This window comes from Bubalus bubalis, chromosome 20 (genome assembly GCF_019923935.1).
Source record: "Bubalus bubalis isolate 160015118507 breed Murrah chromosome 20, NDDB_SH_1, whole genome shotgun sequence".
NCBI lineage: Eukaryota > Metazoa > Chordata > Mammalia > Artiodactyla > Bovidae > Bubalus > Bubalus bubalis.
In genome coordinates, this window is record NC_059176.1 from 1,022,538 (window position 1) to 1,090,301 (window position 67,764).

Here is a 67,764-nt window from a genome sequence, read left to right on the forward strand (position 1 = left end):
AGGTGGCAAGAATACACAGAAGAACTATACAAAAAAGATCTTCATGACCCAGATAATCACGATGGTATAATCACCATCCTAGAGCCAGACATCCTGGAATGTGAAGTCAAGTGGGCCTTAGGAAGTATCACTACGAACAAAGCTAGTGGAGGTGATGGAATTCCAATTCAGCTATTTCAAATCCTAAAAAATGATTCTATGAAAGTGCTGCATTCAATACTCCAGCAAATTTGGAAAACTCAGCAGTGGCCACAGCACTGGAAAAGGTCAGTTTTCATTCCAATCCAAAAGAAAGCAATGTCAAAGAATGCTCAAACTACCTCACAATTGCACTCATCTCACACCAGCAAAGTAATGCTCAAAATCCTCTAAGCCAGGCTTCAACAGTATGTAAACCATGAACTTCCAGATGTTCAAGCTGGATTTAGAGAAGGCAGAGGAACCAGAGATCAAATTGCCAACATCCGTTGGATCATCGAAAAAGCAAGAGTTCCAGAAAAATATCTACTTCTGCTTTATTGACTATGCAAAGCCTTTGACTGTGTGGACCACAACAAACTGTGGAAAATTCTTAAAGAGATGGGAATACCAGACCACTTTATTTCTTGAGAAACCTATATGCAAGTCAGGAAGCAATAGTTACAACCGGACATGGAACAACAGACTGGTTCCAAATTGGGAAAGGAGTACATCAAGGCTGTATACTGTCATCCTGCTAATTTAACTTATATGCAGAGTACATCATGAGAAGTGCTGGGCTGGATAAAGCACAAACTGAAATCAAGATTGCTGGGAGAAATATCAATAACCTCAGATATGCAGATGACACCACCCTTATGGCAGAAAGTGAAGAAGAACTAAAGAGCCTCTTGATTAAAGAGGAGAGTGAAAAAGTTGGTTTAAAGCTCAACATTCAGAAAACTAAGATCATGGCATCTGGTCCCATCACTTCATGGCAAATAGATGGGGAAACAGTGGAAACAGTGAGACTTTATTGTTTTTTTGGCGGGCGGGGGGCCTCCAAAATCACTGCAGATGGTGACTGCATCCATGAAATAAAAATTACTTGCTTTTTGGGAAAAAAAATTATGACCAACCTAGACAGTATATTAAAAAGCAAAGACATTACTTTGCCAACAAACATCTGTCTAGTCAAAGCTATGGGTTTTCCAGTAGTCAGGTATGGGTCTAAGAGTTGTACTATAAAGTAAGCTGAGCGCCAAAGAATTGATGCTTTTGAACTGTGGTTTTGGAGAAGACTCTTGAGAGTCCCTTAGACTGCAAGGAGATCCAACCAGTCCATCCTAAAGGAAATCAGTCCTGAATATTCATTGGAAGGACAGATGCTGAAGCTGAAACTTCAATACTTTGGCCACCTGATGCGAAGAACTGACTCATTTGAAAAGACCTTGATGCTGGGAAGGATTGAAGGCGGGAGGAGAAGGGGACAACAGAGGATGAGATGGTTGGATGGCATCACTGACTCAATTGACATAAGTTTGAGTAAACTCCGGAAGTTGGCGATAGACAGGGAGACCCGGAGTGCTGCAGTCCACGGGGACACAAAGAGTCGGACACGACTGAACGACTAACACTTACTGGGGAGGCAGTGGCTGCATTTGAAGCGGGTCTTGGAGGTCCACACCCAAGGAAGGAGGGGCCCTCCCACAGCAGCGAGGGGCGCGAGGGGGAGGGGTAGCAGCCCCAGACAGGAGTGGCAACTCCTCCCTGAAGGGCAGGTTCCAGCTCCTCTCGCCCTGCCCTCTTTCCAGAGCCTTCTCTGCCTCCACCCAGGGGCCTCCAGAGGTGTCTACATTCTTGCCACCACCGCCCACAGGATAACCCTTCGCGCCCCGCAACGCTCCTCTCTGGGGGGCGCGGCGGCGGCGCCGGCTTCTCTCCCTGCCCCCGGGTTTGGTCAACCCCAGGGGGCAGACATCAGTTCGGCTCGAGACCCCTCCCCCAAGCTGCGCTGCGTCGCTCTCTCGCGACCAAGATGCCCAAGTCCCCCGGGCAGCGGGCAGCGGCGATCGCCTCTCAAACCTCCAGCCGCGCCCGCCCGCTGGCCGCACGCTCGGCCGACTGCACCTTGCGGCGGGGCTCGCCTCCTGCCCAGCTCCCAGCCCGCGGGCTCCAGGAGCGCCCGCCTCCGCCGTCCCACCCACACGGAGCCGGGCAGGGGCCACCCCGGGCCCGCCCCGCGCTCGGCACCGCCCCGCCCCGCGCGCACTGGGCATGCGCAGAGCCGGGTACGCGCCGGAGCGCCGCCATGGAGCGCATCGAGGGGGTGGCCGTGGGCCGCTGCGCAGCCTCGCCGTACCTGGTCCCGCTCACGCTGCACTACCGCCAGGTGAGCGCGCCTTCCGCGCCTTCCATTCCCCGCGCTGCCCGACACCGCCCCGGGACCCCGTCCGCCTTCGACCCGGAGCCCCGCCCACCCTCGAGCCCGCAGCCCCGCCCCCGCCCGGAGCCCCGCCCCCAGCCGGCAGCCCCGCCCCCGCCTGGAGCCCGGCTCCGAGCTCCGGGCCCAGGAGCCCCGCCCCGAGTCTCGTGGTCCCGCCCCGCAAGCCTCGCGTCCCCGCAGAGCGCTTTGCCGGAGTCCAGGTGCACACTCCGGTTGAGTGTCGGGGTCGGGGAGGGTCTGGGCAAGGACACCTCGAGGGACCACTCATTCCTCCAAAGAGACTTTGCTGAGCCCCGGCCCTTTTTGCGGTGGGACATATTGGGCGCCCCCAGGGTCGGGGCAAGCTTCCTGGAGGTGGTGTTCTCCATTCTGGGCAGAAGAAGGCGAATGGAGGGACGGGGGTGCGCACTGGAGAGCCTCTCCGGGTGGGCTTCCTCTCCAGGACGCCTCCTCCGTGTCTCCACCTGCCGTCCTTGCAGGCTTTCCGCCAGGGCATCATCTCCTCCTACCGTTCCCTGGGAGGCAGTGCGGTACCACGGCTGCCTCCCTTGGCGCCGTACATGGGAGTAGGTTCACAGGAAACACATGTTTGTCCAGTTTGGGCCCTCACCCTTTGCTTGCAGCTCCCCTGGAGTCCACCGTGCCATCCAGGTGAGGACTGCACCCCATAGCGTGGTCTGTGCGGCCCCTTGGTGCCCCTCAGTCAGGACAGGTGGTGCAGGTCTTTGGTGCCCCTCTCTCTGCCTGACTGCCCTTGGCCTGCAATATCGTGTCTACCCCCCTCCCCCAGGTCCCTTCCTCTCTCCAAACTATGACGCCCTCTTGACCCCCAGCCTGAGAGAAGCTGCACCGCCCCCCCCCCCCCCCCCCCGTTGCTGTTGTCCCATTGGCCCTAGGGGACAGGGAGTCTTGTCCCCAGGCTGGACCCAGGCTGGCAGCACTGGCCTGGGGCAGAAGCCAGGGTGGGGTGAGGGCATAGTACAGGGACGTGGAGGTTGCCGCCCTGTCCCTGGTGCTGGCCTGGGGCCAGGATGCCTGATTGTGGCCACACAGCTCCCAGGGGCCAGGGCTCTGGGAGCAGCAGGTGAGCACAGGGTGGTCCAGGCACCTGACCGCTGTGGCCTCTGGCTGTGGCACCCTCCCCCACTTCCTGTGAAAGGTGGATGGGTGCTGGTAACCAAAGCTGAGCCCGTGTGGGTGGCAGGTTGCAGTGGGCACAGCCAGGGGGCCACGGGACACTGGGCTGGGCGGTGAATGTCAGCAAGGGGCTTCTGCAACTTTGCTCAGTAGCCGCTATGCCAGGGGAGATCTTATGGATGGATAGATTGATCATCCAGAGGCAGGGCCTCCCCATGGCTCTGAGGGGGAGGGGGCTGTGTTTACACTCCAGTCCAGTTCCTCCCTCCCAGTGCCATGAAGATGAGCCAGGCCTGGGTCCGGACCACCTGGGTGGGGGTCCTGCAGGAGGGGCTGCACGGGCCTCAGTGGACCTCTCTGGACCCTCCCCTCCACCCTGCCTGGACCTCAGGTTTGACCGATGTTCTGATCCTGATCCAAGAGGGTACCTGAAACCAACACAGGGTGATACGTACCCTGAGGGAGGCAGGGGACAGCCCTGAACTTGGCAGACTTGGGGACAGGCCTTCCCTGGAACCCCTCCTGGTGGGTGGCCGGCCCTGGGGTGGCCAGGCTGCAGGCAGGCCCAGGCCTGCCTCTTGTGGGTGGTGCCTCACCACGGCCTCCCGGGCAGCCCGACCGGCACAACACAGCTCTCCTTCCCCCCGGAAACCGAAGCTGCTGCCCGGCCAGGACGCTCCTGCCTCCAGGCCAAGCTCAGCCCAGGTTCCCTATCTCCGCTAGACCAGCGTGTGGGCCTCTGCCTGTCAGGCCTCCCTGCCGGGAAGGCCCTGTTTTCTCTGTGAGTCCTGGTGCAGTGTCGCCTCCTCCGGGAAGTCCTCACAAAGGTTGTTCCTCGGCGTCTTCTCTCTTTTGCAGCCCTGACTGTACTTTCTGTCTCTGGTGCTCAGGTTCATGTCCAGTTCGTGGTTTGGACAGGGCCCCATGTGTCGGGCTGGCAGCTCACCAGGGCAAAGGGCTGGACCAGTGGCTGAAGGGCAGTGGGCTAAGCAAGCTGGTGATGGGTATCCACAGGGCTGGGCTCTCGGGCTCCAGGGCCAGCCCCATCCTCAGAGACCTCTTTGAGGAAGGCTCAGGGACAGGGGGAACGGCCCAGCTGGCAGGGTCCCAGCCCCTCATGCCTCCTGCCGGCTGGAACCACGTTAGCATCGGTTCTGGTTGCCCGCGGCGGCCCAGGCCCCGGCTCCGCACTGCCTTCTGTTCACCAGATGCCGCCCGGAGCCCTGGGAGCCGCTGGGGCAGGGCACCCCAGGCAGGGGAGCAGGGTGGCGGAGGGAAGGGACAGAGCAGCAGGACCACAGGCCACGGGAGAGACAGCCCCAGGCCAAAACCGGGCTGGGGAGAGGGTGGTCCCTGGTCCAGTCACGCCCCTGAGTCATCCCGTCTACGGGGCAGGCTCCTGCCGGGCGCTGGCACACCCCCCAACTGCTCCTGTGCCCCGCCCCAAGCCCTCCCATGGCCCTTTGTCCAGGCACCCAAGGGAGCTTCAGCCGTGAAGACCTGATCTCTGCTCCACTCACTCGGGAGCCCCCAGCCCGGGGCCCTCCACACCCCATGATCCTTCCCGGTCTGGGTGACAGCGAGCGTCTCCACAGCTCCCCACTGCTTGCTTCCAGTTTTCTCGTCACTCCTGGGGAGCATGCGGCTGCCCTGGACCCCCCTGCCCACCTGCTGCACCTCCTGGCTCCCAGGCGGCCTGGGCCACAGCTGGTCTCCCTGGGAGGAGCTGCTGCAGTGCGTCCCCGGGGCCTCCTCGGTCCCGGGAGCACTTCCCGACCGCTGCCCTGTCTCTTCCAGAATGGTGCCCAGAAGTCGTGGGACTTCATGAAGACTCACAATAGGTGAGGGCCTGGCCTGGCTGGCTCCAGGAAAGAAGGCTGGCAGGGACATGGGGCCCAGGGGCAACGGAGCCGTAGCCCCCCACCTCTGCGTTTCTGAGCACCCCCGCTCTCCCTGCCTCTCACCGAGGGGCCCCATGCGGGCCTCCCAGGCGCCCTTGCCCTGGAGCGCCGGGAGCATGGGCCGGGGGCAGTGTGGCTTTAGCTGTCCGGCAGGGCCCACGTGTCCAGTCATTCCCGCGCCCTCAGATGCTGCCACCCCCAGCCTGTCCAGCTGCCCAGCGTGTCCTTCCCACTCCTGCCACGCAGCACATACAGGAGGCCTGGGTCCTCACCTGGCAGTGTGACCCTGGCGAGTTCTGTCCCGGCCTGGGCCTCAGTCTGCCCATCTGAGCACGGGACCCAACCCTCCAGGGCTGTGGAGGGCAGCGAGCTAAGGGCACGCTTCTGTGCTGAGCTCGGTTCCCCCCCGCCCCCAGCGTGACCATCCTCATGTTCAACTCTTCCCGGAGGAGCCTGGTGTTGGTGAAGCAGTTCCGGCCAGGTGAGGCTGGGGTCGGGGAGGCCGGCAGGCTCACGTCCAGCCCCCTGGGGTCCTGGTGTCAGCATGTAGACCCGGGAGGGGGATCTGGGAGAAACAGCCTTGGCAATGGGGTCTGGCCAGAGCGGGTCACGTGGAGCCGGCCGCCATAGGCCGTGACGCGGTCGCCTCCCCCGGCCAGCCGTGTACGCTGGCGAGGTGGAGCGTCTCTTCCCAGGGTCCCTGGCCGCTGCGGAGCAGGACAGGCCCCAGGCGCTGCAGGCGGCGCTGCCTGGCTCAGCGGGGGTCACCTACGAGCTGTGCGCCGGCCTCCTGGACCAGCCGGGGCTCTCGCTGGAGGAGGTGGCCTGCAAGGAGGCCTGGGAGGAGTGTGGCTACCGCCTGGCACCCTCTGACCTGCGCCGGGTGACCTCGTACAAGTGAGTGGGGCTGGGAGGGCGGCCCGCAGTCGGACAGCCCTGGAGGCGGGCTGGGACAGGCCGCTGGGGGGCGGCAAGCGCTTCCTCCCCAGGGCTGTGCAAGCAGGGTGAGTTTGCCTTGTTTTGCAGCTCAGGGTTGGGGGAAGGTTGGCTGGAGCCTGAGGCCCCCGGCCCCACTGTGGCCCCCCCGGACCCCTGTGGCCCCCAGCCCCCACTGCAGCCCCCTGCGGCCCCGCCACACCCCCCGCCCTGTGTGGCCAGCTCCAGTGGCAGCTGCTGCTCACAGATGCCCCTGCTTCCTGTGGGATTAGGCGCCGGGGGCTGGGGGTGGGGGCGAGTCACAGAGCGCTCTGACGGCGGCTCAGGAGTGAGGGCAGGGCCGAGTCCTGGGCCAGGGTTGGAGCTCTGCGCTCCCAGGGAGGGGTCGCAGTGCCCCTCCAGAGTCCGGGTGCCTGCCGGCCACTCCAACTCCCCCTGGGGACATCTTCCGGGACGGGATGTCAGGTGAAGCCCACCCTTACCCTGGGAGTGTGGCGATGGGTCCCCAGCCCTGGTGAAGTCCCGAGCAGGACGAGGGTCTCCAGCTGAGCCCCAGCCCCTGGCAGCCTGCTCCAGAAGAATGGGGCCTCAGCTCTGCCCCCTAGGCCAGCCCAGGGCCACCTCAGCGACACCCAGGCCCAGCCAGGCATCCCTGGCCTTCAGTCTTGGGAAGGAGATGGGGCAGGGCCTAGCGCCTCCACACTCCAGGTGGGGTTTCTGCACCCCAGGGTCAGACATGCTGTGTGATGCCTCAGTTATCTGCAGGCATTCTCCGTGTGCCTGGCCAGTGGCCACTTGGTCTCTGAGCCTTTGGGCTGGCGATCCAGGGGCCCTGATTTCAGGTAGGGATTGAACCATTGGGCAGGCCAGCCCTGGGAGCGGGGGGTCCCCAGAAGGGGTGAGTCTGCATGGAGGCCTGGCAGAGGCGCTGCGTGGGAAAGGCTCAGATTGAGGGGACAAGCAGCCCAGTCTCTGGGCCATGATCTGGAGGGTACTGGGGAGCCACAGAGGGTTCTGGACAGCAGGTGGTCCGTGGTCAGCTCAGACTGCATTTTAGGGACAAGGGCAGGCAGGCCAGGGAGGGGGAGAGGAGGCCAGCGCAGCTCCTCACCCCGGGAGCTGGACGGCAGCTGGACGAGCCAGAGCTAAACTCACGCAGCCCCGTGGCCCGGCCCACAGCTTCCGTCTGCGGCCCCGGCGGCTTCCCTGCCCGTCCCGGGTGACGCGGCCCCCCCTGCGCTTGCCTGAGGTCTCTCGGCTGGGGGCGTGATTGAGTGCGCAGGGGGAGGCCGTGCCGGCCTGGCAGGGCGCACTCTCCTTGGCGCCGGTCTCCTTCACACACCGGCGGAAACGGGGCCTGGAAACCCCGCAGACGGCGACTTCCATCAAAGCTCAGGCTGTGGTGGCCGGCGGAAACGGGCTTCAGGAAGGGTCCGGGGGAGATAAGGGGCCGGAGGGCGGAGGAAGCAGCTGGGTGAGGTCAGTCTGGGCGTGGCCCCGCCGGGGGTGGGACAGCTGGGGAGGGGACGGAAGCCCCTCTGCTCCTTGCCCTGGTGTCCCGGGAGCTTTTGCACCCCGCAGGCCTTGGCTGGCCTCAGCTAGCCTCAGCGGGACCTGGGGGTCCCCCTTATCCCCTGGACTTTGTACACAACCTCTGGTTTCCCTCTCCTCTGCACACTGTGCTGGGGCCTTCCCCTCTGGAGTCCAGACCAGCCTGTCCGTCACCCCATCCTCAAGGCAGGCAGTCACCATGGCTACCTGCTGCTGACCTCTGCTGCTGGGTCTGCGCCCCTACCTTCTGTCTGGCCCATCCCCCTCCCTGGGGCCAGCAATCCCCTCCTGGCTGCCACCCAGGAAGGAAGGGGAGTCCTTGATGCCCCCCCAGCCTATGAGCCCTAGTCCTGGGGACCTCACCCCCCACCCTCACTGTGAGCCCCAGCCTGGAGTGGGTACCCTACCCTGTGAGTGCCCACAGACAAGCTGCACGGCCGGAGCCCTGGGCGTGGACCGGCTCTGCCGGGTGGGGAGAGGACCAGCTTGACCCAGCCTGGGCAGAGTGGCGAGGCCCACGGTAGGACGGGGGCCGCCTGTCAGGCACCCATGTTCTCACTGCGTGGTTGCCAGGGGTCAGCCGTCTGCTTGCCGGGGACCTGGCCCACCACTCAGGGACTTGACGGGCTGCAGCCAGGCATCAGCTGGGCTCTGCAGTCTGGTCCGGGGCTCTGCGTCCTCTTGCAGCTCCTCGTGGCCGTGCCTGCGGGCTCTGTCTCCTGGCTGGCTCTCGGGCTCTTAGAGGCCCCCACACACCCTGGCCCATGGACCTCCCGCAGCACCGAGGCAGCTTGCTTTATCTTCAAGTGTCTCTCTGAGTTTTCACTGATCCCTAAACTCTCCTGATGAGGTCACACCGACCCAGGATCATCCCCCCTTGATGAACTTAAATTCCCCTCATTAGGTCCCGTAATCGCGTCTGTAGAATCCCACCTTCATCACCTGACCTAATGTGACCGGTGGCACGTCACAAGCCTCGTCACACCAGCATGTTCCCAGGTCTCCCTCACACTCGAGAGGATACCGCGTGGGGACCTGGGAGCCCGGGGGCCTCCTGGAACCCTGCCTGCCAGGGGCTGGAAGGGGTGGTCAGGAGAGGACTGGGGAAGGGGCAGGGGTGGCCGGCGGGGCCTGAGTGGACCCCTCAGCACATGCTGTCTCATCTTCAGGTCTGGCGTGGGACTGACCGGCTCCAGCCAGACCATGTTCTACGCGGAGGTGACAGATGCCCAGCGGGGCAGCCCGGGTGGGGGCCTGGCTGAGGAGGGAGAGCTCATCGAGGTGGTGCACCTGCCCCTGGACGGCGCCCGGGCCTTTGCGGACGACCCGGATGTTCCCAAGACTCTCGGCGTGATCTTTGGTATCTCATGGTTCTTCAGCTGCGTGGCCCCTGGCCTGGGTCTCCAGTGAGAGCCCCGCAGACCCAATAAAGGCTGGCATCGCTCTTGGATATGACCGACTCTGAGCTGTGACCGGGCTGGGCTGGGGGGCAGGGTAGGGCGAGGTCTCCACGAAAGCCCCTCAGCTCCCCCTGAGCAGAGGCATCGGCTGCAGGCTGTGCGGGGGGCTGTTGGGACCTGGCCGCTGGCAGAGGGCTAGGCCAGGCCTGGGCAGTGCTGCCGGCTGGCAAGGAGAGGCGGGAAGACGGTGTCGGGTCAGGCCGTCCCTGGGGGCAGGGAAGGGTCAGCCAGGCTGAGCGCTCAGGGCCCACTGGGCACCGGCCGTGGATGGAACTGTGGCCCTGGGGGCGGTGGCTGTCACATCAGGAGAGGCTGTGGACAAGTCCAGAGGCGCGTGCTCCCTGCTCCTGGGTCCTCCCTGAGTGGGGCTGGGCCGATGCCCCCCTCAGTAGCCCTGTGGCCCTGGGCACTGGTGATAAGTCTCGCTCCACCTGCTGACCTGTGTGCAGGCTGGCCTGCAAGCCCCACAGAACCCCCACGCGGGGGGTCGGGGATGATGTGAGCTGCCCTTGAGCTCCTGGGGTCTTAGGAGGGCTGGACATCTGCCCCACCAGGCTCCCAGCAGGACCTCCAGCGTGCGCTGGGGCCTTCTGCGAGGAGTATGTGCGGGTCATCGTGGTTTGGGTGTCTGTGGGCGTGGCGGGGCCGTCAGTTGGGAGAGGGCCAGGGAGGTTTCCTGGAGGGAAGGCTGGCTCTCCCCTCTGCGAGGGTGGTGGCCTGGCCTGGCCCTTTCCCACAGGCCCCCAAATCCTCTGGTCAGCCCCTTGGGTAATGCCCTAGGACATGACGGGGGCAGCCTGGGTCATGGTCCACTGACCCTGTAGAGGGCAGAGTGTCCAGGAGATCCTGTTGGACAGACAGGTTGGGACTGGGGGCCCGGGTGACCAGGAGCTTTTGCTGTGAACCTGCAGGCCCTGTGCCCCGGCACTCGGCCCTGGCTGGAATGGGAGGGGCGCTGAGCGAGGACACGCTGCCTCTGGCTTCTGCTGAGAGCCTGCTGTCAGGAGGGGACAGCTCCCCAGCCGAGGGCCCCCTGCCCTCCTGTGCTCCCTGCCTGCCCCGGGCCAGCGGGCACTTTAGTTCCTGCTGGCCTGGGGGCCGTGTGTGGCTGAGCCCCTCCAAGAACGGCTCAGAGCCCATCGCCCCCGAGTCTGGCCCTTGGGGCCGCCCTAGGGTGGCTGCACCCAGGAGGCCCACCCAGGCAGCACCACCTGTATGCAAATGCCGGCTGTGACCCAGGTGGGGCGGCCCGGGTGGGGTGTCCCGGGAGCCCAGCCTAGCAGTGGGGTGCTGTGGGGGGCGGTGCTCGGGCCTAGGTGTGGAGCCGACGGGGTGGTGCCGTGCTGGGGTCCCGAGCGCCAGCACCGCCCTGTCAGAGGGGCCCTGAGGGCGGCCCTGGGCCGGGATGTCTGGAGAGTCTGAGGCAGGGGCTCTGCCCAGCCTGGGGCTGCCCCACCCCGCCCGCACCTTCCACCTGCCGCTGCCCACCTCCTGAGCTCCACTGCCTGCCCACTCAGAGGGGCCTCTGCTGGGCCCCGGGTGGGGCTGGGTGCCCTCTGCCCTGGGGAGCACATGGGCTTTGGCCTGGCAGGACAGGGCCCTTGTCTTGGGTGCAGTCCAGCTCCGCACTCTGCTCGGCAGCCCGTTGAGGCAGGTCAGGAGGCACTGCCGGGCCTAATGGAGCTGGCATCGATTTCCTGGCAGTGTGGGGGGGGGCTGTAACCGGAAACTCCCCTCCCTGGCCGCTATATTTAGCACCGCAAAACACGGGCGGAAGTAGCTCACTCAGCCCCACCGGCTCTGTCCACATGCCTGGCAGCCGGTGCCCAGCCTGGTCCTGAGCAGCCTGGCCAGGCTGAGCCGCGCCCCCTCCACACGTGCCTTGTCTGGCGCAGAGTGATGCCCACCCCAGAGTCTGCCTGGAGGGCCCCTGGGGCAGGGGACTCGGAGAGGGAGCCCTTGGGTTAGGGGGCGGGTGGGGCTGGAACACTAAGTGGAGCGTGACCCAGGGAGCCCTAAACTATGCCGGGGTCTTCCTGGAAGAGGCGGGAGCCTGGCTGTCTCTTGAGTCTCAGCCCTCTGGCTCCCCCCGCCAACCATAGGAGGGGACCCCTGTAGGAGGATCGCCCGCCCCGCAGCCCCAGTCCCGGCCCCTTCCCTCAAGCGGCCAGTGTCCTGCCTTGAGCATCTCCTGGGTCCATTTTGTCCAGGCTGTGGCTCCTGGGAGGGAGGGGGTGGGGAGAGGGGACCATGAGGGGCGTCTGTGGCCTGCAGGGGCCATCCTGGGCAGGGAGGCAGGGAGCCCACTTTGCTCCCAAAGGGCCTGGATGGAAGCATCCACCATCCACCCACCCCTGGATGGAAGACAGGGGCCCGGACCCCTGTCTCCCTGTGTTGCAGGGTGGGTGGGGTCTCCCTGGGCCCCAGGGCAGCCCTGCCCCCTGGCAGGTTGAGCTGGAATCTGGAGGTGGGCTGAGCGTCCCTCACTGCCGCCTTCGAGCCAAGACAGCCCCGAGCAGGGCAGGGCCTCCGCCCAGAGCAGCAGCTCCTGGGACTCGTGGCCCAGTCGCCAGGGTCAGCCACAGTGTCCCGCGGCACATCCCGGCCGTCTGCTTCTCCTGCAACTGGCCGCCGGCAGGAAGCTTTGAGGTGGACAAGGGAGGAGCACAGAGGGCGGCGGCGGCGGCGGGGGGGCTGCTGTTCTCCAGATTCCACCTCTCACTCGTGCCGGAATTGCCCCCTCGGCCCCTCCACGGCCAGGACCCTGTCAGGCCACCGGCCCCTCTCGTTTGCTTATGGCCTCCCTGTCCGACCTCACCCCGTGCTGCCCTTCCCCCCTACAGCCAGGGATCTTTGTGACAATGTAAGTCACAAATGTGCAGCCCAACCCAGCTCAGCTGCTTTCTGTGACTTCCCGTCAGCCTTCCCAGGAAGGCTCGCCAGGCCGGCGCAGCACAGCTAGTGCTCGCCACTCCTTCCAGCCTCCCCAGGCCCTCACCTGCTCTGCCGGGGCGAGTCCTCCTCCTCAGCCCCAGGGCCTTTGCATGTGCTGTTTGCAGCCACTTTCCCTGGCCGACCCTGGCCTGCCCACTGGGTCTGAGCAGGCCTACTGGTCAGGGCACCCCACCTGCCTCACTCAGTACAGTCTGCTGTTGTGTGTTATTTAAGTTCTCTGCCCACTCCACCAGCCCCACTGGGAACCACTCACGGGTGGGTGGGCAGGGGCTGTGTCCACCTTGCTCATGGTTTGAGTAAGTGCTGGAGGGCAGTGGGTAGTAAGGCAGCGAGCAAGGGCCAGGATGGAGCTCTGCCCCTGGGATGGTGCAGGGGCCGCTCGTCCCTGATGGGGCCTGCAGGACTCCGTCCCTGCCCTTGGGCCAGAGCAGGGGGGCGGGGGCCTCTGTCCGCGAACCCCCTGCCCCCACAGGCGGTAACCGCTGCCCAGGAAGCAACTGGAAGGCTCTAAACAGCGCTCATATTCCCTTATTTGGTGGGGGTCGCTGTGCATGGCGGGGCCTGGCTTGTGTCCTGCCCCCTCCCAACCTAGAGAGGGGCTCAGGTCAGGATGGGTGTTTGGAGGGAGCAGTCAGGCCCAGCTCTTTAGGCTCCTGGGGGCTGGACCCCTGGGCTGGGCAGTGAAACCAGGGCCGCAGGCAAATTTGCGGGAGGAGCCAGGGATGGAAGAAAGCCCAGTTGCTACCGGGGTTGGGCGGGGAAACCCCTTTGGACCAAATTGGTATCCCTAACGGCCAAGGTGATCTCCAGCCTGGTAAGGGACCCTGTTTGGCGGAGAGGAGGAGGTGTTTGGAGACCCGGAGCCTTGGCATGACTCCGGGGAGATGAGGCGAGGTTACTCCAGGAGAGGGCAATAAGGCGATGAGGGGGTGGGATACGGGGGCCTGGCGACCAGGACAGCAGCCGCAGCCTCTCTGGGCGGCCTTCACTTTGTCCTTTGGGGCTTGCACCACCGTCCTTTATTCGCACCCTCCTCGTCCGCGCCCAAACCACGACCCCCATCCCGGACGTTCCTCGAATGTCCCCTCTGCCACCATAGTAGAGCTGGACACGGGCCGCGCAGAAGAGCGTTAGTTCCGTGGCTTCCGACTCGCGGGCAGTGGGGCGGGCGTCCGAGGGGAGCAGCGCCCCCTGCGGCGGGAGTGGCGGGGGAGATATTCCCGGGGGCGGGGGCGCGTAGTAGGGCCGCGCCCGCCCCAAGTAGGATAGAGCCCTGATTTGTGCAGGAGGCAGCCTCTTCCCTGGGACCGCGAGGAGCGCGGCGGCGGCGCACCGGTGGGAGGGGACCGCGGCGGTGACCTCAGGGGGCGCCCCACCCCCTGGCTCCGGAGACCCGGCGGGGCTCCGGCGAGGCGCAGCCGCGTTGGGGCGCCGGGTCCCGCTCTCCTGGCTCCGGCCGAGGCGCTAGCGGAGGCCCCGCCGCTCGGCCGCCGGGCGCCCCGCGAGGCGCGCGCCGGGCCCGGGCGCTGACAGGAGGCGCCCTCCGCCGCCTTTAAATCCCGGGCGCCCCCGGCCCCCCCCCGCCCCACCCCGTGGCGCGGCCCCGCCCCCTCATGCATATGCAGGTGGGCGGGTGACGAATGGGCGAGCGAGCTGTCAGTCTCGGCCCGAACTTGTCGGCTGCGGGCGAGCGCAGCGCGGGCGCGCAGAGCCGAGGCCCGGAGCGCTGCTGCCGCCGCCGCCGCCGCCGCCGCCGCCGCCGCCGCCGCAGCCGCTGCCGCCGCCGCCGCCGCCGCCTCCGGGAGGGAGCCGGGTCGGGCCCGAGCGCCGCCGCCTGCGAGCCCGAGCGCCGCCGCCCCTGCGCGCCCGCCGCCCCCGCGCGCCCGCCGCCCGCGCCCGCGCGGCGCCGCCTCGACCCCGCCCGCCGCCGCCGCCGCCGCCGCCTCTGCTGCTGCCGCTGCCGCCGGCGCTTGGAGGGCGGGCGGGCGCGCGGGCGCTGGGAGGCCGGGGCCCGGCGCGCAGGGGCGGCGGCGGCGGCGGGCCGGCGGGCGGGGTCGCGGCGGCGATGCGGGCGCGGGGCCGGGGGCGCCTGCCCCGGCGGCTGCTGCTGCTGCTGGCGCTCTGTGTGCAGGTGAGCAGGGGCACGGACGGGGCGCCCCGCGCCGCCCTCGGGGCCGGCGGCACCGCCCGCAGGCGCCGCGGTTCGGAAGCCCTCGGGGCGGCCCGGCGGGCGGGGGCGGGGCGCGCAGCGGGCGACCCCGGCCCGCGCCTCCCCGCACTGTCCCTCCGCCTTATTTTTAGGCGGCGCGGCCCATGGGCTATTTCGAGCTGCAGCTGAGCGCGCTGCGGAACGCCAACGGGGAGCTGCTGAGCGGCGCCTGCTGCGACGGCGGCGGCCGGACGACGCGCGCGGGGGGCTGCGGCCACGACGAGTGCGACACGTACGTGCGCGTGTGCCTCAAGGAGTACCAGGCCAAGGTGACGCCCACGGGGCCCTGCAGCTACGGCCACGGCGCCACGCCCGTACTGGGCGGCAACTCCTTCTACCTGCCGCCGGCGGGCGCGACTGGGGACCGGGCGCGGGCGCGGGCCCGGGCCGGCGGCGACCAGGACCCCGGGCTCGTCGTCATCCCGTTCCAGTTCGCCTGGCCGGTAGGTGCTGCTCCTCCCGCGCTGCCCTTTCCGGGCGCCCGGCCCCGCCCTGCCCGCCGCCCCCCGGCCCCCCGACCTCCAGGCTCCCCCCCGCCCCCCCCCCCCCCCCCGGCTCCCCAGCACCTGCGGCCCCGGCTCCGCGGGCGAGCCGCGCGCGCCCGGGCACGGCGGGGCGGGACCGGCAGGGGGCGCCTGCCCCGGGGTCCGCGCCCGGCCACGTGGGCGCGCGGGGGGTCTCAGCGCGGCGGGGTGGCAGCGGCCCGCGTGCGGGGCGGCCCGCGGCGTGTGTCTGCGTCGCCCTGCGCGTGTCTGTCTGGGTGCGGAGGCGCGGCCGGGCGCCTCGGGCCCGGGCAGGCCGCGCAGGCATGTGCACCGCGCGTGCTGGGGCTGGTCCGGGGCAGGCCCCGGCGGAGCCGCCCGGGCCCGCGGCCAGCCTGCGCCCGCCCTGCCGTTTCCTGGATGGGTGGGGGTGGGGGGCTGCTCGGGCGGGGGGCCGAGGGACTTCGTGCTCGTGGGTTGGTGACAGCCTTTGCCGCTGGTCCAGACCCCGGGGGCCAGCCTCGAGGGGCCTTGGTGCTGTGATTCTCTGTTAAGCACCTTCCTGTCTTGCATTTTGGGTTTTGTTTGTTCTTTCTGGAGAAGGAGCTTGAGGTCCGCCTGTCAGACAGGAGCCGTGGACCTGGGAACGCCGGCAGGGATGTGGTCCATCTCAGTGCGCTGTCCTGGGCCCCGGTGGGTGGGGGCTGCGGCAGGCCAGGCCTCCTGCTGCCCGATGTGGCCCGAAGCCTGGCCTCCCGGGTCTTTGTGCTGCGGGCGTGCAGGGAACTGGGTGGGGGCAGGGAGGAGAGAGGCCCCTGCTAAGTGGGGTCTCAGGGTGCAGAGGCAGGTCCGGGCACCTGGGGTGTGTCTGTGTGTGGACAGTGCCCAGAGCAGGGTGCCAGGCTGACTGAGGGACTGTCCTTCTGACCAAGGACCTCTGGCTCGGCCAGCCACTGGGAGGCCACAAGAACATGCCCACCTGGTGCCGTGGTTCTGAAAGAGACTGGGGGTTGAGGCCAGGCGGAGGTTGGCCCCCCACCGCACCCCCGCCCCCCAGCTCTGAGCCCCGTGCTGGCACTCCTCCTCATCGTATCCTAGGCCAGGAGGCCTCATGGCTACCCGCTCCCCCTGCTTCCTGACCCCTGGCCACAGCCCTGCCCCCACGTACCTGGGGCCTCTGCAGTCTCCCTGGACCCCCAGGCTGCAGGTGGGGAGCGTGTCCCTGGGGTGGAACAGGCGGGAGGCAGGGGCAGGCTGGGAGGCCCCGGGCGCTGGGATGAGCCCAGCCCCCTCGCCCCCGCAGCGGGCGGCAGGCAGGTCTGAGCAGGGCCCGCAGCCTGTCATCTGCGCTTGGGCTCGGGCCAGCGCGGTTCGAAATCGCTACCTGAGGATGTGTTTTCTGCTCGAGTTGGCAGCCGTGGGCGTGGGGGCAGGGAGGCCTTGCAGGAATGTGGCGGGCTGACGCGTGTCCCTCGCGTTCTTGGTCCCACCGGCCGGCCAGGCATGGAATGGGACGGGGCAGGCCCGGGTCTCCCAGGCAGGGGCCTGCAGACCAGGGGCAGGTGCTGGGCCAGGTCCCCGCCCTCCACTTTGCTGGGCGCACCCAGGAGGGGCTGGTGGCCCAGCTCGTGGTGAGGGTGGGGCAGCGGGGTAGCTGTGCGTTTGGGGGGCCGCTCCTGTCTCCCCCTCCCCACGGGTAGCGTGGCCTGGCTGCCGGGCCCATGGCCCGTGTAGTGATGCCAGTGCCCTGGTATTTCCGCTCGGCCGGCAGCGGCCCTGGGGCTGCACCACCTCTGCCCCCTGCAAGTCCAGCTCCATCCCGTGAGCTGGCGTGAGTTTGGAACACGGTGCGCCCACTATGGCCCTGGGGACTCAGGAGGGGGCTGGGCCCTGCCTCAGGAGCTTCACGTGAGAGGGCGGGGCGCAGGGGCTTCTGTCCAGGACCCTGGAGCAGGTCGTGTGCACAGGGCCTTGGAAATGGCTGGAGGTCCAGGAGTGTGGGGAGCCGGCCTGCGCCTGGCCCTGGCTTTGGAGAGGGCGGACGAGGACCTACTTTGGGCTCTGCACTCTCCAGCCCTTCCAGTGACCCTCAGGCAGTCCTGACCCCCCCCCACAACTGCCTTCTCATTCTATCCTGGTGCCCCAGGCGAGGCTGGGGGACCCTCTGCACCCGTACCTGGCCGCGTGGGCCCTGGAGTCCCCATGTTGTCTGCTCTGCGTGGTTTCAGGTTGGACTCGGGCTCAGGTTTCTGGACAGAGGTGTGTCCAGGGTCTTGGGTGAGGGGAGGGGAGGGCAGGTGCAGGCAGTCTGGGTGTGGGGCTTCCCCTCCTCTCCTGATCCCCCCCACGGATGCCCCCACGTGTCCTACCGGTCCCCAGGAGATGGATGACACCCGGTTGGCCCTGGCAGCTGGCTCGTAGCCAACAAGGTGGAGGCCATGTTTGATCACGTGTGTGTGTGCTCTCCCTGGGTGAGTCAGTGGCTACTGGGGGCTCACGGGGGCCTGGGGGGCCTGGCCAATGGGGGCGCAGCGTGGCCCTGGGGCCTCCCGCTGACTGAGGGCCTGCTGCCCAGCCGGAGGCCATGCCTGCCTCCTTGGCTCACATTCTGGTTCCAAGACCTCAGGATCTGGCCCCCAGGTCTAAGGCCCCATCCTGGTATATGCGCTGTGGGTCTGCGGGGTGACTGCTGGCCTGGGGGGGCTGCGGCGGCTTGTGGAAGGCCAGGCTGGAGTGAGAGGAGGACCAGGGACCCATGCGCTGTGCTCAGGGGTCGGCAGGGGGCCTTGGGCCAGTGAAGGGCCTGCATGTCCAAGGGCGAGGCCTGGTGGGATGCGCACGCTGGCATGAGCTCCTTTCCGCGGTGGGCTGGGCCAGGGTCTGCCCCTGGGGGCTGTCCTTGACGGTGTGAGATGGTGTCTTCCTGGTGCTCCCTGCCCCCCGAGGAGCTGCGGCTGGTGTGGGGCGAAGGCGGCCCTGGCCCCTTCCCCGCGCGGTGCCTAGGGCTGCTGCCTCTTTTGTATGTGTGGGGGCTAACTTTCCCTTCCTTCCTGTGACAGGGGCCAGGGGTCCCGCTCAGCAGGGGCTCACCTGCCTCGGATGTCAGGGGTCTTGGCCCAGGCGTTGGTACTGGGGCTGTAGGGTGGGGCTCTTGGGCAAAGAGGGGACCCAGATGGGCAGTGCAAGCCAGTGGGCACTCAGAGACAGGCTAGGGCTTTGTCCCTGGGCCCTGAGGGGGCAGAGCTGAGAGTGAGGCTCCACTGTGGAGAGGGGGAGGTCACTGGGGGGTCTGGGCAGGGGCTTCTGGAGGAGTTGTGGCTTCCGGGGACCCTCCCAGGGGTCGTGTCTGGGTGAGGGCGGCCTGGGCCAGCGAGGGGCTTCTTGGTGGAGACAGATGCTTGTAATCCTCAGGCCTGAGCCAGGGTCCGCGGCCCCAGGCCTCGTCAACGCACCCTGGTATGACCAGGGTCCATCTGATCTTAGACTTCATGGTCCTGCCCGGTGCGTGTGATGAGTGCTGGCAGGCTGTGTGTTGTTGGCTGCAGTGGGCTGGTTGGGCACGCTCAGGCACGGCCTGCCTGGTCCCCGGTGCGGAGCGTGGGCGTCCGGGTTCCCGTGGGGAAGCCTGCGGTCCAGTCCTCCTGCCATGGCCCCCCTGGGCCCAGCAGCTTGGGGAGAGGTGGCCGCCCCCCCCACTCCCCTGCGGTGACAATGGAGGCAGAGACCTGGGCCTCTGCAAAGCTCAGGTTTCAGGAAACGTATCTTCGCTGAGAGCTCCTGGCGCCGCATCCTGCTCTGCTCCACGGGGGGCCGGGCTCGGATGCGGGGTCTGCGGGAGAGGAAGCAGGTGGGGCCCACAGACCCGGGCTCTGCAGTCAGCGCTGCCTCCTGGATCTGGGGTGCCCTGTGTCACTGGGGCTGCCGGCCCGTCGTACTTTCCGGGGGTCGGACCAGGGTCGGGACCTGGCCTTGGGGGTGGGCCAGGAGGAACCGCGGTCAGGATGGGGTTCTGGCGCAGGCAGGTTGGGGTGGGCTTTATGGAAGAGGGAAGAAGGCCAGCAGGCTGGGGGCCTCTCAAGGTTAGGCAGGCTGGCAGCCCAGCTACGACTGGCCAGGGGCCCTCCTGTTGTGTAGGGTCTTGGGTCCACAGAGCCCGGCCAGCCCGTGGCCCATGAGGCTTGTCCCTGGGACGGAAGGCTGCTCTTTGCAGAGAGGAGACTTGAGTCCTGGAGGCCAGCCGGGAGGAGGCGGAGGCCCGGCCTGGCGCCCTGCCCCCCAGCTCAGGTTCTCCCCAGGTGCCTCCCTGCCGCCCAGGTGCAGGAGCCCAGCTGGCGGGCGGCGGGGCCCTTGTGGGTGGGCGGGCGGGCGGGCGCACATCCCCTCAGGGGCAGGTAACCGGAGCCTCGGGTGCTGGTGAAAGTGATGGTAACCCTACCTGGGTGGCTGGCATGGGGTTTCCTGGGAGCTGGGAGGAGCTCCCTGCGCAGGTGCCGGGAGGTGGGCTCTCACGCCCTGTGGGCTGGGCACCCTGGGGCCGGGGCGCTCCTCCACCTGCCTTGCAAGGGCTCCAGCCCTGGGCCCTGCCCCGCCCCCTCCCATGCTCTCGCTCATGGCCCGTGCGGCCAGGATGCCCGCTGAAGCCCCAGGAGCCCCTGGCCCTCACTCACACCCACCTGGCAGCTACCCGCTCTGCTCAGCGCTGGCACCACAGGTGGCACAGGGGCCATGGCCCCGCAGTCTGACCCTGAGACCCGCTCCCCGCATTGCTCCTCTTCCAGCCGAAGGCCCTGCCTGTGGTCCCCCTGCCTGGGATGCTTCCTCCCGAGCACCTTCCCCAAAGCCTGCCCTGACACCCTTTAGTACAGCAGCTTCTCACCCATCCACTGCCCCAGAGGCAGGCCTGTGCTTGGTGCATGCTGGATGGGTGGGTGGATGGATGGAGGATGGATGGGTGGGTGAGTGGGTGGATGGTGGGTGGATGGTGGATGGATGAGTGGGTGGGTGGATGGATGGGTGAGTGGATGGATGGATGGTGGATGGATGGGTGGGTGGGTCGATGGATGGATGGGTGGGTGGATGGATGGATGGGTGGGTGAGTGGATGGATGGGTAGGTGGGTGGATGGATGGGTAGGTGGGTGGATGGATGGATGGGTGAGTGGATGGATGGTGGATGGATGGGTGGGTGGGTAGATGGATGGATGGGTAAGTAGGTGGATGGGTGAGTAGATGGATGGATGGGTAGGTGGGTGGGTGGATGGATGGGTGGGTGGGTGAGTGGATGGATGGGTGGGTGGTTGGGTGGATGGGTGGGTGGGTGGATGGATGGATGGGTGGGTGGGTGAGTGGATGGATGGGTGGGTGGGTGGATGGTGGATGGGTAGGTGGGTGGATGGGTGAGTGGATGGATGGTAGATGGATGAATTGGTGGATGGATGGGTGGGTGGGTGGATGGATGGATGGGTGGGTGAGTGGATGGATGGGTGGGTGGGTGGATGGTGGATGGATGGACGGATGGGTGGGTGGGTAGGTGGATGGATGGGTGGGTGAATGGATGGATGGATGGGTGGGTGAGTGGATGGGTGGGTGGGTGAATGGATGGATGGGTGAGTGGATGGATGATGGATGGATGGATGGATAGGTGGATGGTGGATGGATGGGTAGATGGTGGATGGATGGATGGGTGGGTGGGTGGATGGATGGGTGGATGGTGGGTGGATGGATGGGTGAAGTGAGTGCTTGCTGGGGAGGAGCTGGGTGCTCCAGCTGCACCCAGGAGTGGACTGACCCGGGGAAGGCTGGCCCAAGGGGTCATTCCAGGCAGACGGAGGGCGTCGTGTGTGCAAGGGCTCCGTGGCAGGGTCAAGCTGGATGCCTGTGGGGAGCGCGGGAGCTGCAGGCAGCCCCAGAAAGGCTCTGGGCAGTGGGGGAGATGTGGACAGAGCTCTGAGGGTGCTTGGGGCTCCTGTGGACGGGGGAGCGGAGGCCATGGTGGCTGCTGGGGACCCTTGAAGGAGGCGGGCAGCCTGGACCAGGCCTGATGGCCTGGCGGCCAGCACTGAGAGCAGGGAGGCAGGGGTTTCGGGGACCTTCGGGGATGGGATTCACAGCCTGGGGTTGGCCCCATGGTGGTGGGGTTTAGAAGGGTGGACGATGGCGTCTTCTTTCCTGCCCGTCTTCTCTGGTCGGGGTGAGGTGTTAGGAGGCAGCTGCTGGGGTAGGGGGGCTCTGGGCAGGGGCAGCTGTGGAAGTGAGGGGGTCCCGGGCAGGGCGGGCGTGGGGAGGGGGTCGCTGCCTGCGCCTGGTGGTCTTCATGGGGTGGGGTAGGGCAGAGGGTGGTCCTGGGCTGCTCAGTGATGCCACCCTGTCACCGCATCCCTTGCCTGGGGCACAGGGCCAGACAGTGGGGGGCAGTGATCACTGCTGAGGCTGCCTCAGGCCGTCCCTGGGCCTTAGTTTCCCCATCTGTGAAGTGGGGCCGCTTTTCCTGGACCTTCACTATGGGCTTCCCTGGTGGCTCAGCTGGTAAAGAATCCACGTGCAGTGTGGGAGACCTGGGTTCGATCCCTGGGTTGGGAAGATCTGAAGAAGGGAATGGCTACTCATTCCAGTGTTCTGGCCTGGAGACTTCAGGACTGTCTAGTCCACGGGATCACAAAGATCACAAAGAGACACAACTGAGCAGCGTTCCCTTTCACTATGAGCTCGCCGTGTCCCGCGGCAGCTCCAGTGCTTGGGCCACCCAGGTTGGCCCCGCAGCCTGGTGACTGGGCATCGACCCTCCCAGTGGGCTTGGAGGACCCTGGGCTCCCACGCGACCCCCTCTGGCCCCAGCCCACCTGGGGACCTCAGGCTGAGGCCGCTCGGCTGTGCCTGCCCTCTGTCCGCTGCCCTGTGCGGGTCACTTTGTCTCTTCTGCAGCCTGACCTGGTCTGCTGGCTGGCAGGCTGCAGGAGCCAGGAGTCCAGGCCCCTGAGTCTCTGTGAGCTGGAAGGAGCAGCGTCCCTGCTCTGGGGGGTCATCTCGGGGTCTGGGCCGAGATGGAGGAGAGGGCTGGGCCGGCTGGGGTGGGCGGAGGATCCTGACCCGCCCTCCTCATGTCCACAGCGCTCCTTCACCCTCATCGTGGAGGCCTGGGATTGGGACAACGATACCACCCCGGATGGTGAGTCAGCCCCTGAGGGTCCCCGGGGGGCTGCCTACAGGGCCTCCCTCCTCACGGGGACGCGCGTAGCCAGGCTCCTGGTCCTCTGCCTGCTGGGGCAGAAGGCACACAGCGGGCAGGGAGCCGCCTCTGCCCTGCAGGTCTCTGCTCCTCTTGCCCTGGCCGCCAGGACGCTCTGCTGCGCTCGGGACTTGCTTGTGCTGCCCTGGCTTCGCCTGTGTTCTGGCGGGGGGCCTGCATCCTCCTCAAGGTCCCGCACCTGGGCCGTCCCTGGCGTTCTCGTGACCTCCTGCTGATACCCAGACCCAAGGCCAGTCTTCTGGGGCCTGGCCGTGGCTCAGTGGGGTGGGTCACCGCCGAGAGCTCTCTCTGGCTGTGTGGGCCCCTCTCCGCCCTGGTGAAGGGCTTGGTGGGCCTCCTTGGAGGCCTAGCTGCTGACTGGCCTGCCTTGCACAGAGTCCACAGGGCCTGTGGTGGTGGGCAGAGGTTCCTCGCAGACAGGTAGGGAGCAGCCAGTGCCAACAGCCCAGGGCCTGTGGGAAGGGGAGGGGTTGCCATGAGGTTAGCGGGCCAGGGTCAGCTCGTGGAGGCCGCGTGGCTCCTGTGAGGACACCGGCTTCTTCTCCGAGGCGGGTTGCTCAGCCTGCCGCGTGGAGGGTGGGTTGCAGGGCCAGGGTGGAGACAGGTGGGGAGCTTTGTGTAGCAGTCAGGGTGCTGGGACCAGGGGCGGCCTGTGGGGTGGGCGGGGTTCTGCTCGCTCCGAAGGTCGAGGCCCGGGGCCCGCTGACCGGGTGGCTGCGGGGCGGAGAGGCCGTCGTGGGGACGGGCTGGAGTGCTGTTTGGACGCGCTGTGTCTGGACAGCGTCAGGTGGGCAGCTGGATGCTGGGTTAGACCAAGCTGGGTCCCAGCAGTGGAGATGCCATGGGAACGCAGAGGGGCGGGCGGAGAGCAGCGGTCAGTGGAGCTGGCTGTGGGGTGAGGGTCCTTAGCCTTTTACTGCACCACCTCCTAAACCGGTACACGTGTGTAGGGAGACCCCGTGACCGTGGTTGCCAGCTCCGGCCACGCAGCAGCTTGGCTTGGAGGGAGGCCCAGCCCTCGGGTTGCCGGGTCCGTGGTCTCGGGCCCAGGGAGGCTCGTCTAGAGACACAGCGGCAGTGAGTGCCGTGGCTCCTGTGGGAATGGGGCGGCCGTGACTGCAGCCGTGAGAAGCGTGCAGAGCCCGGGGCGGGGCAGGGCCGCGAGGGGCAGGACAGGCTGGCCCAGGCGCAAGCGGGAGGCCCCGGGTCCTGCGCTTCCTGCGGGGCGGCGGCCATGCCGGCTGACTGCCGCTCCCCCTCCAAGAGGAGCTGCTGATCGATCGGGTGTCACACGCGGGCATGATCAACCCCGAGGACCGCTGGAAGAGCCTGCACTTCAGCGGCCACGTGGCGCACCTGGAGCTGAAGATCCGAGTGCGCTGTGACGAGAACTACTACAGCCCCACCTGCAACAAGTTCTGCCGGCCCCGCAACGACTTCTTTGGCCACTACACCTGCGACCAGTACGGCAACAAGGCCTGCATGGACGGCTGGATGGGCAAGGAGTGCAAGGAGGGTGAGCGGGGCGGGGCTACGGGAGCGCTGGGGGGCATCGCGGAGGCCAGCGGAGGGCCAGGTGGGGGCTTCGTGGAGGACGCACGGGGCCCCGCGGAGGGTGGGGGGCCACGCGAGGGGCTGCCCCCAGAGCCTGTGTCACGGCCGCGGGGCGGTGTGTGGCCGCTGCAGGGGTCTGTTTGCTCTGTCCGTTCGCAGCCGTGTGTAAACAGGGATGCAACCTGCTCCACGGGGGGTGCTCCGTGCCCGGGGAGTGCAGGTGAGTGCCCCGCGCCAGCTCCTCTTTGCCTCCCAAGTGTGCACACACTCGCTCCCGCACAGTTGGCTGCACACAGCCCATGAGTGGGATGGGCTCTGCTCGTGTGCGGCTCGCTGTTGGTGAAGGCTGCACGTGCTCTTGGAGCCCGAGTGTGCCCTGCGGCGCGGGCCAGCGTGGGTGGGCAGGGCCGCCTCACGTACCGCACCTCAGGTGGGCTGGTCTGGGCCGAGAGCCGCTCCGGGGCAGGAGTGCACGGTCCAGGTGGCGCAGGGTGGTGCTCACAGGTGGGGGACGGGAGAGGCCTGGGGGCCTGGGGGCAGCCAGGAGGCCCCACAGGGGTGGGCCAGGAGGCAGAGGCTGCTGTCCGGTGTGGGTGTGGGGGCCGCCCCCGTGGGCGTCCTGGGGCAGGAGCGTGGGGCTCGCGTGCCTTTGGCACCCTGAGCCACTGACGGGGCAGCCCCAGGCGCAGCGGGCGGGAGGGCAGCTGCTGTCGTGGGGGTGCTGCCCACCCTGCCCGGGCTTGTGGGAGGAGGCCTGGCTAGAGATGCATGTGGGCCGTGTGCGTACAGCCAGGGCGGGCGGGTCAGGGGGAGCCGGCTGCGGCTCCTGCTGCTGCCAGTGGACAGCAAGGAGCTGGCAGGGCAGGGGGTCCCAGACAGGTTGGCGGGGGTTCAGAGGGAACCAGAGAGCCAGGGGTCTGGGCCGCAGACCTTGGCTGAGGGGCAGTGGAATCGCTGCCGGCTTGAGTGGGGTCGGGGGTGGGTGGGGAGGAGCAGGGGCCAGAAGGGGTGGGGGCGGCCGGGGGGCTCTCTACAGGGCAGGAGCCAGGTGGGTGCCGGGAGTTCGCCGATGGCCTGGGAGCTGGGCCCCGGGGACCAGGCGGACGCCCTTGGGGGTGAAGCCCTTCGGGGGGCTGCCAGTTGACAGAGGAGCAGGGGGTGAGTGAAGCCTCCTCCCCACTCTGGGTCTGACTCATCAGGATCCCCTCTGGGGTGCGGGTGCATTTTCCGATAAGGACGCTGGGCAGGGAAGTTTGGTAACTGCCCCGCTGACTCTGGCTGGGAGGGCAGTGTTTGGGAGCCAGGATGGGGGCACCCTCTGTTCGTCCTGCAGTGGCTGTGGCCTGGGAAGGGGTAAGTGGAGTGAATCCTCCAGTCCCGGGCAGGGAAGTGGGCAGGTTCCCCGGGGACCCAGCGTCAGGGTGGCGGGGGTTGTGTCTAGGGCGTCACTCACTCTGTCTGCCGGGTTTGAGCTGATTTGAGTGGTGGTCTCAGAGCAGCGGGGCTGAGAGATGTCTGGGGGCCTGGCCCATGGCGGGCTCCCGTCTCAAGGGGCAGGCACCCCAGGAGCACCCTCCGTGTGGGAGACGGGGTGCAGGGCTGCTGTCTGCCTGGCGCAGGCCTCTCCAGCAGCCCTGCCCTCTGACCCGGGCGTGAGCCCCGGAGTCCGGCAGACCGTCCCTGCTGGGTTGTGAGCGCAGCAGGGCTGGGGCCCGGCCCAGCCCTTGGCACCGAGCTCTTGGGGCTGAGCCGTTGGCCCCGGGTGGCCAGTGACCGGGGCGGGCAGGGGGGAGGCTGGTGCTCCACTCCCCACGTGGGCCCTGCGGGAAGGCGGTGGGGGGGGCGCCGGGCTCCCCGGACAGGGCCCTAGGTGAGCCCTGCTCGCCTCCCTCTGGCCCCGTGGGTGAGGCCCAGCTGCTGCTGGTGGCCCTGGGCTCAGGTTTCAGGACAACCCCCACCGGATGCCGCGGAGATGGCCGTGCCTTCCTGCCGCCTCCTCCCCGAGCTGCTGGAGCCGCAGGCCAGGAAAGCCGGGGCCATGGGGACCTGAAGAGGTGGCCCCACCCAGGGCTGAGAGCACGCCCGGGGGACCCCTCTCACCTGGAGGGGGGCCCGGGCTGGCGTCCCCCGTCCCACATGCGCATCTGGCCAGCCGAGTCCCTCTCGGCAGCCTCGGTTCCCTGTTCTGCACCACCAGCGTCCCTTCTGGGTGCCGGGGGGTCGGGGGCAGCCCAGGAAGGGCCGTGCCTCTTCCCTTTTACAAAAATAAATCCACATGATGGGCGGTGGTGTGGACGTCACCCCATCCCACAGGACCCTTGAGTGCTAGGGGGGGTCCCCTTGGGGGTCCCGTCGGGGTGGGCCCCGGGGCGTTGAGCACAGGGTGCTGGCCTCTCTCCCTGGGGCTCTGGGCTCTCGAGGGGGCGGTGCTGATGGCCGGGGTGTCCCTCTGCGTCTCCTCCTGAAGGACTTCCCGGAGAGGATGCTGGCCCACAGCACGGGCAGAGCTGGCTCCTGGGGTTATGGCCTGAGAGCCCAGAGCGCTCTCGAGGCCAGGGAGCGGGTGATTCCTCCCGGGTCAGGAAGTGCCCTGGATCTGGCCTCTCACGGGGCTGGCCTGGGACAGCCCACGGGCCTCAGCGTCCCTGTCTGTGAGACGCGTCCCTGCTGGGGCCTCGTGGAGAGAGTGACCGCCTCTGAGTCACAGGCGAGGTCGCGGGCTGTGCCCAGGGTTCCCGGTGGCAGGAGGCCTGTGCCCGCTGGCCTGCCGGCCCTGGCAGCACCTGGCCCTCTCATTCCCGGGGTCCCAGCAGAGCCTTCCTTGCCTGGCGCCTTCTCTGGGGGCCCCGCTCCGGCTGTGTCCCAAAATAGCTCCAGGAGGAGTGACTGGACAGCTGCGGCTGACCGTGCGCGGCCAGCGGCCGGGACTGCCCGTGATGTGCGGGCGGGGCCGCTCTGGTTCAAAGGCTGCGGCCGCTGGCCCCGGGGGCCCACGTGACGCTGTGCCGTGTCCCCACGCCACCCTGGGCGTGGTCCCCGCTTGCGGGGTCTGCGGTCACACGCGGGGCCTCCCGGCCCTCTGCCTTCCCCAGGTGTAGCTACGGCTGGCAGGGCAGGTTCTGTGACGAGTGCGTCCCATACCCCGGCTGCGTGCACGGCAGCTGCGTGGAGCCCTGGCAATGCACCTGTGAGACCAACTGGGGCGGCCTGCTGTGCAACAAAGGTGCAGGGGGCGGCGGCCTGCCGCGGGAGGTGGGCGTGAGGGGTGGCCTGCTGTGCAACAAAGGTGCGGGGGCGGCGGCCTGCCGCGGGGGCAGCGTGAGGGCCGAGGCCTGTGCCCTGAGCACCATCTACCCCCAGACCTGAACTACTGCGGCAGCCACCACCCCTGCGCCAACGGGGGCACGTGCATCAACGCGGAGCCTGACCAGTACCGCTGCGCCTGCCCTGACGGCTACTCGGGCAAGAACTGTGAGCGGGGTACGTCAGGGCGGCCACGGCTGGACCCACTCCTCTGGCCTGAGTGCAGCGGGGGCCGGGGGGGCCCTTGTGGAAGGTGGGGCCTGGCCGCCACACCCACCCCTGTGGTTCCCCATGCAGCCGAGCACGCCTGCGCCTCCAACCCGTGTGCCAACGGGGGCTCCTGCCACGAGGTGCCCTCGGGCTTCGAGTGCCACTGCCCGTCGGGCTGGAGCGGGCCCACCTGTGCGCTGGGTGAGAGCCTGCTCCAGGGCTTCTGGGGGCCCCAGCCTGCATTCCCAGGCTCAGGAGGGTGGGTGGGGGCGAGGCGGCCCATCCCCGTGGGGCTGGGGTTGGAGAGGAGCGAGGGGAAGACCCGGGTGCTCACGCTCCTTCCTGAGGGCCAGCTGCCCCCTCCTCCACCCTGCGATCATCCCTGCTCCTCCCCCTGGCTCCGCAGACATCGACGAGTGTGCCTCCAACCCGTGTGCGGCAGGGGGCACGTGCGTGGACCAGGTGGACGGCTTTGAGTGCGTGTGTCCGGAGCAGTGGGTGGGGGCCACCTGCCAGCTGGGTAAGGGGTCCCGCGGGCCGGGGCGTGTGTGCATGGCTGTGCGCTGTGCTTGCGGCGGCTGCTGCGTGTGCTGCCAGGGCTGCGGGCCCATCGCCCCCCTTGTCTCGTTCACAGACGCCAATGAGTGTGAAGGGAAGCCGTGCCTTAATGCTTTTTCTTGCAAAAACCTGATTGGTGGCTATTACTGTGATTGCCTCCCGGGCTGGAAGGGCGCCAACTGCCACATCAGTCAGTATGGGCGGGCGGGCCGCAGGGGGCAGGGCTGGGGGCAGGGAGGGCCCGCTGTGACCTGCGCCTCTGCCCGCAGACGTCGACGACTGTCGGGGCCAGTGTCAGCACGGCGGCACTTGCAAGGTGAGGCCTGCACACTTTGCGGGGGGGCAGGCGTTGGGCCGCAGGTGCCTGAGGGCGGCTTCGGGAGGCTCACCCCACGCCCCGCACCTCCCCAGGACCTGGTGAACGGCTACCAGTGTGTGTGTCCACGGGGCTTCGGGGGCCGGCACTGCGAGCACCAGCTGGATGAGTGTGCCAGCAGCCCCTGCCACGGGGGCCTCTGTGAGGACCTGGTCGACGGTTTCCGCTGTCACTGCCCCCAGGGCTTCTCAGGGCCGCTCTGCGAGGTGAGGCCTACGCGTGCTGCCTGCCCCTCGGTCCCAGTGGCTGCCACGGGTGGCCCATCGAGTGGCCAGGAGGGGCCACAGTGGGGGTTGGCCCTGCAGTATGTCCTAGGCTCAATACTAGACCAAGACCCCAGCCCCAGAGTCCTGGCTGGGCAGGGCCGGGGGAGAGGCGTAGGGTCCCGGCTTGTCAGGACCAGCCCCTCCTGGTGGGGTGGCCCGGAGGCCTGGCGGGTCCACTGGCTACCCTGTGCCTTGGCTGATTCTCACTGCGGATGCAGGGTAGGTGGCCGTGATGGGGTGGAGTTTGCACGCCCCTGAAAGAGGGGCCTTGGGGCGGGCTGGGGGTGTCACTCTCCGGTCTGACGAGTAGAGGCTCACTCTTCCACCCCCGCTGACCTGCTTTGTCTTTACCCGGGAGAGGAGTGAGCTGCGGGGTGTGAGCACCAGATCCTGTCTTGTGCCCTGGAGCCTGGGGTGGTTCTTCAGAAGGACCCACAGCTGGGGCTCACGGCAGCGGTGGAGGCTGGAGGGGTGGCCGGGAGCTGGCCTTCCTGCCAGTGGGAGGGGCGAAGGCCGGATGCTGCCCCGGGAGGCCGCGGAAGAGGGCTGCCCCGGGGCGGGGCGGGGGGCGGGGCCTGGCCCACCCAGGTGTTTCCGTCCAGCCAGGGGTCCAGACAGGCTGAGCTGGGCCGTCCTCCAGGCTCCGGCCGCAGAGGCCTGGCTGGCTGGTCTGAGTGGACCTGGGTCTCAGGGACCGCTCGTAGGGGCTGCGTGTAGGGACATGAGCCCGGGCCCATTGTCCGGTGCCAGCAGCACCCTCATGGCTGTCCCCACCCCGCAGGTGGACATCGACTTCTGTGAGCCAAGCCCCTGCCAGAACGGGGCCCGGTGCTACAACCTGGAGGGGGACTACTACTGCGCCTGCCCGGATGACATGGGCGGCAAGAATTGCTCTGAGCCCCGGGCGCCCTGTCCTGGCGGGGCCTGCAGGGGTGGGTGCGGTGGGCGGGGCCTGCAGGAGTGGGCGCTGTGGGCGGGGTCTGCAGGAAAGGGTGCAGTGGGCGGGACTTGTAGAGGTGAGTGCATTGTGGGCGGGGCCTGCAATGGTGGGTGCGGTGGGCGGGGCCTGCAGGCCTGTGTGCAGCAGGGGCAGGGCCTAAAGGGATGGGTGCAGTGTGGGCTGGGCCCGAAGGAGTGGGGCTGTGGCGAGGGGTGGCCGTGTCCTGCAGAGGTAGGGCTGACCCCCTTTTGTCTCTGCGGCAGTGGTCGATGGCTGCGGGTTTGAGGCAGGGACCAGGGTGGCTGGCATGGGCCCCTCTGGCGTGTGCGGCCCCCACGGACACTGCATCAGCCAGCCCGGGGGCAACTTCTCCTGTGTCTGCGACAGCGGCTTCACGGGCACCTACTGCCACGAGAGTGAGTAGCCGTGGACCAGGGCCGGGAGGGGGCCGGGCCACCTGGGGCCCCATCTCACACTCGCCTCCCGCAGACATCGACGACTGCCTGGGCCAGCCGTGCCGCAACGGGGGCACCTGCATCGACGAGGTGGACGCCTTCCGCTGCTTCTGCCCCAGCGGCTGGGAGGGCGAGCTCTGTGACACCAGTGAGTGGGCCACGCTGCCCCCCTCTCGGCCACAGGGCCTGTGCCTCCCGGTGCTGAGCTCGCCACGCCCCACGCCCGTGCCGCACCGCACCCCGCCCCGCGTCCCGCGACCCATGCCCTGCGCAGGCCTGGCTCCATGTGTTGAGCCGCTGACTGGGATGCGGCACGTAGAGGAGGCGGGCAGAGGGGTACACACGCTCCCTCCCCGCCCCTCTGCCGCTCCCTGGCCCACCCCGGTGCCGCCTCCTCCGGGCAGCCCTCCGTGAACGCCGGGGACCCCCCGCTGACCGGCGTCCTCGCCCCCAGATCCCAACGACTGCCTCCCCGATCCCTGCCACAGCCGCGGTCGCTGCTTCGACCTGGTCAACGACTTCTACTGCGTGTGCGACGATGGCTGGAAGGGCAAGACTTGCCACTCGCGTGAGTGCCCACCACGCCCTGCCACTCGGGGTGCATGTCTGCCAGGGTGCCGCCCGCTGCTCCGGGCAGCCTCTGAGTGGCCGTGTGCCTGCAGGTGAGTTCCAGTGCGACGCCTACACGTGCAGCAACGGCGGCACGTGCTACGACAGCGGGGACGCCTTCCGCTGCGCCTGCGCCCCGGGCTGGAAGGGCAGCACGTGCACTGTCGGTGAGGCGCCGGGGCGTGCCTGTGCCGTGTGGGCCGAGGCCTGGGGTGGGGGCCCCGGCCTGGCTCAGGTGAGAGCTCTTCCTTCTCTTTCTGCTCTCCTTCTCTGACTCCTTTGCAGCCAAGAACAGCAGCTGCCTGCCCAACCCCTGTGTGAACGGGGGTACCTGCGTGGGCAGTGGGGACTCCTTCTCCTGCATCTGCCGGGACGGCTGGGAGGGCCGCACCTGCACCCATAGTGAGCTCGGGGGTTGGCGGCACCAGGGGGCGGCTGTGGGCGTGGGCTGGTGTGGGCCCACCCTGTCCCCTGCTTCCTGGTCCTGCCCCCACCCCGACTCTGCCCCATCGACCCACTCCTTGTGCTTGGCCGCGGAAGCCTGGTTGAACCCCTCTGACTCCCCTGAGCTTCCTCCCGCCGGTGCTGGCCCTTGCGCGTCTCCGGCCAGCCACTGTCTTGCTCACACAGTCCATTTTCCGCGTGGGCCTCCAGGACGGGCTGTCCTCCCAGAGCTACCCTGGCCCCACATCCTCCAGCCTGGGCGTGGCGGGCTGGTGTAGACAGTGCGGTATCTGCCTGCCCTCCCCGCGTACCTGGGGTGCCCCCAACCCGGCATGGACAGGTGCCCGGGTGGGGAGTGCCAGGCTCACCGTCCTCTCTCTCCTCAAATGCAGATACCAACGATTGCAACCCCCTGCCCTGGTGAGTGGTGGTGGTGGGCTGGTCTGCCTGGGCCCCCCGACCCCTGGTGGTGGGCTGGCTGACGGGCTGGTCTGCCTGGACCCCCCGACCCCCGGTGGTGGGCCGGCTGACGGGCTGGTCTGCCTGGGCCCCCCTGACCCCCGGTGGTGGGCCGGCTGACGGGCTGGTCTGCCTGGGCCCCCCTGACCCCCGGTGGTGGGCCGGCTGACGGGCTGGTCTGCCTGGGCCCCCCGACCCCCGGTGGTGGGCTGGCTGACGGGCTGGTCTGCCTGGACCCCCCGACCCCCGGTGGTGGGCCGGCTGACGGGCTGGTCTGCCTGGGCCCCCCTGACCCCTGGTGGTGGGCCGGCTGACGGGCTGGTCTGCCTGGGCCCCCCGACCCTTGCCGTCTCTTCTGCAGCTACAACGGTGGTGTCTGCGTGGACGGCGTCAACTGGTTCCGCTGCGAGTGTGCGCCTGGCTTTGCGGGTCCCGACTGCCGCATCAGTGAGGGGCTTGGGTCCCCACCCCGGGTGGGGTTACGGGGTTCCCGCTCTGGAAGCTGTTGGGGTTGTTTGCATCCGCAGACCTCAGGGCGCAGTGTGGTCACAGCCGCTTCTCCCCTCTGTCTGAGCCTCGGTTCTGCTGTTTGCTTCCCACCAACAGTGGCTGGGGGGGCACCCCGCCAGGGGCAGACCCAGGTTGGGTTGGCCATTAGCTCCTAGAGGCAGATGGTGACGGTGACGGCGGTCTCAGGCCCAGCTCAGGGGCCCCCGGGGCCCAGGCTGGCCGGGGCTGCTCCTTCTGCACGGGCCCTGCTGCCCAGGCCGCTGCCTCGCTGACGCTGCGCCCGGCTCCTCTCCCGCAGACATCGACGAGTGCCAGTCCTCACCCTGTGCCTACGGGGCCACGTGTGTGGATGAAATCAATGGCTACCGCTGCAGCTGCCCACCTGGCCGATCTGGCCTGCGGTGCCAGGAGGGTAGGTGGGGGATGCCGCTGGCGAGGCCACGCTCAGGCTGGGGGCTCCGGGGGAGCCTTCTCTCCATGTGCCCCACTTCTCCCACCCACAGTGGTCGTGTTCGGGAGGTCCTGCTGGTCGCAGGGCGTGCCCTTCCCTCACGGGAGCTCGTGGGTGGAAGAGTGCAACAGCTGCCGCTGCCTGGATGGCCACCGAGACTGCAGCAAGGTGTGCGGCCGCTCCACCCGCCCTGTGCGCCCACTGCCCTGCGGTCCCCATCATTCACCCCCGACCCTGTTGCTCACCCCGGGAGGATGTGGGGGGAGGGAGACAGGCGAACCTGGCCCCAGAAGACGTGGGCCGCCCTACTCTGCTAGCCTCCTTCACCGTGGGGGCCCTGGGGGTAGGGGGCGCTCTATCCACGGACTCATGACCAGCGGCGTGTTTCCTCCCACGTGGTGCCGTCCGGGTCTGTCTGTGGGTCCCGTCCATGTGGCCCCAGGTGTGGTGCGGCCAGAAGCCCTGCCTGCTGGCTGGCCGGCCGGATGCCCTGAGCGCCCAGTGCCCGCCGGGGCAGCAGTGCCTGGAGAAGGCCCCGGGCCAGTGTCTGCAGCCACCCTGCGCGGCCTGGGGGGCGTGTAGTGCAGAGGAGCCCATGCTGCCCAGCACCCCATGCCAGCCGCGCTCCGGCCATCTGGACAACAACTGTGCCCGCCTCACCCTGCGTTTCAACCGTGATCAGGTGCCTCAGGTGAGCTGCCCGCCCCCTGGACACCACCAGCGAGCAGGGCCCTGACTGCTGGCCTCCTTCCTGTGGCCACTCAGACGGCTCGAGACCCCTGCTGGCCGCCCGGCCCCGTGCCTGCATGTGGTCGGATGAGATGGAGCGTTGGGCTCGGGGTGGCTGGGAGGGGCCGGCCCGGGCCGAGATGCCCACTCATCCAGTTGTTCCCAGGACCTGGGCTGCAGGTGGCCTTCCCGGGAGGGCGGGGCCAGCCCGCGGCTCCGTGGGCATTCTCACCCCGCCCTCATCTCTGCCCATAAGGCCTTCTGGTCTCAGTACCGGCCCTGGCCACGGAGGCCGTCTGGGTTCTGGGTGGGGCTGCGGACCGCCATGGGAAGCCAGGGCCCTTGCTCCCCCAGACAGGCTGTCGTGGCGTCCCACCGCACACTGAGAGGCAGACCCCCTTGGGGCCGCGGTCGCAGCCCGCTGCTCATGTGCTGCCCACCCGGCAGGGCACCACTGTGGGCACCGTCTGCTCTGGCATCCGTGCTCTGCCGGCCACAAGGGCCGCGGCCCGGGACCGCCTGCTTGTCCTGCTCTGCGACCGGCCGCCCTCGGAGGCCAGCGCGGTGGAGGTGGCCTTGGTGAGTGCGGCCGGAGGGCGGCCACCTTTGTTCCGCACCCGCCCCACTGCGGGTCCCACTGTGAATGTGCTCCTAGATGGGGTGTAAGTCGGCATCTTGGGGGTCGGGCGAGGCTGTGGCTGGGACGCGCGGGGAGAGAAGGGGGACGGGCAGGGGGTTTCCCTGGGTGCTGGTGTTGGCGTGGTAGGGGCTGCATGGTGGAGGTGACTTGGGCCAGCATCAGGGCAGCGGCGGGTTTGTGGCCCTCTCAGGACTCCAGGAGTGGCCGGCTGGGGCTGGGACCCACCTGAAGGGCCGAGGTACAGCGGGGTCTGTGGGAGTGCAGACCAGGCCGTGGCCACCTCCCCACAGCCTGCCCAGCATAGGGCACCTCCAGCCTCTGGCAGAGCTCTCCTCCAGTGAGCCTCCTCCAGGGCCCCAGGCCCCCAGCCCCTGATGCTGCTCAAAGACAGCCGTGCTATGGGGCCGCAGGGTCTCCGCCCCTCCTCACCACTGCCCGGACCGGCCAGCCAGAGCAGGAGTCTCGCACTCCCCGGGGCTGCACGCAGGGCCGGGCCGCTGTCCCAGCTGCTGCCGCAGTGGCGGGGGAGGGTCACAGGCCTCCCGCTGCCCAGCTGAGTGCACAGGCGGCCCCTCAGCACTGTTCTCTGCCACAGTCCTTCAGCCCGGCCCGAGACTTGCCGGACAGCACCCTGATCCAGAGCGCGGCGCACGCCATCGTGGCCGCCATCACGCAGCGGGGGAACAGCTCGCTGCTGCTGGCCGTCACGGAGGTGAAGGTGGAGACGGTCGTTGTGGGCAGGTCCTCCACAGGTGAGCAGGAGGGGCACGCCGCTTGGGCCCAGGGTGAGCAGTGGGGTTCCTTTGGGCTTGGAGGGGTGGGCCTGCAGCTTCTGCCCGCCCTGCCCCAGGGCCGACCAGCCCCGGGGACGCGGCAGCTCCCCTGCACCTGCCAGCGAAGCTTTCCCAGCCCAGCCCACCTCCTAGCCCCGATCCTGGGGCCCTGCCCATCCCCACGAGCCGAAGGACTGGGCGTCTGGCCCTCTGACGTCTGGGTGCCCCCGCCCCAGGTCTGCTGGTGATGGTGCTGTGCGGCGTGTTCAGCGTGCTGTGTCTGGCATGCGTGGTCGTCTGCGTGTGGTGGATGCGCAAGCGCAGGAAAGAGCGGGAGAGGAGCCGGCTGCCACGGGAGGAGGGCCCCAACAACCAGTGGGCCCCACTCAACCCCATCCGCAACCCCATCGAGCGGCCGGGTGGCCCCGGCGGCCCCAAGGACGCGCTGTTCCCCTGCAAGAACTTCACGCCACCCCCGCGCAGGGTGGGCGAGGCGCTGCCCGGGCCGGCGGGCGCCGGCGAGGACGAGGAAGATGAGGAGCCGGGCCGTGGGGAGGACGAGTCCCCCGAGGCCGAGAAGTTCCTCGCGCACAAGTTCACCAAAGACCCCGGCCGTTCGCCCGGGCGGCCGGCCCGTTGGGCCTCAGGCCCCAAGGTGGACAACCGCACGCTTGGGGGCATGAGCACTGCCCGCCGCGCCGGCCGGGAGTAGGGTGCCAGGCTGCCCGCCGGCCAAGGGAGGCCGAGGCCGTGCATAGTTTATTTTGTGTAAAAAAGAAAAAACACCAAAAGCAAAAAAACAAATGTTTATTTTCTACGTTTCTTTAGCCTTGTATAAATTATTCGGTGAGTGTCAGGCGGAAAACAACGGCGTATTCTTGGAGAGTTGCTATTTTTGTAACGTTCCCGGGTGCCGCACGCGTGTGTGTGGCAGGAGACAGTGAGGAGGCCTGTCCTCCCCAGGTCCGTGGACGTCTGTCCCAGAGGTGGTGCGCTGTTTACAGAATCTTCCTTTATTCCTCATCTGGGTTCGCTGTGGCTCCAGGCCAAAGAGCCGGTGGGACCCGCGGCGTCCGGCGTGGCCCGCGGCTGTCGGGGGCGCCTGCGGTGGCAGTGGGGCTGGGGGTGGCCAGTGGGGCCCGTGGCGGGCGGCATGGCCTGAGGCCGCGGGCAGACCCACCCCTCTGGCCCGCCGTCCTCGCCTGCGCTGCCCGCGACGCTCGCTCCAGAGATCTCTCAACTGTGCTTTCAGAAGTGCCCTTCCTGACTGCTCCGTCCCCCGGGCGGCAGTCCTGACGCTTGTGACAAGTGCCTTCTCACAGACTCCCTCGCGATTGTCAACGTCTGCCGCGGGCACCCGGCTGCTGCCCACCCGCCGGCCCCGGCCGCCCCTCCTCGTGAAAGTGCATTTCTGTACATATGTACATATTAAATGAATCACTCTGTATATTTGATTTAATAACTTAAACGTTTTGGCCTCCCTTGTTCTTTAGGTGCTGTTCCTTTGTTATGCAGAGTGGGATGGGGGCCGGGAAGCGGGGGGCGGGGTGCGGGCCACGCCAGGGACCCCTACCCCGGGGCCCCTTGGGTCCCCCACGTCTGTGAACACATGGGTGTCCATGCTGTTGACAGATTCCTTGTTGGAAATGGGGCTACGGAGGCGCTTTGCCTCTGGTCTGAGCTGAGAACACGTGGAAAGAGCTTTGTCAATGGTGTCAAGTCGCTTAGCAATGAAGCGCTGTCAGGATTTCAAGGAATGAAGTCAAAGTTTGACAGCCCAAGGGCAAAGCCGTGACTCCTGGCTCCGAAGGCTGGGCAAATCGAGCCTCGGCCCACGGCCTCGGGGCAGTGGGCCGGGCTGGCTCCGTGCCCGACGGTGAGCTGCTCACCGTGTCACGGTTTACACCAGCTCATGCTCGCGGAGCACTCGCGCCACCAGATAGCCAGCTTCCAGGCTCCTTTTCCACTGTGTTTATGTAACTCGGGACTCCAGGTTCCTGGGAGAAACCACGCCAGCGCCTTTTGTCCCGGAGTGCTCTACTCCTCATGAGTGAGTGCCCAAGCCAGCACACAGACCGCAGCCCAGACCCTGGCCCGTGGGGCGCCCCAGCCCCTGGGGCAGAGCTGGCAGGGGCCTGGGCAGCTGCAGGCTCCCCTCAGATGCCCGGACCCAGAGCACAAAGCCTGTTTGCTGGGTGTGCTCGAGCAAGACCGCTCGCCCTGCTGAGCAGATTTGAAAAGAAATGAGTGGAGTTTCTAGAAATGACAAAGTGCCACTTCCAAACAGAACTGAATGCCACTCTGACGCTGCCAAAGAAAGAAGAGGTCGGAGGAGAAGCCTCTTGTGCTGTGAAGAGGTCGGGGGAGAACGGTCCCGAAGCGCCTAGACCACAGAGCCGGGTGGCAGGAGGCCCACGTGACGGGCGAGGCAGGGTGTCCCTGGAGGTGGGCGGGCAGTGAGGAGCGGCGGCAGGGAGGGCCGGGCCCCTCCTAGCCATCAGGATGTGGCCGTGGGCAGTGCCAGTGGCCCCGCACATTCTGGGGGAACCCCGTGACCTTGAGGGGCCTGGGGGGAGCTCACAGGACGCTGCTGGCTCGGGGGAGACTGCAGGCCCCCGTGTGCACGTGTGTGCAGCCTGCCCGCCCTCCCCGCCTGCCAGCAGCCCCCTTCCCCACTCAGGCCTGGCCCGGGTGGCCCGGTGCCCAGTCGGGTAGGGACAGGCCTGTCCACGTGCCTCTCCAGGCCCAGCTCACACTGCGGGCCACACGGGCACCCCCTCCCAGACGGTGGGGCTCATTTCCGCTGCAGTGTGGCCTCCGCCACTCCTGGCTGGGCTGCAAAGGGCAGCCCAGATGGCACAGTCCCTGTGCCCCAGGGTGGCCCTCGCCCTGCTGGTCCCGCCCTCTGACTCGCCAGGCTCCTCCGCCCGCCACACCCAGTCCTCTCCCGGGTGGGCCATCAGGGTCAGCCGCACGGTCAGGAAGCTCAGATGAAGGAAGGCTCGGGGGGCCGCAGCTGGGGCCCCCCATCTCCCAAGACTGGCTGGGCCCCTGTGGCGCCCCTGCCAGCCCGGGTGTGGAGCGGCGTCACACCGCAGCCGGCGGGGAGTGGACGTGGAGTCCAGGAGCGGCTCAGGGCCCCCTGGCCCGCAGCAGCCTTACACGAGCCTCCTTGTTTGCAAGGCTGTGGCCCCTCCTGGCGCCCCTGCCCACCCGCCTGCTCCCCGCCTGCCTACTCCCTGCCCAGCCTGACAGCGCCAGGGGAGCCTCCTCACTGTCCTCTGGGCTCCAGTCACCAAACAGGGTCTGGGCCTCCCTGGGCCTGCAGGGCTAAGGGCTTGGAGGCAGCACAGGGCTCAGGGTGTGAGCCTAGAGGCTGGGGGCTCCCTGAGAGGACAGAGGGCGGTACCTTTGGACTGGCTCCAGCTGGGGCCTGCGGAGGCTGCGGGTCTGGACAGGTCCGTACTGTTGCATAGCTGAGAGGATGGTCGGGGGGTGGAGGTGGACATCAAGGTGTGCTGAGGTGCCAGCCTGGGGAGGGGCAGGCCTGGGTGGGGGTCTAAGGCCCCAGGCAGGTGCCTGATGGGGCTGTGCTGGCGGACGTGCGGGGTCTGGCCCATCCTGGGCAGCGGGCACTCCCTCCATAGGCAAGGCACCCAGGGAGCCCTGTGCCCACCAGGTGAAGAGTGGCCAGTCGGCAGTGGCCGTCACTGCAGGTCCGCAGCTCTGTGGGAGCGGCCCCTCTTTCTGGCTGGGGTCAGACGGGCCTCCCCCATCTCCTCATCCCTGGGGTGTCAGAGCCGGGCCTGGACCAAGGGCCAAGTCCCGGCCCCGCGTGCTAACCCATGTCCCTGCAGCCAGCCTGCCGCGGGTGCAGAGTGGCTCTGGGGCCGGGGTCCGAGCCTCCTGCAGCCGCCCCCCGGGGCTGCCCGCTGCTTCCCCGGCGCCGGGCCCTGGGGACTGGCTCTGCTTGGCAACAGCTCTACCTGCCGAGTCTCCGAAGAAACCAGGCCTCAGGGAGCGGGGAGGACCTCCCACAGCTGTCCCCTGGGCGGCCGGGCCGTTAGCCCCGCAGGCCAGGCTGTGGGCCTGTGGCCTTGGCCTCACGGGGCCTGACCCCAGGTCTCTCGGACCCAGCCCGCTGGCCCTCCCTCATCAGACCCCAGACCCAGGTCTTCAAGGAGCTGGGCTGTCTGGGACCTGTGAGGGTCTCCAGCTGAGAGCAGGGGCCTGGAGGCCACTAGGAAAGAGAAGCAGTCTGTGACCACCCCTCTCCCCCGCCCTGGCCCTGGAAGATTCCAGAAGCCCACCATCCGACAAGGGAGGGCCCACTGGAGCCCTCCTGACATTCGGCCAGACCTAGGGCCAGCAGCAAGGCCAAGGTGGCCCCTGGCCAGTGCCTGAGCCTGAGCACCGACTAGGATGGGGCTGGTGATGGATTCTGGGTGCGGGTGGGCACGGGGTGGGTGGGGCGGATGTCCCCTCTCATGGGCGGGACCTCTCATTGAGCCGCGGGTCCTGTGCAGACAGCCTGCCCCACAAACGGCCCCCTAGGAGGTGGCACCTCCGCCTCCTGAGCTCCCGAATGTTGCCCTCCTCATGATTAGAGTCGCCCTGGGGGACAGTGGGCGCTGGGTATCCAGAGGGAGGCCTGGTCAGGACGCCGCAGCACCTGCTCCGTGAGACACGGCTGCAGGGAGACAGGCAGCAGAGCCTGTGAGCAGAGAGGGGCGGGGCGGGGCGGGGCGGGGCATCGTGGGGCATCGCCGGTCAGCACTGGCCCAGGATGACCCCGGACTCAAGGTCCCGTCGAGTGCAGGCGGCCAGCACGGAGACCCGCAGGACAGTCTTGAAGGTCACAGGGTAGAGATTCAGGGGAGGCAACAGGAGCTCCAAACGGACAGAAAGGAGCAGGCAGGGAGGCAGACACCAAGCGAGGGCCCCCAGCTCGCAGGGCGAACACGTGTCCCCGCGCTGCCTGGCTAGCGCCCAGGAACTTCTCCAGCTTGTGGAAGAGATGGAGTCTCGCAAGGACCCAAGGAGATGAGCCAAACCCACAAAGGGGGCAGGCAGGCGGCACTGGTGCCCTGGCGTTTCTGGTTCTTCTCCTCCCCAGGCAGGTGGCGTGCACAAGCGTCATGTCGCTCTGGGGCTCCACCTTGCAGCCCCGCCAAGCCCTGGGGTGAGAGAAACCGGTGAGACCTGAGTGCCGAGCCGGCTGCCGGGGCTGAGAGGTCTCGCGTGGGGTGACCTCTGAGACTGGGCGCTGGGTCTTCCCTGCATGCCCTCCCGCAGTCCCCTAGCGGGTGACCCTGGACTTCCTGTCCGTGTACAAACCCTCGCTTCACTGCGCTCTGCCGACGCTACGTTTTTTGCAGATTGAAGGTTTGTGGCAGCCTTTGTCAAGGAAGCCCGTCATTGCTATTCTTCCAACAGCATGATTTTAAAATTAAGGTCTGTGTGTTGATTTTAGACATCACGCTATTGCACACTTCACAGACTACAGTAGAGTGTGAACATGACTTTCATATGCCCCGGGAAACAAAAAAAGTTCATGTGATTCTTGCAATATTTGCTTTATCGGAGTGGTCAGGACCCAAATCTGCAATACCACCAAGGTCTGTCTGTTCTAGGACTGCTTATCTGCTGTTGTGTGACAAGTCGCCCCGGACATAGTCACCCCAAAGGGCTTAAAATGACAAGCCTTTATCATCTCACAATTTCTCTGGGTTCTGGGGTCTGGGAGGGGCTTCACAGGACGGTTCTGGCCTGGGGTCTTCAGAGGCTGTGGTCACAGTTTTGGCCAGGGCTTGTCCTCTAAAGACTGGGCTGGACTGGGGAGGGCGGTCTGCCTCCAAGCTCCCTCACGTGACTCTTGGTGGGGCCTGAGCCTCTCCCAGGGGTCCCTGCAGTGTCCTCACCAGGGGGCGGTGGGCTTCCCCACGGCCAGGGGCCAGGAAGCGCAGGACAGAAGCTGCGAGGTTTTGATGACCCTCCGTCACTGCACCAGCTCCACCTGGGCGTCAAGCCCACACCCGAGGAGGGAGGACCTGGGACACATTTGAAAGCACCCCCAGCTGCCCCTGTGCCCCTCCCTGACACATGCACGGGGCCCAGAGGCCCGGGCTGGCCCCAAACTCCAAGCCTGCTGCGGGCTTCTAAGAGAGGGCGTGGGGACCCCGAGGGAGCCGACGAGAGAGAGACCTGGGGTCTGGGGCGCTGAGAGCGCCTCCCGCCCCATGCAGAGGGGAAAAGGGTCCCAGGACAGAGAGCCAGGCCAGCCCCAGAGCAGCAGCTGCGCAGGATGCTGGACGCTGGACAGCTGTCTCCCTCCTGCACCTGTCACTGGGTAGAGTGGAGGAGGAGAGGCCCCCCAGGCACGGGGTGGGGCCCCCTGCCCAGCTGGGCCTGGAGTCAGAGCAGAGGTCTCCCAGCCCCGACCCAGAGCCAGGCTGGACCGGCCCCTCCCTCCTGCAGTCGAGGCCTTGGGTACAGATGTACTCTGGGGATTGGGGTGGAGGGGATGGGGGCTGAGGAGACACCTGCCTTCCTGCAGGGAGTCCTGGGGGGCAGGAGGCCTCTCTCCTCCCCATCCAGTGGGGAGAGGGGCGGGAGTAGTCCCTGGACCTCACGAGGGGAGATGGGGGGCCTGGGGAGGGAGCCCACCCCTCCCCCTGGCTGGAGGCCTGCTCAGCTGCAGGAATCCACGTGTCGTGTGGACCCCGGAGGTGGGGACCTGGGCGGGGCTTGATGAGTGTCTGGGAGTGTGGGGCGCTTAAGGGGCCCTGCGGCTTGGCCGCCACCCTTGGTGTTGTCGGGGGCACAAGTAGGAGCAGCCCAGTGGCTGGAGAGGGGACCGGACACGTGGGAGAGGTCAGTACTGCAGACAACCCCAGGGTGAGGATGGGGAAGGTGTCATGAAGGGACGCTTGGGCCAGAGTCCAGAGGGTAGGACCTCAGGGAAGTTCTCACGGGGAGAGGAGGGGCAGTGAGCATCTCCATCCCTCATCCTGGAGGGGAGGGGGCAGTGGGCGTGTCCACTCATCCTGGAGGGGGGAGGGCGGGGAAGTGGGCGTGTCCACTCAACCTGGAGGGGAGGGGCAGTGGGTGTGTCCTATCATCCTAGAGGGGAGGGACAGTGGGAGTGTCCACTCATCCTGGAAGGGAGGGGCAGTGGCGTGTCCACTCATCCTGGAGGGGAGGGGCAGTGGGCGTGTCCTCTCATCCTGGAAGGGAGGGGCAGTGGCGTGTCCATTCATCCTGGAGGGGAGGGGCGGGGCAGTGGGCGTGCCCACTCATCCTGAAGGGGAGGGGAAGTGGGCGTGTCCACTCATTCTGGAAGGGAGGGGGCAGTGGGCGTGTCCTCTCATCCTGGAAGGGAGGGGCAGTGGGCGTGTCCTCTCATCCTGGAAGGGAGGGGCAGTGGCGTGTCCATTCATCCTGGAGGGGAGGGGAGGGGAAGTGGGCGTGTCCACTCATTCTGGAAGGGAGGGGCAGTGGGCGTGCCCACTCATCCTGAAGGGGAGGGAAGTGGGCGTGCCCATTCATCCTGGAGGGGAGGGGAAGTGGGCGTGTCCACTCATTCTGGAAGGGAGGGGCAGTGGGCGTGTCCTCTCATCCTGGAAGGGAGGGGCAGTGGGCGTGTCCACCCAGGTCCTGGACTGGTGGTGGGTAATGCTACCCCACAGGCTCCTCGGTGGAGTGTGGGGCGGTGGGAAGCAGGTCCGGGCACAGGCGTTTGGCCGCCCGCCTGCCCACAGCTGGAGAGTCGTTGTGTCTGAACAGGACACAGGTGAGTCCCCACCCACGAGGAGCAAACGTGCCCCGGGACAGCGGCCTCAGAGCAGGAGGAAAAGGACCCGGAGGGCAGGGCTGGGCGGACAGAAGCTCGGGACTGGCCAGCACTGCCGCAGTGCCGGGGTTGGGAATGGAGACCCGGGTGTGCGTCCGCTTCGCACACGTGCTCACCGAGGAGTCTACAGTTGGAGGCCAAGACCCGGGAGAGCTGCGCGAGCAGCTGGTCCGACGGCTCACACAGTCAGCGGTGTCCACACAAGGGGCTCCACCTCTTCATAACAACACTCATGAGGACGAACTACAGCCTTGACAACTATTCAGAGAGCTTCTACAAACTAGCAAGAGGAAAATTGTCCCCAACAGAAAACTAAGGGAAGCATTCCAGGAAAGCATTCCAAGAGCCAATCAAGCATCAAGGAAGGAAGACAGCTGGTGGGTGGTTCTGTGCCCTACTCCCTGGAGCCGCGGAGATGGGCGGGCTCCCGCGGAGGGGCCCACTGGATGCAGCCGAGTGGGGCCTGCATCAGCCACGTGGGGCCGAGGGCTTCTCGGGAGTGCTTAGAAAACTCACGCAGAAAAGCCCGTCCAATTTCATGACCCCTCGAGAAGTTCCAGTTAAGGTCAGCGTGAAGCAGCTCCTTGACGTTGGTGGAGGGAAGCTGGGGTGGGGGGGCGGGGAGCGGGCCTAGGAGCGGGGGGCCACTGCAGGCAGGGCGGCGCCTGACAGCCTGATGCTTGTCCAGTGCTCCACCCTTTGCCGCTGCCCCGAAGCATTGACCATTAAGGTCCTAAGGCTGGGCTGGTCGTGGCCGCCTGGCCAGTAGTGGCCAGTAACCAGACCCCAAACCGTGCCATCTGTCGGGGAAGGTCACCTACGCTCGGGCAGCCCAGGAGACAGGACGCGGCGAGCTTTACAAAGAGTGCACAGAATGCTATCCACAGGCCCATGGACGGTTGAGCTGGAAAGGCAGGATCCGCGAAAGGAGTCATGGTACCTGTCGTCGGTGTTCTTTCTTTCCTTCCATTGCTTTCTTAAATTTAATTAATGGATAAATTTTTGGTTGCACTGGGTCTTTCTTGCACGTGATGGTCTTTTTCTGGTTGTGGTGAGTGGAGGGTACTCTCCAGGGCGGTGCATGGGCTTCTTGTTGTGGGGGCTTCTCTGGTTGTGGAGCACGGGCTCTGGACGTGCGGGCCTCAGTAATTGCGGCTCTTGGGCTCAGCAGTTGTGGCTCCCGGGCTTTAGTTGCTCCTCGGCATGTGGAGTCCTCCTGGACCTGGGTTGGCAGGCAGATCCTTATCCTTTGCACCACCAGGGAAGTCAGAGTTTTGCGTGGGTCTGTATATTCCTTTCCAGGCTTCAAAGACTCCTGCCCACTCTCAGCTGGTGCTCTGTGAGATCTTCTGTGTCTGAAGATGGATTCCTGGTGCATCCATGTAGAGAGATGGACTCCACGTCCAGCTACCCGTCCGCCAGCTTGTCACCTCTCATTCCGCTTTTCTAAAGAAAATTATTTATTTATTTTAATTTCTTGGTTTTGGCTGCCCTGGGTCCTTGCTGCTGCGTTCTGGCTTTCTCGGGTTGGGGGGAGCAGGGGCTACTCCTGGTTACAAAGCACAAGCTCCAGGGCGCGCCGGCTTCAGCAGCTGTGCTGCCCACAGGCTTAGCTGGGGAATCTTCCCGCACAGGGATTGAACCTGTGTCCCCTGCATTAGCAGGCAGATTCTTAACCACTGGACCTTCAGGGAGGTGCAGTCCCTTTGCAAATTCCGTTTTAGGAACCTGTGGTAAAATAGACGTAAAGCACTTGGCCACCTCAGCCATTTACACTGTGCAGCTCAGAGGCCTTGGCACGTTCGCACTGTAGTCCACCATCATGGGGTATTTTAAAAAGTTTTCAATTGTGGCAGAACCCACAGAAAGTAACACTTCCATCCCAGCAGTTTTTGAGCTCACAGTTCAGTAATGTTAATTAAAGCACGTTCACAGTGTCATGAAACACCACCCCAGAGCTTCCTCACCTCGTAGAGCTGAGCCTCCATCCCCATTAAACAAGAGCTGTGCATTTTCTCTGCCCTGGAGCCTCTGGCTGCAAATCCTAGGAATCGAACTACTTTAGGTTCTCCTTATCCGTGGAGTCAGCAGTATTTCTCTTTTTGTGACTGATTTATTTCACTCAGCGTGATGCCCTTAAGTTCTGGCGTCAGAAGAGGGCGAGGGTGGGACGATTTGGGAGAATGGCATTGAAACATGTATATTATCATATGTGAAACGAATCGCCAGTCCAGGTTCAATGCATGATACAGGGTGCTCGGGGCTGGTGCACTGGGATGAACCAGAGGGATGGTACAGGGAGGGAGGTGGGAGGAGGGTTCAGGATGGGGAACACGTGTACGTACACCTGTGGCGGGTTCATTTTGATCTATGGCAAAACCAATACAATATTGTAAAGTAGTTAGCCTCCAATTAAAATAAATAAATTTATATTAAAAATAAAAAAATAAAAAGTAACATTGGAGAAAAAAAAGAACTCCCTTCCTTTCTAATCCTGAGCGACATTTCCTTGTCTGGATGGACCACATCTTGTCACCCCTTCGTCTGCCCTTGGAGCCCAGGTTGCACCCAGCTCTCAACTGCGCTAGACAAGGGTTCAGGTCTCCTTCTGGGATTCTGCTTTCAGTTCATTTGGATACATACCCACGCTGGGATTGCTGGATCATATGGTAGTTCTATTTTTTGTTTTTTGGAGGAAGCATCATGCTGTTCTCCGTGGCGACTGCACCATTTTACATCCCTACCGACACCGTGCAAGATTCCAGTTTCTCTACGCCCTCACCGACGCTTGATACTTTATGTTTTTTAGATATAATAACCATCCTAATGGTGTGTTTGATTGGTATTTCTTTAATGATTATTGATGTTGGATGATCTGTGTTCTTTTAAAAGAAATTGTGGTTGTGTCACGATTTACATGGGTATACGTGGGTATGTCGCGATACCCACATACCATCTGTGTGTATCTTGTGTGAATAGTAGGACCTCATGGGCATTCCCCAAATGGGGACATGGCCCGGATGCAGCTGTGTTGAGAACAGGATGACAGTGACCTTAGGGATTCAGGTGCACAAACTCCCTGGACACTGTCCACCTGCACATTCCTGCTGTAGGAACCATGGCTCCTCCCAAGAAACAGAATCTGTGCCCAATTGTGGAAAAAATCTAGTTGCCTCCACACACTCCTCACTGTTAACGATAGCGTACTGAAGTGTACTTGACGCACAATAAGTGGCGCACGCTGAAGACGCACACTTGATACGTTCTCACGTGAGTGTACGCCTGCAAAACCAGGGCAGCAATCAAGACGGTGAGCACCGCGTCGTCTCCACAGTGTCCCCGTGCCCCTCTGCGACCCCTCAGCCCCAGGCAGCCTCTCACCCGCTTTCTTTCGTGATGGGTTAGTTTTCGTTGCCCGGAATTTCATAAATGGAATCATACAGGATGCACCTCCTTCACGGATCACACCTTGTGGTGGCGAAAGGGCTTGTCTGACTCACTGAAGCTGAGAGCCACGCCGTGCAGGGCCACCCAAGAGGGACTGAAGAGTTCTGACAAAACCTGGTCCACTGGAGAAGAGAATGGTAAAGCACTCCAGTATTTTTGCCTGGAAAACCCCACGGACAGCATGAAAAGGCAAAGGGATATGATGCCAGAAGATGGGTCCCCCAGGTGGGAAGGTGACCAATACGCTACTGGGGAAGAGCAGAGGGAAGTTACTAAAAGCTTCAGAAAGAATGAAGCAGCTGGGCCAGAGTGGGAAAGACCTTCAGCTGGGGATGCAGAGAACATCATGAGAAATGCCAGGCTGGATGAATCACAAGCTGGAATCAAGACTGCTGGGAGAAGTATCAACAACCTCAGATATGCAGATGATACCACTCTAATGGCAGAAAGCAAAGAGAACTAAAGAGCCTCTTGATGAGGCTGAAAGAGGAGAGTGAAAAAGCTAATTTGAATCTCAACATTCAGAAAACTAAAATCCTGGCATCCAGGTCCATGGCTTCATGGCAAACAGAAGGGGAAAAAGTGGAAGCAGTGACAGATTTTGTTTTCTTGGGCTCCAAAATCACTGTGGACAGTGCCTGCGGCTATGAAATCAACAGATGCTCCTGGGAAGGAAAGCTATGACAAAATTAGACAGTGTATTTAAAAATAGAGACATTGCTTTGCTGACAACGGGTCCGTATAGTCAAAGCTATGGTTGTTCCAGTAGTCATGTACAGATGTGAGAGTTGGGCCATAAAGAAGGCTGAGCATCAAAGAATTGATGCTTTTGAACCGTGGTGCTGGAGAAGACTCTTGAGAGTCTCTTGGACAGCAAGGAGATCAAACCAGTCAATCCTAAAGGAAATCAGCCCTGAATATTCATTGGAAAGATTGAAGCTGAAGCTCCAATACTTTGGCCACCTGATGCAAAGAACTGACTCATTGGAAAAGACGTTGATGCTGGGAAAGATTGAGGGCAGGAGAAGGGGGCGACAGAGGATGAGATAGTTGGATGGCATCACTGACTCGATGGGTGTGAATCTGAGCAAACTTTGGGAGATAGTGAAGGTCAGGGAAGCCTGGTGTGCTATAGTCCATGGGGCTGCAGAGAAGCGGACGTGAATTAGCGACTAAACAACAACAGGAGGTAGTCTTTTTTGACTTGGCTTTTCTTCCTCAGTTTAATTTTTCTAAGGCCAGTTCCTGTGGTGTAAACCAGTAGCTGTCCCTTTTTATTACTGTATAGTTCTCCACTGCGTGGGTATGCCACCGCTGGTCACTCAGCCACACGTGTTGGTGGACGCATGGGTTGGCTCTGGTTTGGGCTCCTGTAGTTCTACAGTAAGTCTTGAAATCAGGCAGTGTTGCCCCCAAGCCTGTTTTCCTTTTCTCCTCTTCTCTCTGGCTGTACCACACAGCTTGCGGGATCTTAGTTCTCCCACCAAGAAATGAACTTGGGCCCCAGCAGTGAAGTCGCCAACTCCTAACCACTGGGCTGCTAGGGAGTTCCCTCCAACTCTGTTTTTCTTTTTTGAAGTAGTTTTGGGCCACTCTGGGTCCTTTGCATTTCTATCTGAATTTCAGAATCAGTCTGTCAGTTTCTGTGCGTGCTAAGTCACTTCCATGGTGTCTAAGTCTTTGTGACCCTGTTGGGACAGTGGCCAGCCAGGCTCCTCTGTCTACACGCCCCCCTCCACCCAAAAAAAAAAAAACCTGCTGGGATTTTGTTTTAAAGTAATTATACAGTCACAAAAGGTAGCAAAAAATAGTACAGAGGGTTCCTGTATACCCATCACCCTGCTTTCCCCACCAGCCTCCCTTCCGTAATCGTGGTATATTATCAAAGGCAGGATATCCCTGGAGAAGGAAATGGCAACCCACTCCAGCATTCTTGCCTGGAAAATCCCCTGGACAGAGGAGCCTGGTGGGCTATATAGTCCATGGGGTTTCAAAGAGTGGGACAAGACTTAGTGACTAAACCATCAAAGGCAGGGTATGGTAACCAGCCCACAGACCCTGCTGGGCCATCACGGCTTTCTTCAGAGGCTCCTTGTGTCTTTGTCTATCACTCCTTGACCCCACGGCGTAGATTCCCCCAGCCACTGCCCCAGCTTAGATGGAACTAAGACCACCACCACCAAGGGGCCCCCGCCCTGCTGCCCCGTCCCGCCGCCTCTCCCCCACCCCAGCCTCTAATCTGTGCCAAGTCTGCAGTCTCGTCACTTCAGGAATAGCGTGGCAGTTGAACTACACGGCCTGCGACGTTTGAGATGGGTCTGTGCCCACAGCATCGCCTCCTCTGAATCCTTCCAGCCGGAGATGGGTAGCTTGTTCTGGTGTGTCGCTGAGCTCTGCCCCACCGTGCAGCAGCCTGAGATCTGTCCGGCTGTTTACCCATTGAAGGACACTTGTTTCCAGTCTAGGCTGTTAAACAGAGCTCCATAGACACTAGTGAGCGGGCACTGCTGTGAGCAGAAGCTTCGGCTTCTCTGGATAAATACCCAGTAGTGAGAGTGCTGGGTGTAGGCTAAGTGTGCTTTTAGCTTTTAGAAAGTATTTATTTATTTGGCTGCCCTGGATCTTCTGCCCACGTTGTGGCACATGGGCTCTAGTTCCCTGACCAGGGGTTGAGCCCAGACCCCCTGCATTGGGAGCACGGAGTCTGCCCCTGTACCAACAAGGAAGTCCCTATTTTAGCTTTTCAAGAAACTGATTAAAATCTGACTGATTTAAGGAATGGCCCTACCACTCCTGCTGGAATTCTGGTTGGAACTGTGTCGCATTTGGAGAGATTTGGCGTCAGCAAGACTGGGTCTTCTCACCCTCCAGGCTGTGTACCTTCCCGTTGATTCAGTTCTTGGTGAATTTCTCTTGGCGATGCTTTGGAGTTTTTTTTTTTTTTTTTTAAATTAATTTAACTTTTCTCCAATTATAAGTGATCCTTGTTGATTAGAGAAAATGTGGACAGTATAGGAAAACACAGAAATGAAGGGGAAACATCCACAATCTCGCTCCCCAGGAGACAGCACTGTGGATATTGGGGCCTTTTTTGGTTTTCTGTCCTTCTATGATCATAATTGTGGTAAAATACACACACCATGTGATTTACCATGGTGACTACTTTTTTTCTGGCCATGCTGTGTAGCCTGCGGGAACTTAGTTCCCCAAGAAGGGATTAAACCCGAGCCCCTGCCTTGGGAGTGCAGAGTCTTAGCCCCTGGGCCGCCAGGGGAGTCTCCGTCTTAGCTGGTTTCAGTGCACCGTTCTTGTTTCGTAGTTTTCTGTTGGTAGCTCTGGCCCATCTTTTGTCAGGTTTGTCCTATTTCCCGTTAAGTGGTACTTTTGTAAATGGTATTTTTAAGTTTCCATTTCCCGTTGTTTCTTGGTGTGTATGAAAGTATGATTGAGTTTTGTTTAGGGACCGTGTGTCCTGCAACCTTGACCAATTCGCTTATCTGTCTCAGTCGTACCCCTCTACCCCTAGGAAGCTGACATGGCTCCAAAACAACCCAGAATTTCCAGACGTTAGGCGGTGGGGTCCCGGGGCAGGTGGGGTTCTGAAGAAGGGCTGCTGATGGCCACACGTGCATAGGGCGGGAGGGGGCTGAGCCACTGCTCTGCTGGGGGCACCGCCCCCACCGAGGCTGCAGGCAGGGAGCTGTGTGTTTGAACCAGTCTCTAAACCCGAGCACTGGGGCTGTGTGATCACAGGGCTGCAGTGAGAGATGACAGGGCAGCCCCACCCCGTGTCCTCAGCACGGCGGGTGGCACGTCTGTCCTCCCCCAGCTCAGCTGGGGGAAGATGGGGTGTGATGCCCACATCTCTGCTGCATCAGCAGTCATCATCCGCGGTCGTCTGGAATCAAGTCCTGCGACAGGCAGGGTGTGCATCAGTCAGCTGCTGCTGCGTAACGAACTGCCCAGCTCAAGGTAAAGCAAGGCATGGCTCCGCTGGGTGCTTCTGCTGATCTGCGCTGACCTTGCCGTGGCCTGTGGGCACCTGGCCAGTCACCGGAGGTTGACTAGGACAGTCTCCGGGCCCATCTGGGAGCTGCCTGTCAGCTGGGGAGTGGGCAGTGGAGTGTCTGAGCCACACGTCTCATCAGTAGCAGATCACGGCAGCCAAGCGGGCAGAGAGAGAGCACAGTACTCGAGGCTTCTCTTCCATTTTTCCGTTTAACAGTCTTATTGAGTTATATTTTATAAACTATAAAATTCACTTGTTTTCAGTGTCACAATTCAGTTTTTTAAAAATAAATTTGGAATTATGCTGTGAGCTCCACAGGGTCACTGCAGAACGTCTTCACCACCCACAGAGCAACCTCAGGGCCAGCCCCTGGCGGCCACTGATGCGCTTCCTGTGTCCTCAGATTTATCTTTTCTGGACCTTTCATATTAATAGAATCACACCGTCTGAGATCTTCTCTCATTTAGCATGATGTCATCTTATACCATGCGTCAGAACTTGGTTCTTTCTTAGCGCCAGCTGATGCTCCCTGCAAGGATCCAGCCGATGCTCCCTGCAAGGATCCAGCCGATGCTCCCTGTAAGGATCCAGCCTGTCTTGTTTCCCAATGCCAGTTGATAGGCATTTGGGCTGTTTCCAGTCCTGGTCTGTAGAATGAAGCTGCCGCGAATATTCATGCACAAGTGTCCGTGTGGGCATATGTTTCCATTTCTCTTGGGTAGATGAGAGGAGTGGAATTGCTGGGCCATATGGTAAATTTATGTTTAACATTTTAAGAAACAGCTGAGCTGCTTTTCAAAAGGGGGCACCTGTCACATTTCTACTGTTAATATACGAAGGTTCCAGTTTCTCCCTGGAGGAGGAAATGGCAACCCACTCCAGTATTCTTGCCTGGGAAATCCCACAGACAGAGGATCCTGAGGGGCTGCAGTCCACGGGGTCGTGAAAGAGCTGGACACGACTTAGCAACTAAACAACAACCATTTTCTCCAAACTTCTCCATCCCCGGAACTATCATCAAAAGAGCAACTGTTCTTTTGATGATGGCTATCCTCGTGTGTCTTACTGTGGTTTTAATTTGTATTTCTCTACTTACTAATGTTGCCAGGTGCTTCTTCAAGTTCTTACAGGCATCTGTGTCCTTTGGTCAACTATCTGAAACTGTTGGTCACTTAAAACTTGGATTATTTGTCGTACTCTTGAGTGGTAAGACACATTCCGGATACAAGTCCTCGATCAAGGATGTGACGTCCTTGATCAAGGATGTGACGTGTACCTCCTCCCGTTCTGGGATTGGCATCCCTGTTGGAAACCAATTGGCTATAAATGTTCTGGATTATTCTGGGACTCTCAGTTCTACTCCATTGGTTTGGATGTCTGTTCTTTTGCTCATATGGTACTATCTTGATTATGACAGCTTTGGAGTAAGTTTTGAAGTCAGGAAATGTTGAGTCCTCCAACTTTGTTCTTTTTTAGACTATTTTGGCTCTTCCGGGGACTCTACATTTACGTGCGAATTTTAAGATCAGTGTACCAATTTCTGCAAAAACTAAGGAGCCAGCTGGGATTTTGATAGGGGTTGCCATGGGTCCGTGGATGAACTCAGGGACGGTGGCCATCACAGAGGTGCTGAGTTGTTCAGTCCGTGAACAGTGGTATCTCCTCATTTAGAGCCTCCATCTCTTCCAGCAGTGTTTGTAATCTTTAACGCGTAAGTTTCCCCCTTGCCCCAGTTGTCTCAGGGCAAGGCATGGAATTAGCATGTGGCGCTTCATGTGGGACCCAGGAAGCCCTGAGGTCCAGCCCCTGGATTCCGGAAGTGGGAGATGGACTCCACTGGGGGTGGGAAGACTTGCCAAGCTGCGCTGTCAGGAGCCCGGATGCCCTCAGTGGTGTTGGAACCAAGGGTGGGCTGGCTGCTTATACCTGCCCAGGGGGCGGGTGGGGGGTGGTTAGCCATGGTCAGTGAGAGCTTGGGCTTTATTTCTTTGCTTATGATGTGGTCAGCTTCTACAATAGTTCTAAAACACTTGTCAAAGCCTCAGCATTGACTTAGTTCAAAGCCAGGCTGAGTTCAGCGCCTTTGCAGGGGTTTTCTGTGACGGTCAGCATTGCCGCAGAGGATAGGGTGGGGTCATGAGGTGGGCTCAAACACATCTGATGGCCCTGAGCGCCCATCCTAGGCCGGCTGGTCCTAGGAAGAGCCCCTCCCCTGCCTGCACAGGCTGGTCTCTTCTGCTTGGAAGGCGTGGACTTCAGAGACCACCTTGCCCTCAGCTCCTGAGAGGTGATCTCTAGGCCTCTCGGGTGTCCTGCCTGGTAAAAGGGTCTCTAGTGTCTGGTGGCCTATAGGTCAATGTGATGTAGAGTGGGCCATGGGTCAGCCTCCCCCCAAGAGAGGTGGTCGGGTGTGATGCTCCAGTGAGGACCCTGGACCCCAAATGGCAACACCCCACAGGAAGGTCACACATTAGGACTCCAGGGTGGGACGACATCTGGAGGCTGGTGCCCAGGCCTCCAGAGCCCTGCCCAGGCCCTCCCACCTTGAGACTTTCGTCTGTGCCCTGTCGGGGTCGGGACCACAGCTGGGAAGTGAGTTCTGGTGAATACTCACATGGAAGCTGGTCTTGGGGACCCCGGGCTCCCGGCTGGGGTTGGCAGTGCAGGGTCTTGTGGACTGTGCTCCTGCCGTCGTGACTGCCTCAGGAGGACCTCTCCTGGGCGGTGGTTTGCAAAGGTGGGGAGCCACTACCTCCTCACAGCCCCGGCTCCCTGTCCGCCAGACCCGGGACTGGACTCAGAGCCCGGCGCTCGGGGACGGCTGCCCAGGGTGGTCGTTGAGAAGGAAGACACATGCCGGTCAGTCACATGGGTCAACGGCAGGCTCCTGGTCAGAGGCTCCCACCGGGTGAGGCGGATCTGTGTGGTGATGAAACAGAAGCTGGAGCCCCTGGCAGCCAGCATGGTGCCAGAGCATCTCTGTGCGGATGAGAGACGCCAGCGGGGAGTGGACGTAGAGTGAAGACCCGCCTTGGCCTCTCCTGTACCCGGAGCCTCGTGGGCACCTTTCCAGGCTGGACTCAGTCCCCTGCCCCGGGCGAGGTGTGGCCCAGAGCCCACTGTTCGCAAATGCTTCACTGCGTTCTCTGTACTCCAGGCCTCGCCACTTCACAGAAGTAACTCCTGTGGCCCCGGGCCCAGCTCATGGGAGGGCTGAGCTGAGGATGCAGTTTTTGCTCCTGGAGGTGCCAGGAGGTTGCAGAAGTGCCCAAGGGCCTATGGCCATTGAGGCATTGACCAGGTGTCCCAAGCCCCCGGGCCCGCCTTCTGCACCCGAAGGACACCCTAGAGCAGGCGGTGCCCCAGGGACACCGTGCTGTGCTGGCGAGGACCCCGCTGCCCTCTGCCTTCCCTCCGACCCTCCGGAGGGGCAGACCCTCAGGCTCGGCTTTGGGAGGCACCGCAGCCCCAGCACCTCCCAGACGCATTGGGTGCCACTGCCCTGCCCCCGAGGGTTCAGCACCTCCCCATCCTCTCTCACCCCGTCCCTCCCGGCTTTTCAACTTCGCCACGCACTTTATTATCGTTTTTACCGTCCAACGCCTCTCTGTGTTAGGGATGTGGACAGAGCCCCCACGCCACTTGCTTAGGAGGAAGCAGCCTCTGGTTGTCATCCTAGAGTTCACGCCAGTCCTGATGTGGGCAGCATCCCGGGTGGGAGCGCGTTGATGGCACCCCAGCGACCGGAGCCCTTGTGCCGCCATGGGAACCGGCTGCACACAGGCGCCCCCGGGGGTGGTGTGTCGCCGGGGGAGGGGTGCACCCGTGTCAAAAGGAAACATGCCTGAGGGGATGGGGGCTGAGCTGCCATGGAAAGCGTCCCGGCCGTGTGAGCAGGTGGGGTGCCACGAAGAACAGAAATACGTGACCTTATTTGTACCCTGAGCTGGAGAAGCAGCTTGGACCAGCTACGTTTGCCTATGGTATCTTCTGCTCCGAGATATTTTTAATTTTTACATGGTTATATCTGTCAGTTTTTCCATTATGTAGGTTGCAAGTTGGGTTTTTTTTTTTTCCCCAGTTTGGGGGCAACTGTGGTCTCTTCTGCCAAATAGGACCTTTAAACCACGTGGTCCAACCTGTCCACTGTCAGAGAGCTGTGTTGCAGAAAGTCTTTCCCAGTTTGTGCTTCTTGTGCTGATCAGACTTTTTTTTTATTAATTAATTTTTTATTGAAGGATAACTGCTTTACATAATTCTGTTGTTTTCTGTCAACCCTCAACACGAATCAGCAGTAGGTATACATATATCCCCTCCCTTTTGAACTCCCTCCCATCTCCCGCCCCATCCCACCCCTCTAGGCTGAGACAGAGCCCCTGTTTGAGTTTCCTGAGCCACACAGCAAATGATCAGATGTTTGAAATTCACGTGTAGTTGAGTCTTGTCAGTGTTTCTCTTTGTGACTTCTGAGTTTGGGGGGCTTGGGGAGTCCTGCCAATAATGTCCTTCTTTTCCTCCGAAGTTTGAACTGAATGTGACAAGTCAACCTGGTAGAAATGACATTGTGGGTTCATTCTGGTCGAGGCTGGACAAGCATGTGGGTCAGATAAGAGGCCCCAGTGGGCTCCTTGGAACCTCCTGTGACTGCCCCCGGGGAGGGAGCTGGGGGAGGAGCCAGGTGACCTGCGGCTGCTATTTCCATCTGTCTGCTGGCGAGCCCAGCCGGACAGCCAGCAGGACGTCCTGCCACAGGCCACCGTCCTCAGTGAGGTCCGGGACGAATGTGGGGCCACGTGTTCTGGTTCCCTCAGCCTCTCAGCCACAGCAGGGGCAGCGACCCCCTGAAAGGTGCGTGTGCAGCAGACCGCCCTGGAGCGCGGCTTCTCAGAACCGCAGCTGCTCCAGTGCTCAGGGTCAGCGGCAGGCTGGGCGGCGGGACCAGCCGGGCACCTCTTCTACGGGTCTGGGCGGGGCTGCCTGGCCTCCTCGGGCACCTAACCCGGCCTGCAGATGCTTCCTTCTGGTCAGAGCTAGTTGCAACCTGGGCTCCCATCAGCGAGACACAGGTCATATGCCCCTCCGTCCTGCAGAAGCCTCGGAGGGCCTGTGGTCAACCTGGACTCCTGCTTGTTTTCCATAGCCGAATCCTGTCTCCCACCATGAGGGCACCCACGGTCGCTGCAGACCACAGGCCTACCAGGGGGACATCTCAGATAGTTCACACGCCCTACCAGGTTGGAGGCTGTGAGGATCCAGAGAAGGGACCGTGGGACATTTGGAGCCATGGTAACTGGAGAAATATCAACAACCTCAGATATGCAGGTGATACCACTCTGATGGCCAAAAGTGAAGAGGAACTAAAGAGCCTTTTGATGAGGGTGAAAGAAGAGAGTGAAAAAGCTGCCTTAAAACTCAACATTCAAAAAACTAAGGTCATGGTCCCATCACTTCATGGCAAATAAAAAGGGAAAAAATAGAAACAGTGACTGATTTTATTTTCCTGAGCTCCAAAATCACTGCAGACAGTGACTGCAGCCATGAATTTAAAAGATGCCTGCTCCTTGGAAGAAAAGCTATGAAAAACCTAGACAGCATATTAAAAAGCAAAGACATCACTTTGCTGACAAAGGTTGATATAGTCAAAGCTATGGTTTTTCCAGTAGTCATGCACAAATGTTTGATTTGGACCGTGAAGAAGATTGAGTGCCAAAGAATTGATGCTTTTGAGCTGTGGTGTTGGAGAAGACTCTTGAGAGACACTTGGACAGCAAGGAAATCAAACCAGTCAATCCTAAAGGAAATCAACCAATCAATATTCCTGAATATTCATTGGAAGGACTGATGCTGAAGCTGAAGCCCCAATACTTTGGCCACCTGATGCAGAACTGACTCATTGGAAAAGACCCTGATGCTGGGAAAGATTGAGGGCAAGAGAAGAAGGGGGTGGCAGAGGAAGAGATGGTTGGATGGCATCACTGACTCAGTGGACATGAATCTGAGCAAACTCTGGGAGATGGTGAAGGACAGGGAAGCCTGGTGTGCTGCAGTCCACAGGGTCACAAAGAGTCGGACACGACTGAGCGACTGAGCAGCAACAGCACGTGGGACACTGTGGTAAAACAGTTACTTGCACAAGCAGTGATGGGGTGGAAGCGGCAGGTACAGCTCAGGACAGTGGGTGGGGCCACTGGAGGAACCGCACCAGTGTCTAAGGAAATAAAGTGACATGATCAGGGGGGTTGAATCCTGAGCTCAAGGCAGGTCAGAGAGCAAGAGTGTTCCTTCCATCACGGAAAGGGTCTCTGCTCCCCCAAGTCTGCAGAGCGGATGTGCTCCCAAGGTGGCCCAGCAAGATCCAGAGGGTTCAGAATCCCAAGACAGACTGAGCTGACCTCCCTCCGCAGGTGCCCGTGAATGGCAGGACTCTGATGGGGACAGAGTTGGATGCCGGATTTGGGGCAGATCTAGATGCCAGAATCCCACAGTAGCCAGTGACCGCACTGAGTGGGCGAGGCCCCTCCCCCTCCCGTGGGTCCAGTCCTGCTTCCTCTGCAGGCCCAGCAGTGGCCTCTTCTGATGTGGTTACTTTGCAAGCAGGTGCCGATTTCCACCGTGCTCCACTTCCACCGCCCCTCACCGCCCCAAACCTACAATTAGAGTCAGATCCCAGCATGTCCAAGGAGGTTAAGCACAAGCCTAATTTGGGAAAAGAGGGTTTGCACATCAAAAGGTCTGCCAGATTCGTCATTTATACTGTCAGGAGCCTGGGGGGTGTGTGGGCTGGTGTCTGCAAGTCCTAGGGAGGGAGGGAAGAGCATATTGTGGGTTGGATTAAATCTTCCAAGATGTGTGCAGTTACAAGGGATTCGGGATTTGATATTTTCAGCGCTCTCTTCATGGATCATAGCCTTGTTGAGGCAAAGAGGCTTGCGTAACTCAGTGTAGCTATGAGCCCTGCCATGCAGGGTCACCCATAGTCACAGTGGAGAGTTCTGATAAAACATGGTCCACTGGAGGAGGGGATGGCAAATCATTCTGGTATCCCTGCCTGGAGAACCCCATGAACATTATGAAAAGGCAAAAAGATAGGTCACTGAAAGATGGACCCCCAGGGCAGTAGGTGCCCAAAATGCTACAGGAGAAGAGCAGAGAAATAGCCCCAGAAGGAATGAAGAGGCTGGGCCAAGCAGAAACGACACTCAGTTGTGGATGTGTCTGGTAGTGAAACTTAAAGTCTGATGCTGTGAATAACAATATTGCACAGGAACCTGGAATGTTATGTCTAGGAATCAAGATAAACTGGACGTGGTCAAGCAGGAGATGGCAAGAGTGAACACTGACAGGAATCAGTGAACTAATATGGACTGGAATGGGTGAATTTAATTCAGAAGACCATTATATCCACTACTGTGGGCAAGAATCCCTTAGAAGAAATGGAGTAGCCCTCATAGTCAACAAAAGAGTCCAAAATGCAGTACTTGAGTGCAATCTCAAAAACGAAAGAATGATCTCTGTTCGTTTCCAAGGCAAACCATTCAATATCACAGTGATCCAAGTCTACTCCCCTAACAGTTAATGCTGAAGAAGCTGAAGTTGAACAGTTTTATGAAGACGTTCAATACTTTCTAGAACTAACACCCAAAAAAGATGTCCCTTTCATTACAGGGGACTGGAAAGCAAAAGTAGGAAGTCAAGAGTTACCTGGAGTAACAGGCAAGTTTGGCCTTGGAGTACAGACTGAAGCAGGGCAAATCCTAACAGTTTTGCCAAGAGAGCACACTGGTCATAGCAAACACCCTTTTACAGCAACAGAAGAGACGACTCTACACATGGACATCACTAATGATCAAAATCGAAATCAGATTGATTATTGTTTGCAGCCAAACATGGAGAAGCTCTATACAGTCAGTGAAAACAAGACCTGGAGCTGACTGTGGTTCAGATCATGAACCCCTTACTGCAAAATTCAGACTGAAATTGAAGAAAGTAAGGAAAATCACTAGACCACTCAGGTATGACCTAAATCAAATCCCTTATCATTATATAGTGGAAGTGATGAATAGAGTCAAGGGATTGGATCTGGTGGACAGAGGGCCTGAAGAACTACGGAAAGAGGTTTGTAACACTGTACAGGAGTCAGTGACAAAAAACATCCCAAAGAAAAAGAAATGCTAGAAGGCAAAGTGGTTGTCTGAGGAGCCTTTACAAACAGCTAAGGAAAGAAGAGCATTGAAAAGCCAGGGAGAAATGGATATACCCAACTGAATGCAGAGTTCCAGAGAACAGCAGGGAGAGAGAAGGCCTTCTTCAGTGATCAGTGCAAAGTAGAGGAAAACAACAGAATGGGAAAGACTAGTGATCTCTTCAAGAAAATTGATGATATCAAGGGAACGTTTCATGCAAGGATAGGCACGATAAAGGACAGAAAGTGTATGGACCTAACAGAAGCAGAAGATATTAAGAGGTGGCAAGAGTACACAGCAGAGCTTTCGGCTCAGAGGAGGCAAAGTACAACTTTCTCTGTCATCCCGAATCCGGGTTCTTCTGACACCAGCCGCCTCCACCATGCCACCTAAGTTCAACCCCAATGAGATCAAAGTCGTATACCTGAGGTGCGCTAGTGGGGAAGTTGGTGCCACGTCTGCCCTAATCCCCAAGATTGGCCCCCCTGGGTTTGTCTCCCAAAAAGGTAGGTGATAACATCACCAGGGCAACTGGTAATTGGAAAAGTCTGAGGATTACAGTGAAACTGATCAGAACAGACAGGCCTGGATTGAGGTAGTATCTTCTGCTTCTGCCCTGATCATCAAAGTGCTCAAGGAACCACCAAGAGATAGAAAGAAGCAGAAAAACATTAAGCACAGTGGAAACATCACTTTTGATGAGATTGTCGACATTGCCTGGCAGGTGCAGCATCTATCTCTAGCTAGAGAACACTCTAGCCCAGAGAACTCGCTGGAACCATTAAAAAGATCCCAGGAAGTGCCCCATCTGTGGCTGCAATGTGGGTGGCCGCCACCCTCGTGGCGTCATAGACGCCGTCGACAGCGCTGAGGTGGGGTGACCAGCTAGTTAAGAGCTGCAAAAGGAAAAGAAAAATAAAGGATTATTTGACAGCCCCCCCCCCCAAAAAAAAGGAATACACAGAAGAACTATACAAAAAAGATCTTAATGAATAACCACAATGGTGTGTTATTCTGGGTGTCTGACACCTAGAGCCAGACGTCCTGAAGTATGAAGTCAAGTGGGCCTTAGGAAAGAAAGTGAAAGTGAAGTCGCTCAGTCGTGTCCGACTCTTTATGACCCCGTGCACTGTAGCCCACCAGGCTCCTCCATCCATGGATTCTCTGGGCAAGAATACTGGAGTGGGTTGCCATTTCCTTCTCCAGGGGATCTTCCCGACCAAGGGATCGAACTCAGGTCTCCCACATTCCAGGCAGACGCTTTAACCTCTGAGCCACGAGGGAAACCATAGGAAGTATCACTACAAACAATGCTCGCGGAAGTGACCGAATTCCAGCTGAGCTATTTCAAATCCTAAAAGATGATGCTCTTAAAGTGCTGCACTCAATATGCCAGCAAACTTGACAAACTCAGCAGTGGCCACAGGACTGGAAAAGGTCAGCTTTCATTCCAATCCCAAAGACGGGCAAAGCAAAGAAAGCAAGGTCCAGGAAGGGGTCCAGGAAGGACAGGGAAGCCTGGCGTGCTACAGTCCACGGGGTCACAAAGAGTTGGACACGACTTAGCAATTAGACAACAACAGCGGTTTTTCAATTCAAGAAGCTGGAAGCGTCCCTCACTTTTCTCTTGGTTGGTTGACTGAGTCTGGGGCTCAGTGGTCGCCCAGCAGTGGAGGTTGAAATGCTGGAAAGGCTGCGGTAGGATTCCAAAATAAGAACCAAGAACTTCTCGTCTCCTGACCGTGGTCCCAGGAAGACCCGCCCCCATCACCACAGGCCCGAGGGATACAGAGGAGGAACGTGCTGGCGTCCTGGGACCGGGGACCACCCAGGGGCTGTCATCTTTGTGGGGAGGAGACAGGAGGATGCTGCTGTGGAAACGTGTGCCTTGACTGCAGGGAGGCTGACGGGCCAACTTTTCTAGAGGCTCAGGGTGAAGAAACAGGAAAAATAAACGGATCTGGAAACCAGAAGATGGTTAGGACGAAAGAATAACTCCAAGAGCTAATTTTGGAGGGACAAAAAATCACGAAAAATAGAGAGATAATTGGAAAACCAAATCAAGAAGGGAGAAATTTTAAATATACAGAAGAACGGAGACATGGGTTCAATCGCTGGTCCAGGAAGATCCCACGTGCCGCGGAGCAACGAAGCCGGTGAGCTGCAACTCCCGAGCCTGTGCTCTGGAGCCCGTGCTCCAAAACGAGGGGGCAGCCTCTCTTCTCACAGCTAGAGGAAAGCCACGCAGCAATGAAGACCCAGCACAGCCATAAGGAAATAAAGAAATATAAATTTTAAAAATAATATATTTTTTTAAAAGCCAATACTATAATGTATTCCAGGATATAGGAAACTGATGAATTTTTCCCATTTAAAAATATTCCTTCAATAATATGGATATCAAAACTCTAAAAATATAGCACAATAGTGTAAAATTACAGACTGAGCTCATTAATATTGAGGTTAAAATATTAATATTAGTTTACAGAATCAGAAAGCACATGAAAAGGCTCTAAAGCCAAGTGAGGTTTGCTTGTGGATGATTTGTTAACAGAAAATGCTTAATACAATTCATCATATTAATAAAGCAGAAGAGAGACATTGTGGTCATTTCATAGAGGCATTTGATAGGATTTATCATAGGTTTTCTTTTGTTGAGGTAAAATTTCCATTCAGGCAGGTAGACAGGTCTTTAAAATATTTTAAAGAATCCTAAACCCGAGGGACTTCCCTAGAGGTCAGTGGTTAAGACTCAGCACGTCCACCCCAAGGGGGGCGGGTTCGATCCCACCTGCCTAGCGGCAGGGCCCAAAGACAAAAACAAACCAACAAAACCCAGTGTTAAGCCTGCAGAAAGGTTCCCCCGTTCCTCCTGCGCCGTTCAGGAGTGACTTGCCAACCGCACACTTCGCCTTGTAGTTCCCACAAGGAAGGACGTTCTACAGCCAAAGCACAGGGCGGTCAGGAAACCCACACGGGTGTCCCTGCGTCTCATCCTCAGACCCCGCCCCCTCCATGCTTTGAGCGCTTCCCCATCCTCGGGCAAAGACGGTGTCCCAGGCCCATCTCACACTCTCCTGAGCTGACAGGAATCAGCCATTTCCAGAAGAATCCTTGGTTCCTTTCAGTGACGAAGGATGAGTCAGCGCACAGATCTGAAGCAAACGGTTCAGTGAGTTTTGACAAATGTATGTATCCTGTAACCAATGCTTACAATCAGGCTCTGGGGGATTTCCCTGGTGGTCCTGTGCCTAAGACTCCATGCTTCCCATGCAGGGGGCTCAGGTTCCTTCCCTGGAACTAGATCCCGCGTGCGGGCAGCTAAGAGTTCACACGCTGCAACTAAAGATCCTGCGTGTCTCAGAAAAATGGACGATCACAGGTGCTTCAACTAAGACCAGGCACAGTCAAATAAAGAAAGAGTTCTGAAAAAGGGACATCAGGCCTTTCAACCACCCGTAAAGTTACTCCGCCCCTTGAAGACTACGCCCACCTCCCAGGCACCCGCTGTTTTTATTTCTGTCATTTGCTTGTTCTTCATTTGAATAGAACGATAAAGCATACACATTTTTGTCTGGTATTTTTTTCCCATTTGATCTAATATATTGGAGATTCATCCAGGTTGCAGCATAGATCAGTTACTCGTTCTCCTTTGTGCCGAGGAGCATTTCCTGGTGTGACTCTGTCGCAATTTATCAGATCTCCTGTTGATCAGCAAATAGATTCTTTCCAGATTTTGGCTGCAGCGAACGAAGTTACGGTAATGATTCTTGTACAAGTTGCTTGAGGTCAGAGGTCTTCTTTTCTCTTGGAAAGGTATAAGAGTGGAATTGCTGGGTCCTGGGGTAGGTATGGCACCCCACTCCAGTACTCTTGCCTGGAAAACCCCATGGATGGAGGAGCCTGGTAGGCTGCGGTCCATGGGGTCGCGAAGAGTCTGACACGACTGAGCAACTTCGCTTTCACTTGTCACTTTCACGCACTGGAGAAGGAAATGGCAACCCACTCCAGTGTTCTTGCCTGGAGAATCCCAGGGACGGGGGAGCCTGGAGGGCTGCCGTCTATGGGGTCACACAGAGTTGGACACGACTGAAGCGATTTAGCAGCAGCAGGGGTAGGTATAGAGCTGCAAAACTGTTTCACACAGTTGCACCATTTCACACTCTTGGCAGCCATGTGTGAGTGCTCTTTGCTCTGTAATTTCACCAGCAGTTGGTGTTTCCATGTAAGTTAAATGGGCATATAAGTGGTGTCTCACTGGGGTTTAAATCGCCATTTCTGTATCTTCGGCTTTCAGGTAAAGTTTGACTGTGAAGTGTCTAGATGTGGTTCTCTTGAGTTTGGGTACACTAAACTTTTTGCATCTGTACATTTATGTTTTGTACCAAATTTAGGGAATTTTCAGCCGTTATTTCTTCAAAATTTTTTTTCTGCCCCATTTGTCTTTCCTCCTCACGTAGAACCCTAATTACACATGTATTCAACCTCTTGATATTGTCCCCATGATCATTTCCTTAGTTTCTGATGATTTATTGACCTGTCTATACATATATAATTGTCTTCTGTCTTTGGGTTTAGCTTTTCTTTGTGCTCATCGAGCCTCTTCTGCAGTATCCATTCTTGTTGTTCAGTCGCTCAGTCGTGTCTGACTCTGCGACCTCATGGACTGCGGCATGACAGGCTTCCCTGTCCTTCACCATCTCCTGGAGTCTGCTCAAGCAATATCCATTCTGCTGGTCAGCATATCCAGTGATTTTTTTTCATTTCAGATATTGTCCTACGGTTAGAAATCGCATTCAGTCCTTTTTGTGTGTGTGTGTGTGTGCGTTTTTCTTTGTGTGTGTGTGTGTGCGTTTTTCTTTGTGTGTGTGTGTGTGCGTTTTTCTTTGTGTGTGTGTGTGTGCGTTTTTCTTTGTGTGTGTGTGTGTGCGTTTTTCTTTGTGTGTGTGTGTGTGCGTTTTTCTTTGTGTGTGTGTGTGTGCGTTTTTCTTTGTGTGTGTGTGTGTGCGTTTTTCTTTGTGTGTGTGTGTGTGCGTTTTTCTTTGTGTGTGTGTGTGTGCGTTTTTCTTTGTGTGTGTGTGTGTGTGCGTTTTTCTTTGTGTGTGTGTGTGTGCGTTTTTCTTTGTGTGTGTGTGTGTGCGTTTTCTTTGTGTGTGTGTGTGTGCGTTTTTCTTTGTGTGTGTGTGTGTGCGTTTTTCTTTGTGTGTGTGTGTGTGCGTTTTTCTTTGTGTGTGTGTGTGTGCGTTTTTCTTTGTGTGTGTGTGTGTGCGTTTTTCTTTGTGTGTGTGTGTGTGTTTTTCTTTGTGTGTGTGTGTGTGTGCGTTTTTCTTTGTGTGTGTGTGTGTGCGTTTTTCTTTGTGTGTGTGTGTGTGCGTTTTTCTTTGTGTGTGTGTGTGTGTGTTTTTCTTTGTGTGTGTGTGTGTGTGTGTGCGTTTTTCTTTGTGTGTGTGTGTGTGCGTTTTTCTTTGTGTGTGTGTGTGTGCGTTTTTCTTTGTGTGTGTGTGTGTGCGTTTTTCTTTTTATCAGTGCTGTTTCTATAGTTTTCATTTCTCAGTTTAGATTTTCCTTTTGTTTCCTTATGCATTCATCTGCACCTTTAAATCTTTGGGCATATTTATAATGACTGTTTTGTCAATGTTCTGCTCTGCAAAATTTGGTCACCTGAGGATCTGGTTCTAGGGACTTCCAGCCCCTTAGTTATGGGTCATGTTTTCAAGCTTCCTCTCATATCTAGTCATTGTTTGTTATATGTAGACATTGTGAGTGTTGTATGAAAAAGAGTATCAACGATGTCTTCTTTTAAAAGATATTGCTTTGTTCTGGAATGCTGCTAAAATCCTAGCAGGTCGTGAGGTCGTGTCTGGCTGGTGGGAGGTCTATTTCAGGCTTGTTCTTAGCCCTAGGTTTGGCTTTTATTCTGGAATGTGGTTTGTATTCCTAAAGCATGGCCTTTCTGGGGTTTTGCTTGGTCACCCGAGGTGCCCACTGAGGCTTCCCCGCTTGAGCTGGGTGGGAACTGCAGCGTCGCGCAGCTCTGCCCCTGCCTGGTTTCTCGGTCTCCGCCCACAGTAGCCCCTTCTGCCGGGCTTTGCTGAAGGCCTCCCTGCACGCATGCAGCCTGGCCCAGCCGGGGTCTGACGGGAGCCCCCATGCAGGTTTACTGTGGTTTATGACTTGTAGTAAGAAATGTACATTTAGTGTTTGTCCCTGTTGCTGACACAGCTCCTGAAGCTTTTGGAGCTTCCTGTGATTACAGCAGTCAGTGTGTCTTTTGTTATTTTAATGGATGACGTTGGGAGCCACTTAAGGATGGCCTCCGGTCGCCCGAGGAGCCAACCATGTGATTAGAGGGTCGGAACTGTCAGTCCCACTACCTGAAGTCTGAGGAGGGGAGAGAGGCTGAATCAGTGACCAATGGCCTGCGGTTTCACCAGTCACACCTGTGTAATGAAGCCTCCATAAGATCCCAGTGGACAGGGTTTGGGAAGCTTCCAGACTGGTGAACCAGATGCATACATTTGCTGCTGGGTGAGGCCCCAAACTCCACTGGGACAAAAGCTACTGTGTGTGGGACCTTGCCCTAGCATTTCTTCATCTGCCTTTTGATTGCATCTTTGAATATCCTTTGTAATAAACTGGTGATCTAGTAAGTAAACTGGTTTTCTGAGTTCTGTGAGCTGTCCTTGCATATTAATCGAGCTCAAGGTGGGCGGGTCCTTGGAACCTCCCGTCTATACAAAGTCGGATAGAAGCACAGGTGACAACCTGGACTTGAATTGGGGTCTGAAGTGGGGCAGTCTTGTGGGACCGAGACCTTAACCTGTGGCTCTGATGCTATGTCCAGGTCAATAATGTTGGAATTGAGTTGAATTGTTAGACCTCCCGGTGGCTGGTGTGGGAAACTCCGCCACGTGGGGATGGGTGTCAGACCTGTGCTTCTGCGCCCTCCTGACACACAGTTCCCTCCTGCTTGGCGCTGACCCCTGCCAGCTGCAGCCCCTCCAGCCCTCCAGAAACCCCTAACCCTCATCTCTGCCTCCTCGGCCAGTAAGACCTCTGCTTTGGCTTCAGCTCTCGCGACCTTGGAAGGGAAACCTGAGGTACAACCAGGGCAAACACGGGGCTCATTTCATGGCTCTCTTCCTCCTCTCGAGCGTTTCGGTCCTGCATCACCTGTTGCTCACAGTCGCCTCATACGTGTGCCTGATGTTATGGTTATTTATGGCAGGAGGTAAGTATAACTGGTTACGATGTCCTGCCTGCAACTGACACGCATTCTTTTTTGTTTTCCCTTTGGCTGCGCCACGCAGCACGTGGGATCTTAGTTCCCCGACCAGGGGCTGAACCTGAGCCTTCTGCGTCAGAAGCTCGGAGTCTTAACCATTGGACCACCAGGGAAGTCCCTCAACATGCATTCTTGGTCAAATTTTCTTGTATAAATGCCATAAATTTATACAAGCCCCCAAGCTATCCCCATGTCAAATGGGGGAGATACTAAAAGCATACCTATGAGAGTAAAAACTCAGGAAAGTTGTCTTCTGATATCACTGTAACTTAATATTTTTGCAACTAGAGAAGAGAAAAATGAGACATAACAATAGCAATGTTATTAGGAGGAATAGGAGGAATTCTTATTCAATAGTCAATAGGAGGAAATGTAGTGACAATAGGAGTAATGTAATGCCAGTTTTTTGCAGCTGATATGATTAAATCTCTGGAAAAACCCAAGTGCATCAACTTAAATTCTATCACAAACAGTATTTCGGGGCAGAAAGAACATGCTGTCATCATTGGCCTTCGTCTATGCGGAAAAGGGCTTCCCTGGTGGCTCAGACGGTAAAGAATCTGCCTCCAAAGCGGGAGACCTGGGTTCGATCCCTGGGTGGGGAAGATCCCCTGCAGGAGAGCATGGCAACGCCCTCCAGTATTCTTGCCTGGAGAATCCCCATGGACAGAGGATCCTGGCGGGCTACAGTCCATGGGGTCGAAAGAGTCAGACAAGACTGAACGACTAAGCACAGAGCATACAAAAAACAGCTTGTTAGCAAGAGATAAAAAAGAAAAGATCCCTTTGACCATCACACCAGAAGCTGAAATACCCAGGAGTAAACCTAATGAGAAACACATAAGATCCAAAGGAAGAAAACAAAAATCCCACTGAGGGACCCAGACAAACTTGAATGGAGGCGGGGCAGGCCTTGTCCTGGGATCCGTAGATTCACGGTCATAAAGAGGACAATCTCTGCTCCTAGGAACCTGTCCTACAGAGTTGATGTCACTTATGTGAAGATGAAGCATCTCACATATGTGAGATGAAGCACATGCAGGGTTATCCGTTATAGCACTGCCTGGGATAGAAACAGGAAAGGCCACCGGGGCTGCTTAAATATACCGCGGTGCGTACGCAGCAGGGCGATGTCCCACCGCCAGCTCTCCAGGCCCAGGGGAAGGACCATCTCCAAGGTCGACGGCTGTGTGAAAGAATCAAGGTGCGGAGGCTGTGGCGCTGGCCGCCGTGAGACGCGCGTCTGGTTTGTACACCAGGGTGGCTCGGCTCTCAGGAAAATCAATCCTGACAGTGTGATGCCAGCAAGCAGGCATTTCTTTCTCTCTCAAGGCCCCGAGGAAGTGGTCTCCACCCTGGCTCGATGCCCAGCGCAGGCCTCCTCTGTCCACCCTGCTCTCTGGAGCAGGCTGGTTCCCCCTCAGCCTTGGTGGCTCGTAGTCAAAGACGGCCGCCTCGTCTCCGGCCCACACGGCGGTGCCCAAGTCAGGAAGAAAGGAGGCGGGGAAGAGGCAACGAGGGACCCACAGGTCCCACGTTCTCGGAAGAGCAAATGTTTGGACTTCTCTGACGGGCCAGTGGCTGAGACTCTGAGCTCCCGATCCAGGGGGCACGGGTTCAGTCCCCGATCAGCGAACTAGATCCCGCATGCTGCAAACAGAGTTTGTGAGAGGCAACTAGAGATCTCACGTGTCTCAACTAAAAGATCCCTCATGCTGCAACTACCTCTTTATTTAAAAAAGTGAACTATTTGTAAAAGAAAAGAAAAGCCGGTGTTTGTCTCAGCCTTCCTCTCAGCAGGCGTGGCTTGTAACTCGTGGGTCAGAACTGAGTTCATGGCTGCTCCTGGCTGCAAGGGAGGCAGGGAAATTATGTATTTAACCAACTGTGAGGCCCTGACAACAGAGAAAGGGGAAGGACGAAAGCCAAGGGAGAGGTGGCCTGCGTCACCTACCACACTGGCCATACCTAGAATGTCTTCAAAAGGACACACAAAAAATTGGAGATTCTAGTGGACTCTGGAAAGGAAATAGAATGTCTGGAAGGTGTGCGTGTAGAGGGAGGGGCTTTATTCTCCTCTGTGAATTTAATACTCTGTGTATTTACTACGTGCAAAATAAATAAATGAAATATAATTTTCAAAAGTCACCAATAACAAAAGTACAGCTTTAAAAATGCCATATTCAGAAACTTTTAAAAGTGTTTTAAAATAACATTTCTATTAAAGAGAAATTCATAAGGTTCAATTACAAAATACTTAGAATTTAACAGTAATGGAAGCTCTGCGTGTTAAAATTTGTGAGACACACTTAAAGCAGTATTAGTGTCAACTGTATGCCTTTGACTATTTTACCTGAAAATAAGAAAGACTGAAAAAATCAATTAAGTCAAGGATCTACAAAAATAGCACAGAGTGAGTCCAAAGAAATAAA

General features: G+C 60.9%; 2 protein-coding genes across 5 annotated transcripts; both read left to right on the top strand.

Annotated features, from left to right (window-relative positions):
• Nucleotides 1-2,204: 2,204 nt before the first annotated feature.
• On the top strand, nt 2,205-9,379 carry NUDT14 (nudix hydrolase 14). Of its 3 annotated transcripts, none has more exons than XM_044932885.1 (5): nt 2,205-2,350; nt 5,339-5,382; nt 5,859-5,923; nt 6,138-6,339; nt 9,099-9,379. In XM_044932885.1, exons 1-5 carry the CDS (start codon nt 2,270-2,272, stop codon nt 9,337-9,339), a joined length of 633 nt encoding a protein of 210 aa, XP_044788820.1. In that variant the 5' UTR covers nt 2,205-2,269; the 3' UTR covers nt 9,340-9,379. The 3 variants fall into 3 exon arrangements, with proteins under 3 accessions (XP_044788820.1, XP_006043395.3, XP_044788821.1); XM_006043333.3 differs by having other exon boundaries at nt 2,206-2,350; nt 6,102-6,339; XM_044932886.1 differs by lacking the exon at nt 2,205-2,350 and adding an exon at nt 2,698-3,055 and having other exon boundaries at nt 6,102-6,339.
• A 5,030-nt stretch (nt 9,380-14,409) lies between these two features.
• Nucleotides 14,410-36,024, top strand: JAG2 (jagged canonical Notch ligand 2). 2 transcript variants are annotated; one of them, XM_025277442.3, is made up of 26 exons: nt 14,410-14,475; nt 14,646-14,996; nt 22,141-22,198; nt 23,544-23,795; nt 23,993-24,053; nt 26,926-27,056; nt 27,194-27,313; nt 27,434-27,547; nt 27,753-27,866; nt 27,981-28,094; nt 28,174-28,220; nt 28,316-28,486; nt 29,328-29,478; nt 29,750-29,902; nt 29,976-30,089; nt 30,396-30,509; nt 30,604-30,717; nt 30,836-30,952; nt 31,387-31,414; nt 31,815-31,900; nt 32,262-32,375; nt 32,467-32,582; nt 32,857-33,105; nt 33,591-33,722; nt 34,379-34,535; nt 34,793-36,024. In XM_025277442.3, the coding sequence occupies exons 1-26, from the start codon at nt 14,410-14,412 to the stop codon at nt 35,266-35,268; spliced, it is 3,720 nt and encodes a 1,239-aa protein (XP_025133227.1). In that variant the 3' UTR covers nt 35,269-36,024. The 2 variants fall into 2 exon arrangements, with proteins under 2 accessions (XP_025133227.1, XP_025133228.1); XM_025277443.3 differs by lacking the exon at nt 27,981-28,094.
• The last annotated feature ends 31,740 nt before the right edge of the window (nt 36,025-67,764 follow it).

Bases quoted from the DNA above. Each gene is read 5' to 3' on its own strand.
- JAG2 (XM_025277442.3), top strand. From the start codon at position 14,410: ATGCGGGCGCGGGGCCGGGGGCGCCTGCCCCGGCGGCTGCTGCTGCTG. The intron at 23,796-23,992 runs GTGAGCGGGGCG...GTCCGTTCGCAG, and splicing joins GGGCAAGGAGTGCAAGGAGG to CCGTGTGTAAACAGGGATGC. The intron at 32,376-32,466 runs GTAGGTGGGGGA...TCCCACCCACAG, and splicing joins TGGCCTGCGGTGCCAGGAGG to TGGTCGTGTTCGGGAGGTCC.
- NUDT14 (XM_006043333.3), top strand. From the start codon at position 2,270: ATGGAGCGCATCGAGGGGGTGGCCGTGGGCCGCTGCGCAGCCTCGCCG. The intron at 5,383-5,858 runs GTGAGGGCCTGG...CCCCGCCCCCAG, and splicing joins TTCATGAAGACTCACAATAG to CGTGACCATCCTCATGTTCA. The intron at 5,924-6,101 runs GTGAGGCTGGGG...TCCCCCGGCCAG, and splicing joins GGTGAAGCAGTTCCGGCCAG to CCGTGTACGCTGGCGAGGTG.